The sequence below is a fragment of the Dipodomys merriami genome, unplaced genomic scaffold (assembly GCF_024711535.1).
Source record: "Dipodomys merriami isolate MVZ:Mamm:240054 unplaced genomic scaffold, mDipMer1.0.p SCAF_44, whole genome shotgun sequence".
NCBI classification, from domain to species: Eukaryota; Metazoa; Chordata; class Mammalia; order Rodentia; family Heteromyidae; genus Dipodomys; species Dipodomys merriami.
The window spans coordinates 6,370,275-6,442,363 of NW_027206002.1; the positions used below are offsets into that span (position 1 = coordinate 6,370,275).

At 40.6% G+C, this 72,089-nt stretch overlaps 1 protein-coding gene across 2 annotated transcripts; it reads right to left on the bottom strand.

Annotated features, from left to right (window-relative positions):
* Window positions 1-1,095: 1,095 nt before the first annotated feature.
* Clint1 (clathrin interactor 1) lies at window positions 1,096-50,701 on the bottom strand. Of its 2 annotated transcripts, none has more exons than XM_069993920.1 (12): window positions 50,432-50,701; window positions 26,946-27,050; window positions 26,311-26,407; window positions 24,741-24,849; window positions 23,625-23,789; window positions 20,417-20,594; window positions 16,717-16,963; window positions 15,186-15,255; window positions 10,405-10,479; window positions 6,196-6,482; window positions 4,043-4,193; window positions 1,096-2,730 (listed from the first exon to the last, which is right to left on the bottom strand). In XM_069993920.1, the coding sequence occupies exons 1-12, from the start codon at window positions 50,470-50,472 to the stop codon at window positions 2,384-2,386; spliced, it is 1,872 nt and encodes a 623-aa protein (XP_069850021.1). In that variant the 5' UTR covers window positions 50,473-50,701; the 3' UTR covers window positions 1,096-2,383. The 2 variants fall into 2 exon arrangements, with proteins under 2 accessions (XP_069850021.1, XP_069850020.1); XM_069993919.1 differs by having other exon boundaries at window positions 4,043-4,247.
* Window positions 50,702-72,089: the final 21,388 nt, after the last annotated feature.

Genomic DNA, 72,089 nt, shown 5'->3' on the forward strand with positions numbered 1-72,089 from the left:
GGCAGAAGGGACGTTCTGAAGATACAGGAAGACTATTCTCTTGCAGGACTATTCTCTTTCAGGTCATGCTGGGGTCTTTATGCTTTTTTTTTTTTTTTTGTAAGTATCACTTAGTAACCTGAGACAAATTGTTAAATGGCACAGGTCCAGTCAGCTACAGTGGTGCCCACCTGCAATCCCAGCACTTAAAGAGGCTGAAGCAGGAGGATCACAAACCCTAGATCAGCCTGATATATACACAGTAAAACCCAATCTCAAAAGTCAAGTCGAATGAAATGTTGACAGGCCCTCAGGGTGACCCAAGGCTTCTCCCTTTCTGGTGGGCTCTGAAACAAGAAATACTGCAGGACAGGGAACTATATATTGAGAGTCGATGGGATGGATCCTCAGATTCACCGCGTAGGGAGGCAGAGTCTGGTAAATGCTTTAGACATAGAGCTTCATCGGAAAAACAAAAGTAAACACACATGTTGAGGTATAGAACATTTACATTCTCTAAGAACCATATACATTTGCGAAGGGCAAAACATACTTCTCAATTTTAAACAACTTCTTTATGATCCCAGGGTTTAGATGTAAGTGCCACAGAGGTTGGTGGGTTGCTGTGAACTAACAACACTTGAAAGCTCCTGGTCTTTGAAACTAATTTAAACACATTGAATTGTTGAAAGATTAAAAACCGCAGTCAGCTAATTACACTCTCTCTCATCTCTTATTCAGCAAATGAATCACTTTTCATTACCACTTAGCTGAAGTACATGAATTTCTGCCTAATTAGAAATGTTGTAGCTGGAGCATTAGCAAGAATAGAGCGGGTCAGGATATCTCTGTGGCTTCATTTTTAATTCCTAACAGTAGAGCCTGATAGGAAAGAATAGAGAAGTCATTAAATAAACTTAAATTATTTATAAAAATTACTTTGCCCAAATTATAATTATTGTTTCTCCAAATGGTCTCCAATGTCTAATGGAATGAAAGAAAAAGCAGTTCAACATTGATTTTAATGAACATTTTAATGTTATATATAACAGAACATTATGAATAAAATGGAAACAAAGTTTTTATCAATTTAATAAAAAAATCTTCAACATAAAGTGGGGAGGTAATAATTTGATAACTATATTATAGTATTTATTTTAAAAAATATTCCCAGCTTGAGGTCGAAACAATTAATTTTGCATTCCAAACTCTAGAATCATGATTTTCACGTGAGCTCAATGCAGAACTACATCAGGAAAGAAAAAACATTTGAATTAATTTCCTTTATTTGTCATTAAATCAATAAAACCTTTGACTGCTACAGGCCTCCTTTAGTAACGTATAGAACTCCTCTATAGAAACCATATTGCTAATGTCACGTTATATACACTCAGAACCAAACAAAAACAAATACCACAGAAAGTCTAAAAGTGAACATCTTTTGAGTTCTAACAATTTACACTTGAGGTTTCAATGGATTTCTATCTTTCCAATTTTTTGAAGACACCAAAAAAGACAAAAAAATAAATATTTTTTTACTCTTTTGACTGTTCCTGACTGAAAATGCTGGCTATAAGGATGAACACGGAAGGAAGCCTTGTCAAGTGTCATCACTGCAGATTGTAAAATAAGACTGCTAAAAACAAACAAACAAATACTGGAGGTTTGTTTTCTTTCTTTAAAAGGAAACTGTAGAGCAGTCCTGAAAAAAAAAAAAAAAATTCTCCCTCCCCCCCAAGTTCTGCCCAGGAAACTTAAAAGAGCAGAAGCAATGGGCAGCCCACAGCCATCGCTGATCGCGTAGGGACTCTGTTACAAGAAAAGTTTGGACAGTATCATAGCAGAGCTGCTGGATATTAGCAAAAGTATGTACATTCCAGTCACCTTTGACCTAGCCATAATCACATGTGGATGCTTTTTTTGGACAAAAATAGATATTTTTATAAAAAACTGATCATCCAACTTTAATGATTTCATATATGGACGCAAGAGTGGTAGTAAAGGGAACAGACCCAATTATGACAAGGCGATTCAGGGACAGAAAAATCAAGTTCATCAGGAAAAGAAAAGTATAAAATTAGAGATTCAAACACATTTGCTCAGCCCTGCTCCAGTTTTCCCACTATGCACGATGTTAACTGGGCTCTTGGCTTTATAAAGGCGGTCAGGGGCCTCTTCACCCCACCTGTGGTCTGTCCTCACTGGGGAAAATGATCTGAAGTGCTCTTGCATGGCCTTCTGAAATACTAGGTATTTCACTTTTAGAAATCAGCCTTTTTGGTTCTTTCTGTAGGTTTATTTAAGTAACTGATAAAAGAAAAGGGAATTGATTAGCATTTCCCATCCCAACATCACCTATCTGCACAGCTAAAAATTCTTCATTCAACCTGAATCTTGACAACTCCTATTTGCTAAAGTTGGCGAAATTTGCGAAGGCATCGTGCTTGGGCTGCACAGGTCCAGGAGTCATGGCTATGTTGGGCATGCCCATTCCCACCGTGCCTGCCAGGCCCATCCCAGCAGCTGACATGCCCATGTTCACGTTCATGCCCATCATGCTCTGGTTCATCAGGGGCGTATTTCCCAGGGCGGGCATTCCCATGGAGCCAGTCATCACAGTGGGCATACTCATAGGCATGGGTCCTCCCATCAAAGGGTTAGTTTGTGGCCGGACAGGAAGCATGTTCGGTGCAGAACCAAGGTTCACAGCGCCAAAACTCTGAGTCATCACATTCAGAGGCTGTTGCATATCTACCAGAAGAAAAGAGACAGAAGAGCTTTACAAACACAACTCCTCCATTTGCAAAGCAGCAAAATCAGGTGCCTTTTCTTGCTCCTCAATACTTCTAGTTTCCATAAAATTCTTCCACTGTGACTTTTGAAGAAGAAAATTAATCTGCACTCGTTAATACTCCGTGCATGGTTTAATAGAGATGTAGAAACAGAATGGGAAAGACAATCTGAAAGCACTGTTACAAAACCTACTTAACAACTCAAAGCCTTACTACACAGGTTCGCAGCCTTTGTGTCAGTTACTTTGTGTCCAGAATTTATAGCAAGGAAAAGTCAGAAGTAAAAGTGAGAAGTACAAAATGTATGTAAAAGCATAGTTATTTATATTAACAGAAAGCTGAAAACAATCTAACCACTAAGAGGAATTGTACACATTGACATCAATGACTTCCTCAACATTCTTGTTGAACATAGGAAAAAAAAGACATCATGATTTAATATGGCAGCAAGAAGCAAAATAATATAGATGGCATGATCCAAGCATTAAAATATGCTTAGTGGGCTGGGAAGGTGGCTCAGTGGTAGAGCACTTGCCTTGTATGCATGAGGCCCTGGGTTTGATTCCTCAGCACCACATAAGCAGGGAAAAAAAAAAGCTGGAAGTGGTGCTGTGGCTCAAGTGGTAGAGCGCTAGCCTTGAGCTGAAGAGCTGAGGGACAGCGCCCAGGCCCACAGCTCAGGCCCCACGACCGGACAAAAAAAAAAAAAAAAAAAAAAAATTAAAAAAATAAAAATAAATAAAAAATAAAATAAAATAAAATATGCTTAGCAATAACAGAAAAAAAACCCCAAATCCATGGAATTAGATGATTTTTGTTTCTTCTTCTTGGAAAACATTTTTTGGGGTAGGGTGTGAGGGTTGCTGGGAAGGCAACAGTATTAGGCAAGTGCTCTACTACTGAGCTACAGCTCCAGGCCTTGCTTTTTTGACACAGTGTCTCTTTAACGTAGTTCAGGCTGGCCTTGAACTTGTGATCCTCCTGAGTGCTAGGATTTCAGGTAAGTGACACCAAGCCCAACCACTAATATTTTCTATTTTATAGTCTAGGCCCTCCACATTCACCACAATATGCTAAGTGTTATTATACCAAGAGCAGAATGCAAATCCAGTCAGTATTCCAGGAGGGATATTAAATGAACATTATGCAAAAAGGTCTTAAGTGAATGCCCAGTTATCTTCCCTTCCCATATTTTAATATTTGAAACAGCTGTGGTAGCAGGGCAACAGAGTAGAAATACACAAGGAGTAGGGAGCGCTGAGATAACTCACTCTGTTGCTGAATCATCGTGTTGAGTGATGGCTGCTGGGGTTTGGAAGGCTGCATACCAGGTAGTAAGTTGTCTAGGCTGATGTTTACACTGGGATCAGACCACGTGGAGGGCAGGGTTTTGCTGACTGATTTCTGGACCATATCTGTATTCTGATTATAGAGAGGATTAGGCTTCTGCAGCATTGTGCTAACATTTTGCAAAGGCTGGAAAATAAAAAAATGCTCTAAAAATTAAGCATCTGTTCTGTAAAGATTATCAGATGGCAATTTCATTACAATAATTAATGTATGTACACTCATCATTTTTCTCCTGTAATCGAAAGTCTAAAAGCCACCATTAGTGTCAAATGCCCAAGGCAACTACTGACTTAAGGTTAGTGTACCTTTAAGGAAATACAAAGGTAGTAACTTACAAAACAGAACTCATGATATGATTTCTCATGTTTCACAAGGCAAAATTATTGAGCAGCAAATGATATTTCACGTGGTCTAATATTTCTTACTCTGTATACACTTCTGCCTGAAGTGAGCAACACTACTGGAACTTGATACACATATGGACCAATTCACGAGAAAAGAGATACAAAAGGAGAAAGAAGCACAGATGTCAGGTGGCTACAGAAACAGTTTATATTAAAATAGACAGGAAAAAAAAAGGGAAAAGAACGGAAAAAATAATTTTAAAATGCAGCGATAAAAAGAATCTTCATTACAAGTGATGAATCAGACTGGCTTCATCTTAAAATTATTTTAGGTCTAGCTTCTGTTTATATAAGCAATCATCTTTCTGCTTCTTTTTTCTCTTCCTTTATCCTAACACCTGAAAGAAGTAACTGTACCCATTAAAAAGAGCAATTAGTGCCACAAATATTCTTAATGGCCTAAGTCAAAATACATATTTTCCTTTTTCCTCCCTTTTTGTGTTGATGCTGTGGCTTGATCTCAAAGTATTGCACTCTGGCTTAGCTGTTTTTGTGCAAGACTGGCACTCTGTCACTTGAGCCATACCTCTAGCTCTGGGTTTTTGCTGGTTAATTCAATATGAGAGTCTCTCAGATTTGTCTGCCCAGGCTGGCTTTGAACCTCAATCTTCCGATCTCAGACACCTGAGTAACTAGGATTATAAGGAGTGAGTCACTGGTACCTGGCCACATTTTAAGCCTACATTAGGCAGTTTGGATTTACTACTAAAATGCTTTTCATGGGGGAAATGCATCTATTCTTTTTTTTGGGGGAAGGGTGAGAGGATGTTAGTCCTAGTGCTCTACCAATTAGCTTCTACTCCTTCTGGTAGATGACTGGAGATAAGAGACACATGGACTTTCCTGCCCCGGCTGGCTTTGAACCATGACCCTCACATCTCACCCTCCAAAGTAGCTAGGATTATATGGTGAGTCACCAGCACCCAGCTTCTATTCTCTTTTCCTTAAAACAATTAAAACAATTTTAATCAGTAACAATGATCCGCTTGTTATTAGTTCAATCATTTTTAGCTTTTTTCTTGGCACAAAATACTGCATCTAACCACAGGAGACACAGGATAGGCGAGAAGGCCTTGCCCTCCATAATTCAATGTCTATACCAAGGAACAAGTGTAAAGTGAACTCAAGATGCAACACACACACACACACTGCGCCTAATGGCCTTTTGGTCAATAATGGACCATATAGGGTTATGCGATCCAGTGCTGCTGTGAAGTACTAGTGTCTTACACATGATGTTCACACACAAAGAATGGCCAATGCCTCAGACAATGTTCATTGTTAAACTGACTTATGAATATGGCCTAAGATATCTGTACAAAGATACACAGAAAGGGCTTGGTTATTTTTATGTCTTTTTTTTGTTGGTTGTGGGGCTTGAACTCTGGGCCTAGGTGCTGTCCCTCAGTTCTTCAGCTCGAGGCTAGGGCTCTACTACTTGAACTACAGTGCTACATTTAGTTTTTTGATTGGTTTATTGGAGATAAGAGTCTCATGGCCTTTCCTGCCTGGGCTGGCTTTGAACCACGATCCTCAGATCTCAGCCTCCTGTGTAGCTGGGATTACAGGCCACCAGTGCCCAGCTTATTTTTACGTCTTTACACTAAGTTTTCATTAAGAATATCTCAACAGTTATGAGTCGCAATTGCCAAGGGAAGCAGATAACTTACCTGTGATCTTGACATGGGCAAACTGAGTCCCACAGTATTCGTGCTCATCAAAGAGAAATTCATACTCTGGGATGATGTCATGGTTGCTTGAGAGGAGCCCATCAGATCAAACAGGTCTGAGGAATTGGAGGCAGCTGGAGGTGGACCCAAGGCTGGCTGTGAGCTGCTGACAAGTTCTAGTGCTGGCTGTGGGGCACCACCAAAGAGCTCGCCCCCAGAAGCCGTGGGGGCTGAGGGGGCTTGATTGAAGGCACTCCAGTCACCGAAGTCTCCATTCCCACTTGTTGCTATAGATGGAAAGAAAGAAAAGGGTATGAAACTTTTGAAACACAGTACAAACCTAACAGTCTATGGACTGAAAGTAATTGGAGTTGACCGGAGTCCGTCCAGATTAACATCTGCAGATACCAGCTCCATCTGGACCTTCTTCTTTCTCATAAATATTACATGAGTGTTAACAAGGTGGGAAAGAAAAAATTAGAAATACAAAGTAAAATCCATCTCTCCAGACTGTAGGTAACATACAGACACAACCATCAAAATTTTTCTTCAAGCTTTCACATTAAATTAACTTTCCAACTACACATTAAATCATTTGGGACTCAAAAAGTAAAGAGAAAATTCTAAATTGGCTAAGCTTCTTACTGGGAAATCCAGTCTTCCTGTGCTGAGGCATTCCGTAAAATCAGAGATTTCAAATTACTTACTTTACTCACTGAAAGGTTCAAGCAAAAACCAAACTACCACTTATATACTCGAGGTTTTTTTTAGACCCCAAATTCATAAGATTGAATTTAGTAAAAGCAAAGCACAAGAGCAAAGAAGAAAAGAGCTTTAAAAAGTTAAGGATATGGGCTGGGAAGGTGGCTCAGTGGTAGAGCGCTTGCCTTGCATGCATGAGGCCCTGGGTTCAATTCCTCAGCACCACATAAGCAGAAAAAGCTGGAAGTGATGCTATGGCTCAAGTGGTAGAGCGCTAGCCTTGAGCTGAAGAGCTGAGGGACAGCGCCCAGGCCCTGAGTTCAAGCCCATGACTGATAAAAAAAAAAAAAAAAGGATAGGATTTATCAATTTTTATAAGAAGTACTTGCTCATTTTGCTTTGATTGCACAGGGCTTATGGTCATTATAGAGCCTGAGACTATTCAATTTGTTTAGAAAGGATGAGGGGGAGCCCTGTGCTGTGGCTCCCCGAGGGTTCCTGTATGCAGGCTCATCCCCACTGACGTGCTACCAGGAGGTGACTGGGTCATGAGGTGCTACTTCATCAATGGGCAGATCCAGTGATGAGCTCACACTCAGTGGCTCATGAGGAGGTGGCACCTGGTTGGATGGAGTGAACAACTGGGAACAAGCCTTTCAAGAGACTTCCTTGGACTGGGAAGATGGCTCGGTGGTAGAGTGCTTGCCTCGCATGCATGAAGTCCTGGGTTCCCCATACACAGAAAAAGCTGGAAGTGATACTGTGACTCAAGTGGTAGAGTGCTAGCCTTGAGCAAAAGAAGCTCAGGGACAGTGCCCAGGCCCTGAGTTCAAACTTGGGACTGGCAAAAAATTTAAAAAAAAAGAAGAAAAAGAAAAAAGAGAGAAGAGACTATTCTTGTCTTCAGGCCTTTTTATCTCTGCTTCCCGGCCATCAAAGAGGGAGGAGGCACCCTGTCATAGTGTTCTGCTGTCTCATTTTGGGCTTCAAAGCAACAGAGCTGGCCAAGCAGGGACAGAAACTGGGAGCTAAAATAAAATAAACCTGTCCTCCTCTTGGGTTGATCTGGCTCAGGCTATTATGCCACAGCAATGGAGAAACTGATCAATAGATAATGTTAAAACAACAACAACCAAAAACAAACCCAGAAACATATAGAACCATATTACTACTCTTCCAATTACAAACTGAGGTTGAATACATTCAACATAAAAGTTGATAACAGGAACTGATAACCTGTAGGAAATGACCCACTCTGTCTGTGCCTCATGTTAAAAAAGTGCACTATGAAGACTAAGTAATTCGAGATAGAGTATTACCTAAAGTTTGTTGCTATTGTTTGGATTAGCAGGAAAGCGCAGGTGGGAGCCAATACTTTGGTGCTACACAAGAATATGTAACATCTGCACATATTATATTGACCATATGAAACGGAACTTACTAAAACAGGAAAAGTTTAAATGAGGTTCCCTGTGCTTTTAAGTAAGTAGGCCCTTCCTTTGGACAGGGGCAGATATGGCAAAATGGAGTCCGAAAAGGCAAAGGTGAAACTTGAACAAAAAAAGCTCAGGGATAGTGCCCAGAGTTCAAGCCTCACACAACACAACACAACACAAGGACAAAAAAGCCAGGCACCAGCGGCACATGCCTGTATTTCTAGCTAGTCAGGAGGCTGAGATCTGAGGATCACAGTTTGAAGCCAGCCGGGGCAGGAAAGTCATGAAACTCCAAGGGGAGCACACAGGCCCAGACTTCACCTCCCAGAACTGGCAAAACAAAACAGAAAAATAAAAACAAAAAAGGCAAAGGTGAGGAGTAAGCTGAAGGAACTGCCTGGCACAAGTTTATTACCACTGCTCTCTTGTTACTGTTACATTTGTCTGGCCTAAAAGGGAACTGGTAACCAGCTACTGCAACACTGTGCCTCATTATGCTAAAAATCAAAAGAAAACAGTAACTCCAATGGTTAGCCTTCTATGACCCTTAGAATGGAGACAGTAATTCACTTAGAATCCCCAAGCTCTAGCAACAACTTAATATGAAATCATGCTAATATTCATTACTTGATGGTCTTAATAGAACATGTATTTGGTCTCCTCTACAAAAGAGACCACAGTCACAGTTTTACAATTGGTTCTATTACAGAATCTGAACTCATGAAGTCCTGCTGCTGGATCAATGTAAATGTTGTGTTCACATTCCCTTTGCTTGGTCTTTAAAAGCAAGAGTAGTGGGAACTGGAGTAAAACGGGTTGCCCCATCTGAAAATCCAGTGTCCTCAGAAGATTAATCATGAGAGGAAACGATTTCTAGTGAGTCATGTGTTATTCAGACATGATTAATCATTGTTCCATCAGTGTCAGCCTCTTGTGCAATGGTGGCCAGGTTACATTAATCACATGCACACAGATACAGATTCCAATTATTTGCACTTTAGGCAACTTTATATACACAAAATATTGTGAATTACACAGGATGTCAGTAAAATTGGGGCAGTTTGTATCTTCATTCTGATTTGCCCAAAGTAAGGTATCAACCTTTAGAAGGCATCATAACATTTCCCAAATGAAACCATTTATTACTCAACAATGCTGTTTGTCGAATTTACAAAAGTAGGTTGTCAAAATTACATAAACTACATTTAAGGTTATGTATTTTTCTTCCTGACTTCTCACAAACCTAAATCAGATTCAGTTCAATATAACAGCAACATCATTGTACTTGTAATGAATATAGTAAGACTTCATTTACATTTTTTCACCCTGTGTACAATTTCTATAGCTGGGGCTGGGAAGATGGCTCAGTGGTAGAGCGCTTGCCTTGCAAGCCTGAGGCCCTGGGTTCGATTCCTCAGCACCACATAAGCAAAAAGAAAAAAGCCGGAAGTGGCGCTGTGGCTCAAGTGGTTGAGCGCTGGCCTTGAGCTGAAGAGCTGAGGGACAGCGCTCAAGCCCAGAGTTCAGGCTCCACGACCGGGCCCCCCCCAAAAAAAGAACAATTTCTATAGCTGAATTTTTATATATTCTCTCAAACTTCAATTTGTCTGGCATTTATAAAACAGAACAACCCTTTCATAACCTACAGGGAAAGAGATTAATAATAAAATTAGTGTATACATAGTTCTATGGACATTATTTTATCTTTACAAAGAACCATGACAAGTGGTAGTAGTATTCTTAGCTTTAGAAAGTTGCTAAGTTTCATTCCTGAAAAAATCATATAAACAATTTTATTTCCTGTTGCTAAAACAAGACATTTATTCATAGCCCCCTGTGACAGTAAATAAGTTAGTTACAAATATGTATAATTTTCTGGAAGTGAACCTAACATGGGCAATCAACTGAATTCTCCTGGCATATGTAAGACACTGGATCCGTACACACCTTATGGGTAAGCTTTTAGGAATGAGGAGCTACACATTCCACAAGGACAAAAGCCAAGAAGCCACTGAGGGGATGGGCTCTTCTGATGGTGCTTCCCTACCCCCACATTTCTGGCCCATCATACCTTGGGAAGGGAAACTGCCCGATGCAGCTGCTGAGCCAAAGTCAGCAAATCCTCCGAATAAATCCGCAGATCCTCCTGGAAGTTAAGAATGAGGACAAGGTTAAACTCTCAGAACCAGAGAAAAACCAAGCAATTTCAGGAAGTCTTTTTTTAGCTCCATACAAAAATGTAGTCGTATAGCTGGGTGCCGGTGGCTCACGCCTGTAATCCTAGCTGTTCAGGAGGCTGAGATCTGAAGGACTGAGGTTCCAAGCCAGTCTGGGCAGAAAAGTCCTCAAGATTATATCTAAAAAGTAACCAGAAAAAGGCCAAGATGAGCCAGGCACTGTGGCTCAGGCATGTAATCCTAGCTGTTCAGGAGGCTGAGATCTGAGGGTTGAGGTTTGAAGCCAGTCCAGGCCGGAAAGTCTGTGAGACTCTTACCTCCAGTTAAACACACACACACACACACACACGCATGCACGCACGCACGCACTCACTCACACACACACACACACACAGAGCTGAGGTTCAAGTATTAGAACACTGACCTGGAGCAAAAAGGCTCAGGGGCAGCTCCCAGGCCCTGAGTTCAAGCTTGAGAACCAGCCCGCACCTCCCCCTACCACCCACAAAAGCCAAGATGGAGGCATGTGGTAAAGTGTTACCCGAGCAAAAAAGTTAAGCAAGCTTTAGGCTTTGAGTTCAAACCCTGGTACCAACCTCCCCACAAAGCAAAAGAAGGTGTCTAAGTTCCTCTACAAAGGCTACCCAGCGTCTATCCAGCTAACTATGGTCTTTGTAATAACCACCTTCCACCAGTACTTAAACAGAGATGAGACACTAGGGAAATGGTAAATACTGTATCAGAACATGTCCTTATAAGGAGATAGAAGCTACAGCACTTCAGGGGCAAATGTCACGTTTGCATCCATCTTGTAAAATGTTATAGAACTACTAGCACTCAATAAAGAAAAACAAATATGCAAGAACTAAAGAAGTGGATATAGAAAAATGGGGTACATTTTCTGTATGTTCCAAAGTTTAAAAGTAAAAAAGTTGAGGAAAAGCCTTGAAGTTGGTTTTTATAAAAGCCAGTTTAAACATATGGGGAGAAGAAAAAGTTATGATTTTGACTTCCCCTTAACTGTTTACTCCATGAGAGACTACATACTTTTCTTTTTTCTTTTTGGTAGGTCATGGGGCTTAAACTCTGGGCCTAGGCGCAGTCCCTCAGCTCTTCAGCTCAAGGCGAGCACTCTACCACTTGAGCTACAGCGCCACTTCCAGTTTTCTAGTGGTATTGGAGACAGGAGTCTCACGGTCTTTCCTGCCTGGGCTGGCTTTGAACCGCGATCCTCAGATCACAGCCTCCTGAGTAGCTAGGATTATAGGCATGAGCTACCGGTGCCCGGCTTATACTTTTCTTTTTAATGTGTGGGAAAAGAATCATTTTTGCTATTACATCTAAACTGATATTACTAAAGGGGTGAGATCTTAATCATGACCACAAATCAATCTCCATACACATATCACCACATTCTCAGAACTGGAGGTGTGGCTCAGTGGTAGACTGCCTACCTAGTGTGTGGTAGGACACCAGTTCAAATCCCAGTACAGCTAGAAGTAAAAAACCTTCCTAACTACATTCTCATACAAACTTTAACTTATAGACCCATTTGGGTATTTACTTTTATCAACAGCTATCCTCGAAATAGCCGAAGACCTAAAACTGTCCTGACTTTTGTCTGTCCTTAAAAATTTCAAGAGTCACAACCTCAGAAATCTAGAGCAGCAGTTCAATTACGGAGTTTTTAGTGTTATGGGAACATTATACAGGTTACATCACAGCTGCTTAGCCTGCAGTGCTCAGAAACTAGCCAGGTGGGACTGGAACATCTGGGCTGCACTCAAACTCCACCAGGGACAGCTTTCAACATCTGGTGCCATTTCTGAATTGTCTTATCACTGCGAGACGTTCTGCCCATCTGCTACACTCAACTGGGTTAATTAAACTAGAACCATCTTCCTTTCCTAACAAACGGCCAGCTGTAACAAAAGGAACAGATCAGTTTGAGGCATTGTGTATTTGGTCTCTCTCTCAGCGTATTTATTGAAGTCAACTCTCAGCAGGTACAGCTAATTCTCCATTCCTTCATATTACAGAGGTGCATGCTCTGTATGTGTGCACAGTCTCACCTAGCAGCAAAACGATGCCGGCCACAGACTCTCCACTCCTGCCATTACTACACCAGATAGGTTTTAAAATTCATTCTAAGGGAAACAGCTCAGTGCTCGGCTCTCCTCTTCCCTAAAGGCACGTGCTCAGGACAAAATGTGATAAGGGGTACAAAGGACCAGTGAATGACCATATACTGTAACCCACACACAGGGTTTCACTAAGAACAACCAGGGAGCAAATGGATGGCACCCACAGCTGCTGCTTAATATTGGTAAGTTTGTTTTCTGTCATGTTCCTTCGTGTTGAACTATATACTGTTGGGTACAAAATGATGTGGCTCACCAATTGGTGAGGGATTTAAAAATGGAGAACGTCAATGTGCTTCTAGGTACACATTCATAGGTCACGTATTATGCTGAACAAGTAAAGAGTCTTATAACTAGTCTAAGCCACAAAGAAAATTCATGTCACAGATAAAAGCAGTGAACACCACAGATCATAGCTTAAAATCGAGTAAGAATCTGTATTTCAGACAAATACTTAAACTTTGGTTATTCTGCTACTCCTTCTCCTACCACAAGGATGTTTTAAACTTATCCACAGCAAACATTTTCCACTCAGACTACAAGAACTTTTGTTTCACGAGACTAAGGAATATCAGGAGTAGAGAATGGAAACATACACATACTTTACAAATAGAAGCCACTTCAGACACAGACCTAACTTCTCTATTCTTCTTACCCTGCTTCCACTACCACCTTTAACACAAGGTCATCTTCAATTCTGAAAACTGTCTCACAAATTAAAAAAAAATTCCCCTTTCATTCAGGAGAGTTTTCCTTACATTCACAGGTATGACATTCCTACCAATGCTTGAGTCTGAACAGACATTTAAAAGGCTTCAGCAATTTCCCAGATAACTTCTATCTAAGGAGGTGTAAACAAAAGAGTCTATCAAAAATTGCCGCATGTGGAAGACTGCTAATTTTCACAAGAGCGATTCCTCATGATTCCCACATGAGAGCTGTCATTACAAATGAACCATTTCCATCTGCCCTTTTCAGGGCGGCAAGGAGGTTATTTACAACCACCAGCTGGGAACATGCATTCTCTGAAGCAATACTGTGAACAAGAAAAATATGACTAGGCACTGCTTCAACTACAAACAGAAATTTTCCTTAACGAAGAATTTAATATGTGATGAATTCTATTGTATTAAAAAGAATGTATTAATGTATTAACAGAAATACCAAAATACAAAAAAAAATTAAGATAAAAATTATCCAAAATCTATAAAAACTTTTAAAAATCATTAAGAATAAATACTTTTAACAGGAAAAAAATGGATACAGCACATAAATAGGCAAGTCATAACTGGCTTATTAAAAGTGGTCAAATCTCACCTAACAAAAAAATGAAAATGAAATACTGTTTTCACCTTATCAACCTGAGCAACTTCAAGAGGTTCTAGTATTTTGTTGTTCAGAAGAGAAAAAATTTTGAAAAATAACAGAAACAACTCTAATGACTACATAATAAGGGACTGATCTGGTTAAGTAAATTACAGTATAGCCATACCAGTACGATTATAAAATAATGAAAACTGTTCATATATATGCCATCCTAAGAAAAGAGTCATGATCTTTGGTAAACAGCAGTTTAGATAGAAAAAAAAATCCTTATTTAGAAGCCCAAAAGATTTGTCCATAAAAAAATGCTTAAATACATGTATTATCTGACTATCCAGAAAATATAGTTTTAAGTACAGTACAGAACTGTATATGCTTAACTTTCTAGTTTGTGCCCACATTTCTTGCTTGATGGTACTGTTATAAGTATGGGCACATCTGGTAAATGACACTCAAGTGACATACCAAGCAGTAATGTTAATACGGCAGATTCTTACGCTTTCTCATGTGTAGGTACTAAAGATTTACTACCCAATTTACTTTCACAGCAGAATTTAAGTTAAAATATGGTTATTAAAATTACTCTGGTAGGGTTGGGGAAGCAAATCTTCAAGACCTGTTGCATATAATTTCAAATACAAGGTAACTTTAAAATAGTTCTGCTGTCAACCCACATTCAGCTGTTCTTTGGAAAATATTGGAATAAAATCAACTTTTAAGTTGAGAATATTCCAGATTTCTCTCAAACTTTCTTAATTCCTACATGAATATTAATTGCTACTTTCATCTAATGAGTCAATTTGCTTTTTGCACTAGAGAAGAGAAAACCATTCCAAGCTTTCTTTGCAAGGAAGCATGTTGGGTATTTAATAATTCTGTCTGTTCAAACCAATCTTGAGATCACGGAGGAAGAAAGTTCCCTCCGCTCATCTGCCCTTTCTCGTTAATTCTTCTCTGATAGCTCCATTAAAGCTTTCCACAGACACATAAAAGGAGGTTCTATTTGGACTGCATTGTAGAAGTCAGAAATTACTGATACTCTATGATACTATGTATTACATGCATGACTACATGCTAACTATCAGCACGATGGCTCAATATCAAACACACAAAAATTCAGCATATAAACTGCGAAAGAACTAATGTGGTTATATTTTTAAATGACACACACCAAGGTTAACAAGAAGAAGAGGCCAACATGGAACACTTACCTGTTGATTGGCTGGAGCCATCAAACAGATCAACAAGATCTCCAGATGGCTTGCTTCCAGGCACTGAAGTCTGCAAGCAAACACAGAATAGGCTGAGCCAACATTTCTACCAGTTTTCACATTTCTCCTCTTTTCTGGTTTCTTCCCTGCCCCCACCCCTTCCAAATCAGCTCTACCCATCTCTACTTCCCAATTTAGACAAAATACCTATAACTACCTACATAGGATAGATTATGTTTTCTAATAACAAACTAATGTAGAATCATATGGAAAGGCAGTAAATGAAGTATCTCTATAAGCAGCACTACAGAAGTCCCTAACATCTACAGTCTTTTTATCTTTTGTCTACTAAAGGTTTTGACACAGAACAGCCCAGGTTGGCTTCTGTCCCCAAGCTCTAGGATTACAGGTGTGTTGTTTCATATTCAATTTCCAAACTGAAGTCTGGAGTCTGTCCCCCTAGTTTTGTCTTCTTGATGGTGCTGGCCAAGTGTCTGAATACCTAGATCCTCTATGATCAGTCCATACACTTAAAGTAGAACTGAACTGTGAGACCACGGGAAAACTCTGTAAGGCTAGGTGTGGTCATTTGAGCTCTGAGGAAAATACTGTGTTTCTTTTGTATTTATATTGTATTGTATTTTATTACTTACTGAAGATTAAAATACTATACATTGTGGTTCTTCAATTTTTCAACTGAAAGAAATCTGGAGCAATTGGACAACCTTCAAAACTTTCAGCCTTCCAAACATTTTAAAATTAATAGAAACAAAGACAAAAAGATTATACTACAAAGTTAGATGTGGTAGGGAAAGATAAGCAATTCCAGTCTGAAGTAGAAGGATCATGAGTTTTAAGGCCAGTCTGTGCTATACAGTAAAACACTTTCTTAAAAAAACAAAAAACAAACAAACAAAAAACCCCACCAAAAACCCAACAAAATAAAACATAAACAAAAAGATTAAAGTTGGGCACTGTGACTCAGGCCTATAATTCTAGTTACTCAGGAGTATGAGATCTGAGGATCTGGGTTCAAAGCCACCCAGGGCAAGAAAGTCTGTGAGATCCAGTCTCCAACTAACTATCATAAAGCCAGAAGCATAGCTGGGGCTCAAATGGCAGAGTGCTATAAGCACAAAAGCTCAAGGAGAGCATCCAGGTACTGAGTTCAAGCCCTAGGATTGGCACATGTGTGCATATGCACACAAAGATTATACTACAAATGTCAAGTATTTATGGCAAGCACTGGTGAATCATGCCTTTAATTACTCAGGAGGACAAGATCTGGAAGATGATGGTTCAAGATGCATGGAAAAGCTCTACCTCTGAGCTACAGCCCAGCCTTCATTCCTATCTTCATAGACAGTGCAAATCACTGCAATTGGATAGGTTTCTTCCCCCTAAGACATATTATTGACTGGGTAACATGTGCCAACCAATCTATCATTAGTATGACCAAGGACGCCCAAGTGGGCTAATGCAGGAATTCTGAAAGGAGCGCTCATCCACAAGGCCTGTGACCCCTTCTTACCTTCACTGAAGGCTGAGGTGTATGGGCTGGCGCATTCTGGTCGGGACTGGCTTTGTCCCCGGTGTAGTGCGCGGCGGCACCCAGGTCAATGGTCTTGGAAGGGTTGGCTGTGCGCTTGTGTCGGGTGGTGGTGGTCTCGGTGGCCTGCGTGATGTGGATGTGCTTGGTCGTCACCGTCTCTTCTTCATCTTTGAATTCGCCTTTGGGAGATCTGCCTCTTCTTGCCTTCTTTTCCTCATCACTGTCACTACCAAGACAGTACAAAGGAAGCAAAACAATAAGACTGGGGTGGTCTGTACAGTGAGACCTCAGTGATTTGGATTCCAAATGTCGTAAGCCTAACATTCTATGTTTTTGACAGGAATCAACAGAATGTTATTTAAGCTGTATGAATAATGATGGCAAAAAAATACATAAGCCTAAACACTGCTATAAATAGGTACATCATAAAGGTCTACAAACAAAAATGTCTAAAATACCTCGTTTTATTGTAGGTTTAAAGCTTAAAGATAAGCTTTAAGATAAGGTGGGGCTCATGCCTGTAATCCTAGCTACTCAGGAACCTAGATCTGAGGATCACAGTTCAGAGACAGCCCAGGCAGGAAAGTCCATGAGACTCTTATCTCCAATAAACCACTAGAAAACTGGAAGTGGCACTGTGGCTCAAGCGGTAGAGAGAGTGCTTGCCTTGAGCTGAAGAGCGCAGGAATAGCGCCCAGAGTTCAAGCCCCATGACTGACCAAAAAGACAGGTACTGGTTGCTCATTCATATAATCCTAGCTATTCAGGAGGCTAAGATCTGAGGATCAAGTTTCAAATCCAGCCTAGGCATAAAGGACTCTTAGGTTTCAATCAACCACTAAAAAAGCTAGAAGTGGGGGGTGTGGTGGCTCAAGTGGTAGAGTGACAGACTTAGTGAAAAAGCTAAGGGATAGTGCCCAGTCCCTGAGTCTAGGCACCTTTTGTTTTGGTAGTTAATTGGTGATCACTGAGAATCTTATCTCTAATTAGCTACCAAAATGCCAGAAGTGGAGTTGTGGCTCAAGTAGTCAAGACTTGAGCAAAAAAAGCTCAGGGACAGTGCCCAGACCCCAAGTTCAAACCCCACGACTGGCATGCATGCACACACACACACACACACTCACAATCTCAATAGGTAGTTTTAAAATATATTACCCTGTTTAAACTCAAATAATATAGTTCTCATCTGTGAATGCAAAAATTGAGGTTAATGTACTTTGTAATTTTGCTGTCTTTTCTACATTATCACGAGATTGCACCACTGTGTAACTATGTAAACTGCTTCATGGAAACAACTGTATTTAAAATGTTTATGAAATTTCTTTGATCACATTAAAAATGTTTTAATAGTGTAAAACATTTTTGTTCTGAGTCCAAGTAGGAAAAAAAGAGATACAGACAGAATAAGAACTTACTTGCCTACCCTGAGTTCAAACCCCATTACTACAAAACAAAATATGACACGAAATATGTTCCATTACCCATATTACTTAATTTTAGAGTAGGTGGCTGAATTTATGAAAATCCTAAAATAAAATGCCTGAATTTCTCCTTTAAATTATGACTATTACTGATAAAATTTAACTCAGAGAACTCTCAAGCAATTTCTACTTCATATAAACCAATTTGGAGCTTGCACATAGAAAAGATGAAAAAGAATGACTTCCCATACAGAACAAAGGGGTTAAATGCAAATTTTATGTGCAAGTATTTTAGGGAACATACAAGTTCTGACAAGTAGGCAGGAGCTGTTACAAATGACCTAGACAAAAAGTGACCTAAGATCCCAACCATTCACCCACTAGATAAAACTGCCATTCTTAGCTGTCTCATGTCCAGTATTATTCCAAGGCAAAGCGATCTCTTTTGTGTTAGGCTTTGTATGTGGTCACTGTTTAAGAATTCCTGATTCTAATAATGAACTAAGAAGAATGAAATCCTGCTAACATGTCAGAGGTCACTCACAACTTTGTCTAAAAGTCAACTATTCTCTCCAAGTACTTCAAAATGTACTTCAAGTCTCTGATGTGTTTTATCTTCACTAATATTTGCTATATTTTCAATCTTTTAAACCTGAATATTCTATATCAAGGTCGTGTATTAGAGAGACTATGAAATAACCACCACTACCACCAGAAAAACGGGAGGGAGGGAGGGACGGAGGGAGGGAAGGAGAAAGAGAGGGAGGGAAGGAGAGAGAGGAAGGGAGAGGGAAGGGAGAGACAAAACAAGAAAAGAAACCCTAAAGGGGAAGGATACACTCACTGGTCCCTATACTACTTCAGGAAGTACCAATAGAATATATGGCCACTATGTTTTCTAAACCAAGTTAAATATATACACCAAACTAGTGAGATAAAAACAGATTATTTGAAGCAGGAACTGTTTCCCAAATCTTAGTATTAATAATTATAATATTTGTGATCTTTCCTTATAAAGGAGCTAGAAATGTAGCTGTGAATTAGACATATTTAATGTACAAAAATAAACTCTGGCCCTTCAAAGATCACGTTCCAGAAAGTAGTAAGCCTTGAGTTTTATTTCTATTGTTTTGTGTCGAACTATATAAAATCCTACCCTCAGAAAATAAAGTTTATGTGAGGCACAGTGGCTCATCTCTGTAATCCCAGCTACTGAGGAGGCTAAGAATTACAGGATTAAGGTTTGAAGTCATCTCAGGCAGAAAGGTCCTGACAACTCCACCTTCAATTAACCTGAAAACTGTTGGGACTACAGAGAGGCATGGCTCAAGTAGTACAGTGCTAGTAGTAAGCAACAAAGCGGAGTAAGAGAGTGAGGCCAGAAGTTCAAGCCACAGCATACACACAGGAAATGAAGAAATAAAGGAAGGAAAGGAGAGAGAGAAAGAAAGGAAGGAAGGAGAGAGAAAGGAAGAAAAGATAGAGAAAGAAAGAAAAGAAAAGATTTATGAGACTACAGGTCAGAAAATGTTTAACTCTTATCTGAGCCATGCCCTTGACTTTTTGCCAGTTGTTTGGATGGAAGTTTCTCTCGTATTTGTCTGCCCCAGCTGGCCTCCCATCATGAACCTTAGATTTCAGCCTCCTGAGTAGCTAGGATTATCAGTGTGAGTCACTAGTAACTGGCTTTGTTCTATGTTTTTGCACAGGACATTTTTAGGGCAGTGACCTATTCTACTTGAGTGTTACTCATCTGTGAAGATCAACAGAACTGTACAATACTGAAAACCCTAAAATACACTCCAAACAATTTTTTTGTCGATCGTGGGGCTTGTACTCTGGGCCTGGGCACTGTCCCTCGGCTCTTCAGCTCCAGGCTAGCACTCTACCACTTGAGCCACAGCACCACTTCCAGTTTTCTGGTTTATGGTGGTAAGAGTCTCAGGGACTTTCCTTGCCCAGGCTGGCTTTGAACCGTGATCCTCAGATCTCAGCCTCCTAAGTAGCTAGGATTACAAGTGTGAGCCACCGGCGCCTAGAATTCCAGACTTTCTTATGGCCAATTTCTAAGATTCTAAGACCCCTTTAGACAAGTATATTTAAAAATTGTGAGGCAAGTTTAAACTCTAGTACCAGAAAGTGGGGGACGAGGGGGAGGAAGAGGATGAAGCTAAACTTCACACAATACCATCATCCCAAAAAGAAACCCAAGTGCATAAATTTGACACATTTCTTTCCAGGAGACGAGCTGCTAATACCTGCATCTTTCTGGAGAGTCTTCTCGGTCTTTCCTCCGGAACTTGCTGATGGTGTCATCGATTGTGCTTCCAATCTTATCACTCAGTTCCCCTAACTTATCACTGAATGGAAAAGCACTCTTGTTTTTATCCCATTCCTCATCCCACTTTGACTTGGGTTCAGGGTCGTATCTTTCACCTATGTAACACATTAAAACAAGAAGCAACTCTGAGGACAGTAAATTCAAAATGTCAACAGACCTCATTTCTGAGACTTTTCCTCCTAATAAAATCATTTTCAAAGGAAAACAGACTGCTCCTACAGTGCTGAATCAACGTGATCTCAGCAAGGCACATCATGTCATGCCGGTCGCTAAGTGGCAAGACTGAGGGTTCAAGAGCTTTTCTTTATGAAAACTCTCACAGTCTAGTGCACCTCATTGGAAGGCGGCTGCAAGAAGCAGCTGAACAACACACAAAAGAGCAAAACAGAAAAGGAATTACTTTTGTGTTTCAAAAGTCATTTAGTATATGATATACTTCATTCCTGTCTCAATGGTTTTTCAGTTTTAGATTAGTATTAGTAACAGTGTCTTAAAAAAAAAAAAAAAAAACAAGACAGAAATGTAAGGCAGGGGTGGTATAAGAGCCTGTAATCAGTGAAAACTACTTGGAAGGGAGAATGGGACAAAGGCTCACTTTATCTCTTGAGACCAAGAGTTCAAGGCTTGGCTGGACAAGAACTCAAAACAAATAAACAACCTCTTCCCCCAAAAAACATACAGCAGCCTCCCTCCCAATACTTCATGTCTCAAGATGCAAAGGAGTAAGCAGCCGTCACTTTTTAGCATCAAATTAAAAACCAACTTGAAGGATTTTAAGGCTTGGCAGGACATTTTGTAATTGTCATAAAGAGAATATTCTGTCTCCTAAGACTGCACACATTAGAGTCATATAGTATGCTCAGGCAGTTCAGAGCAGTGACAGCCAGTCCGACCAATGGGAAATACATGCAGGACTGGTAAAATCTAGTGTTGGCATGGACTTGGGACTCAAGAGAGAAATTATGGACACAAAATAGAACTCTCTTGCTTTTGTGTCCAAATTCTGCTTAAGAAACCAGAGTTTGAAGGAATTAAATCATGTGAGGGCTAAAAGGTGGAAAATTAAGGCAGGCTGAGAAGCCCTGGGGCAGGGACAGGAGAGACAGTAAGATGAGACTACAAAAAATGCACCTACTAGGAACACTTGCCTATCATAAAAGAAACCCTGGGTTCCACTCATATAGGGCACGTGCGCATGCACAAACACACACACACACAACACACACACACACGCACGCACGCACACAGACATACTAAATCTAGAAGGGACCATTAAGTTAAAACAGATCCCAGTTAATCAGGAGGCTGAGGCAAGAGGATCACATATTTGAGGCTAGTCTGGGCAAATTAGGAAGTCCTAGATGTAAAATAAAAATAAAAAGGGACCTGGAGATGTAGTTCTATAAGCACCTGCCTACTTGCCTAGTATGGGTGAGGCCCTGGGTTTGGTCCCCAGTAATAGACACAGACACACACCCAGACACACACAGACACACACACACACACATACACACACACGAAAATAAGGTAAATAGTAACTCAAACCATAATTGTTTTTCAAGAACAAGTGATTTTTCAATAGCATGTAGGTAAATTCCAATTACAATGTGATGAGCTAGATTTTGAAAAGAAGCAAACTGACAAGAAAGATAAAATAGATGACATCAAACTGATTAGTGTCGTGGACATCATACTAAATTAGTGCTAAAAACAATGGATACTGGTATATTATATAATGTGAGAATGAAAAAAACATACAAGACAGCTACAGCTGAGTGGCAAAGTCTGAAAAACATTAATAAAGATTGAGCCAACTATGAGATGCAAACAGACTGTTTACTTCTAATATAGATATTGCAATTAGTGTGACTCACTCACTCACTAAATTTATTTGATATAAATACCTATCATGCTGGGGGAAGAAGAGGAGTACAAGCAAGCTGAATGAGGAAATGAGTTGCAAAGAGCAATTTCTACTGAAAAACACATTAAATTGCTATTTTCAGAGTGAAAAAATAAAATCACTAAATAAAATGACTACTAGGGCAAATCCCCAAATTTCTTACTCTCATATGCAAACAACTCCAAAACATATTTATACATTTTCACTTTAGAGAAGACTCTTGCCCATTTCATGAAGTGTTATGTGATACTTCAATACAAAAAAAAACTTTTCTTTTTATATAGCTAGCTAAATGAAGCATTTTTTTTTTTGAGGGTAGGAAACAGAGGAGTAAATAAAGGTGTTTTGTAGGTCATCACAAAATAATAGAAGGTTTTACACAGTTCTTTTTGAAGAGTTCAAGCTCTCCATACAGATTTATATCATCTAAATAGAAACTGACACATGGGTGGGAAGAGCACTGCAAAGTACAGAGCACTGGCCCGGCTGTATACATGCAAGCGATCTAGTGGTATAGAAGCTCACACGAGACTGGGTCAGGCTAAGGGACATGCTATGAGACTCTTTCTATTTGTATTTAAAGCACCTGGTGTACTGTTTTTATATTATTACATCAAAAATACAAATGTTCTACTTCTTCCTTTTCTTTAAGACAAGGTCTGTTAAGACTGTGCTGGCCTCCAACTGGTGATCCTTTTTCTATGTACAGCTTCTAGTTGCTCTAAAAAGTCTTTGGAAATGACTAACAAACCACAGACCTTGAAGAAAAACTCATAGTATCTTCAGTCACTTCCTAGTTCAAATTAAACAGAGATTAATTAAGGAAGAGAGATTGGCACCAGATTAATTTATAGGAAGCATATCCATCTGGGGCCAAAAATAGAGCTAAATTGGTTTTGAATTAAAAAGATGAATCTTTTGATCAAAGTATGTATCTATACAATACACTGTGTCTTAGAGAAAGCTCCTCATTTAAGAAAGAATAGTAACCCTAAGAGGGATGTGTGTCCTTGTTTTATTCTCTGCACCTTAATGCCAAGTTATACTCATCTAATTAGCCATTAACAATGAAAATCATATTCTTGAATCCCCAAGATTCTTGCTATGGGAGCCCAAATGGCTACCATGTATAGTTTAGTAATCTATATATTTCTGAGAAGAAAGATTCACCCGAGACGCAGGGCTGATGATGCTGAGGTGGCAGCCTGCCCTTGATACTCACTGTATCGGAGTCCTCCAACACTGTCTGAGGAAACTCCGACATACTTGTCTTTGTTCTTCTTAGCTTTCTTTCGCTCTTCTCGAAGCCTGTCATCATCTTGGGCAAATTCAACTAATTCCTTCACCTTCTGGCGGATATTTATACCTTGATCCTTGCCATGCTCATCTTAAGAGTCATAAGGGAGAAACAAAGCCTTAACGATTCACTTTGAATACATCAAACTCTGTCAGAACGTGAAAAACTAAACAAAAAGTAGTTACAAATTAAGAAACCAATTTCAATATTGTAAAAACATAAAATCGAGAGAGGTGCACATTCTTGTACTTAACTTGGTCATTTCCTCTTCAACAAATCCTAAATTCTGAAATGTGATTTTGACTTATGGACCACAGGAAATAGTGTTGTGTGTGGTCAATAAAAGGATTACTGATGGTGACCATATGAAATGGACACATCCATAAATACTACCCATTGTACTGTAGTGGGACAGATCAAAACAAGAACTACTTTTAACATTTTAATGAAAAGCACCCCAAATGTCTTGATTTCCCCCATACAACTTTGGGACACTAATTATTAGAATTTAGTATAGCTGAAAAGCTGAATATTTTTAAAGACTTTCAACAAAAACCTATAAAATGAAATGTGCTTCATTCTCTAGCCTCTTTCATTGAAATGTGCTTCATTCTCTAGCCTCTTTCACATTCACGACACACTCTGGCCTTGCTGCCTCTGCACAGTAAATATTATTTGGTGGGAGGGGGAAAGAACCCAGCTTCAAACAGATGTGTGTGTTTTGGAGCTCTAACCTTTTCTTCCCATATGATTAAAGCTATTCCTTTATGGACACCACAGGGGACCGGTCTCCATTGCATATTTTAATATAAACCCGAACACTCATGTTGTGTTGGTTCTGTTGTTATTAGCCAGTCTTTTCTGCAAGTTCTTGTCTTCACTAATTAATACTCTAGGGCCCCACGTCTTGGATTCTGCACTCGTCACACAACTGGCAACAGTCACATTCTAATTAGAGCAGAGGAGCTTCTAAGCTGGTTCAGGTGACTGACAACTCCAACTACTGTTTTAATTTGCTTATAAGGTTTTTCTATTGCTCACCTACAAAGTGGTAATTTTCCAGGGATCGCAAATCATAAATGTGTTCTCTGGCACTTGTAACAACACGTTCTGATCCATTTCTTATGAGGTAAGCTAGGAGCAGCAGAGACTGTGGAAATACAAAGCACCAAATGATTTAATGAAATAAATTTTGGTAGAGCTTTGCTAAATGGTTAAATAAAAAAATCAAGTCCAACATTAGCAAATAAAGAATCTTTATGGTGGTAGTTTTCTTTACATTAAACTTTAAATACATAATCTAGCACTTATATCAATTTGAAGTTCCTCTAATAGTAAGTACAGTAAATAATTATAAACTATCCAACAGATACTATGTGTCAAAACTTTAAAAAGTCAAGTGATTCTCGTGTTCAACAAAATCTAAATGAATTGATAAACAGATTTTAGAAAGATAGCTCAGTTTTTTGTTGTTTTTTTCCTAGCATCATGGAACTGTGAATTACGAGAAACATTAGAAGAATTTTTGGATAACCATAGACTCCCAAGTATTCTCCCAAGATAAAAATGTGAATTTTGAGGTTAAAGATATGAATTTTGTATAAGACTGCAGCAAACAAAGAAAAGGTTTTTCAGAAAATGTCCTAAAATGTGAATCTAGGCTTGACCATTAATAGATATGTAAATTCCTCATGAGAGGATGAAATGATCTGATATCAGTAATGACTCCAACAATTGTGAGCACACTAAAAAAATTAAAAAAAAAAAAGCCAACACATTGAATTATACATTTTGAACTTACTCTGTATGGGACAGACCTCTCTTAATGATAGATGGAAATCTAAGTTGCTGAAACTGAGAGTCACAAAACAATATCCTATAAAGTCATTTGCTTTTTTAAAAGGTAGTACCATGGCTTAAAAAAACAAAAACCAAACTATTTTTACAAAGCTATTTTACAGAAAATGTAAAGAATGTTTTCAGAAATCGGCAACACAAAAAACATACAACTAATGCATAGATGTGCAATTCTGAAAGCAGAACTTCAAATCTGCAAATATGAATATGTCACCTTGGAAAATATATTCGGAGTTGCGAGGAGATATGGTGGGGACAGAATAGCAGATGTCTCTCCTGTTTAGAATTCTGCATTCTATGGTATCAGAATTAAAGGAATCTGACAAAAATTACATGCTCATAAATTAAAATATTAGAATTAAAAAAAATTAGAATTTAAGCCTATGTCATAGAATCTCTGATTATATTCTGAACGATTGTATTCTGGGGTGTTGACTCCTATTAAAATATTACTGTAAATTAAGTGAAATTTTATGTAGCTATGACAAACCATACTGTTGGTTTTTATCTTAACTGCTCATGCATTACATATGTTCATGATTAGATATTCTTTACTTTGGATATGCACAAACATTTTTAGTGTGAAAACTTTTAATAAAAGTCTTTAACATTTTAAACACTTTATAGTAAGAATGGTTTATGAGTAGGTGTTTTATAAAGTACTGTTTTATCTCACGTTCATTCTGTAATTAGCCTTACATGTAGGCAAGTGTTTTCACCATGTGAGAATTATTCAAACAGGCTATTTTCATACCTTATAAACTCTTCTCCAATTCTTTTTGTTATCCTTTAACATTCGAGACCAAAGCATGTTCATAAGTTCTGGAAATTGTTCATACATGAATGTAGCCCTGAAAAAAAGGGTAATTGTCCTTAAGCATGTGCAATATGTTAATTTTGACAGTAGATGGCAGGCTTGTTCCAAGTTATTAAGTTTCCATTAGGTGCTTAAAAAATAAGGTCAATGCAAAAAAATTTTAGATCACATACTTCTGACAATGTTTTCCCCATGTTTTACATAACACATAGCACATCTGTAAGCTCCAATAATCAATAGCAGACACTGCAAATTCTTTATTCTCTGGCATAGATGCCCAGATACTCATCAGGAAAAAATTCTAATAATTTTACTTCAAATGTTTTATATGCATTCTTCAAAATTCACATCATAATAAGCTATATATTCTTAAACTTCACCAAAACTTTTTAAGTTTTGAGCTGATTTTTAAGGAAAATGGATTTTAGGTAAAACTTTCTATATTACTATCTAAATAATTATGCAAAAATTTCATCTGGCAACTAAGTGGTGTAAAACTGAAAGCAAATTTCACATTTCTGTGTAAAGATACCTTGATTCTTTCTGCACTGCTGAGTCAAATTATCACTTACTTGGCAATCTCTCCCATGAGTTGCCCGGAAGGTCCCCAAGGATCATCATTCGTTGCTTCTCGAACCTTAGACTCGATCTCTGAATAATTCATAACCACATTGGTGCTGCAGAGAAAAAAAAATGTACACACATACGCACAAAGATTAGCATCAAAACTGAGAAACACATGAAAACTTAATAATGACACTACTGGGTGTCCTAACGAGCTACCTCTACAGGGAGGGGAAGGAGACATCTTTTGTGCACTAGTGACCCAAGGACACTACATAGCACATTTAAGTCACCTTTAAGAAGACTGCAATAGCCTTCAAAACTATGATATGAAATTACATTGGTCTTGGCATAAGTCCAGTAAAACAAAAACAAAAAAACTGGCTTTGAGTTAAATTCAAAAGGAAACTAGGACTCGGTACCAGTGGATCACACCAATAATCTTAGCTACTCTGAAGGGTGATATCTAAGGATGGAGGTTCAAAGCCAGTCCAGACATGAAAGTCTTTGAGACTCTTAGCTCCAATTAACCAGCAAAAATCCAGAAGTGGAACTGTGGCTCAAATAGCAGAGTACTACCCTTAAGCCAAAAAAGCTCAGAGATAGCACTTGGGCCCAGCCTGAGGTCAAGCCCCAAGACTGTCACCAACACCCCCCCCCCAAAAAAAAATAAAGGACACTGGATATGTTAGAGTTTTTTTTTTTTGAAATGAAACTAAGTAGCTTGTTTTCTGATCAAACTCGGTTTACATTCAGGCTCAAGCTTCATGTTCACAAAAATTTTGTAGAGTAAGTAAAAATTATATAACACTGAACTTGATCTCTATTGTTTTTAAAAAATGATAATTCAGATAAATGGTAAAATGTTTATGGTGCTCTACCAATGGTTAGAGCATCATACTTATCTTCCATGTCACTACATGGTCACATGGTCACGTAATACATTCCACCAGGAGATGGCATTTTTAACTTTCTTTTAAGATGTCAATAATGGTCAGGAACACAGACTAGGCCTAGAAGTGTGTGGCTCAGCATGAAATATGCAGTGTTCAAGCCCCAGTACCACCAAAGGCAGAAAGATCTGACTCTAAATCTCCAACACTTTGTGACCTTTGGAGAAGTTGATTAATTTCCTCCAATATAAAGTAGAAATAAACAAGAACATCACCCACAGGACTATCTCGTTGTATTTGGTAATAGCTGACAGACATCCTATAACTACTACGAACATTTTTAAATTAATATTTATTAAGAATTAGCTTTACAAATAGTATCTTAAAAATTAAGACATGAGATTGCAAAGTCTTTGGTTGTTAAAATGTACTCTGTCATGCTGCTATGAATCTAAGAATTCAAGTGCATTTTGAGAAGAATTTAAAAAGGACTAAAATTATGACATAATTCATTTTCTATCTAAAGCTCCAATTATTATTGCACAATTATTATAACAGACATCAGAAAATAGGGTATTTCAAATCTTCCCCTTAAAATTAAATCTTAGCCAGATCTCAGCCCTCAGGAGGCTGACTGAGGTCTGCGGCCAGAGGATTCTGGGTTCCAGGCCAGATAGAGGTTACATATTAAGACCCTGCCTCAACAAGAAATTAGTTATAATGCAAAAATCAGAAATTGGTAACTATTATATATACTCCCTTTTGCTTTTGTTATTAAATGTTCTTGTTTTATTAAAATAAGAGAGGTTTCATTGAAATTAGTACTCAAATCTCTCAGATATACAAATATTAACTTTAGAATGGTCACAGCAATTCCTCCAATTTCTTTAACCTTAGGGAAAAGACCTATAAGCAGGCTTAGGTCAAACTTTAAATGAACAATTAACTATGAACAAATACGACTTGCCAAGTCATAAAATAAATCTGGCTTTTAGATTTATAATACTGTTCTATCTAAGAAGGAAAAATTAAATCCTAGTATTTTCTTTCATACCCTGGAGAAAACTTACTCCTAAAATGCCAACTAGTTTGATAAAATAAATACAAAGCATTTCCCTGAGGCCAAAATAAATCCATAATCTCTAGTGCCTTTCAAGATTTAAGACTATTATTGAATGAATTTTCATAAAACTAACTCTATGGACAACAACTTTGTGTAAATGTAGAAGAGTGATTTTCCCCCTGATTTTATCAACAATGGAACCAAAATAAAAGCATGGCAGCCAATAACAGATTTGCAATTTAAGATGCCCACAGTGATGGGTTTCAGAATGCTTTTGTTTATCCTGGTGGCTAAAGAATGTATGGATCAGGCAGTTAAGTGTCAAAATGCAGCTGTGAAAATGAACAATAGCAATTAGGGATATAATTCACCCAAGCATTTCATCACCAAGAATGTACTTGAAAATCTTTTCACTGCTTAATTTGTTGGAGAACAAGATGAAAGGAGTTAATCTCCAGTCCCTGTATATAAAATACTTTCCCCAGAGCCTCCATAAATGCTGAAGTTTCAGCACACTACTTCCTTGTTCAAGCTACAGAAGCCCATGGGTCAGATGAGAATGCCCTACTTCGGCAACCCTTCACAAGATTTCTAAGGTGAAGGCCCTCAGTGGGTATGTGTACAGGGAGAGTGGCAGACTGCCAATGAGTTAAGAATCTCCATATTTCCTTGGTAGAAAAACAAAAAGAGCTCTTAGAATGTGTAATATAGTTATAAAGCACATCAACGATGGCTACAGAAACTATAATAACCAAAAATAACAGAACACTTCCACAAAGAAAATCAGGCCCTGTTTTAAAGCTATTTTTGAGTGAAATCATTGCTATTGGAAACTAGAAAGAATTCTTTCGAGATAAGATCTGATAAAAAAAATTCCAAAACAAGGCTATTTTCAAGCTTCATTTAATTCAGAAAGAAGCATAAACTAAAACCAAACACAACTAATGTTCAATAGTGTGACCATATTCCAGGTCGTTAAAAACAAGCTGGGCTGGGAATGTGGCTTAGTGGCAGAGTACTTGCCTGGCAAGCATGAGGCCCTGGGTTCAATTCCTCAGTACCACATAATCAAAAAATAAGTAAAATTAATTTAAAAACATAATCTAAGACAAAACACCTCAATTTCTCAAAAGGCAGAAATGGCACTGTGAACTTTTCCCATATTAATCCATGCCTAATTCATAATTTCAGTAACCTTTTTTTAAAAAAAAGGGAAAACAACACCATCTCCACAAAAAGGGAAAAAATTAAACATTTTGTATATAACAGGAAAGAGCAACTAGTTTTTTCTTTAAACTTCTATGACTGACAGAAAACATCCTAAGAATGGCTATTCCAGACACTAGAGGGGGCTCTCTGTTTTCTTAGTAGGCAAAATACAAACACAAACAAAATTCCAATACAATCTGTTTGTCTGACAAATTAATAGAATAATATCAGTAAGTTATGTACTCCTGTGATAACACTATAATGTAACAAGTGACCTTTGGGTTTGCACCAATCTTGAACTGAAACTTCTGATTTGAAAACCAAATTGTAGCTCCACACTGCCAAACATTCAGGCGACCGTTTTTGTGCCCTCCTTGTTAAAGGTTAGGAGTCTCGGGATACAGAACTTTGGACTTTCATTTCCTTTCACTGTAGTATTTGAAACCAAAAGATTCTGGTAACACCAATGTTACGATTATTATTTTTTTTTTTTTTTACTGTATACCAGTTTAAAACAGGTAGACAATAACTTAAAAAAAAAAGCTCATGCTACAAAAATTTCTAATTATTTTAAAATTTCTTATTACCACCTTTTATTACCACCACCACCAACAACCACCTTTTATTTCCAGGCTTTTACTTTTACTTTAATTTCTTCAAGCGTACACAGACATAAAAATGTTCTACTGGAGAGGAAAAGGTAAATGAAGAATGGCTGGGCAGCTCAGCAGTATTAAAGGACTAATGTTAGGCTGCAAAGGTAGAGGAAGAAAACAGGGACTGAGCACATGACGCTGCTCCTGCTTTCAAGATTTTACTACAAAGTCATTTTGAGCCACTGCTTTTTACAAGCATCATGGTTTATTTGTGTAAAGCTGTGTGCTGCTCCAACAGTGCTTGCACTGGCTTCTGCATTGGCTTCCAGACATGCCAGCAGGAGGAGGAAGAGATTCCCTAATGAGAGGACCTGGCTTCATACAGCCAACCCCCCATTCTCACTGATACTTAAGTCAACACCAGCTAAATTCCCCCCTCACACGGTGACTATGGTGTCTAAACAATACCAATGCTCAATTTGCCAAGGACAGATGATTCATGTGTTCATTACCAGTATTTACAGTGGCCCCCCCATATTCTAAAAGTGCCCATTAGACTGAATTATAACATGGTCATCACCTGAAAATTTCAAGCTTAAAAAAATCAGCACTCCAAAGCCCTACAATTCTAACCTATACATTAAAGAAATACTGTTCCTTTGCTAATAGAAAAGTTTCTATCAGATTTCAGGAAAATCTCTACCACTGATTCAACCACAGTTTGGGTAAGGCAAAAGTAACCAAGCTCACATTTAAATTTTTGAGATTCTTAACAACCAATATATATTCATCACTTACTATAAAAGTCCCCAAAGTATAAGTAGCAGAAGTAATAAACCTTAGGAATTTTCCCCCCAAAAATCCCATAAAAATCATTTCGTATAAAATTCAAGGTCAGAAAAAAATTATTATCTCAAATGAGGAAGCATTAAAGGAGTCAACAACTTTAGTGCCAAATGGTAAACCAGCATGGACATGTACAATGACACTGAAAAGATAAAAACTTACAGATGGAAAAACTAAAAAAGTCACTTTATATAACTCATTAAATGGTTACAACCCAACATAAAATCTTTTCTGGGGGGGGAAACACAAGGTACAATGTATAATTATTTTAATGCCTCAATAAAAATATAGGAATTAATCCAAAACAACTTAAAACTAGGATAGTAGTGGAATTTCTTTGCTTAAAGTTTCTCATTTAATTCTTTCCAAAAGGGACCAACATCTTGATCGCTATTAAGAATGACTTAAACTGGCAAGTTTTCAAGGAAAAAGTTTAGTAATTTATGTAACAGATGTGCAAGGAAAACTGTATGAGTGAGATAAGCCAAGAAAAACATCCTGATGTCCACGACTAAATTATGACCTATGGGAGGAAGCAACTATAAAATTACTTCCCTTTCCTTACTGCTTCAGTGGTTAGAAACGAAGTAACCCATTTCATAGCAGCCCATTTTCAGACATTAAAATGGAGCTTGACTATTCTAAAACACTAAAGAAAAATATACATTTATGTATTTTCCTAAATTGCTTTATGTTTCATATTTATATGAAAGCGAAGTAATACATACATTAATTGATCAATAATCTAATAAGATTATTGGGACCCAAATTGGTGTCTGGAATGCACCCATTTACTAGATGCACAAATTAATTATCACGTGCCTCAATTTCCTTAGTTAGTCCCTACATTATGTATTGCTATCATTATGGTGAATAAATGAAATGATACATGTAGACAGACAATTCAGCAGTTTTCTGACATTTCTTATTTTCAGGTTCAATGGCCTCAACCTAAAAATGCTGTAAATATGCTCTCTCACTGCTGAACTTGATAGTCATGGTAAGTAGCCCCCTGCTGACCCAATGTAAGGAAGAAAAAAGACTGCTACTAAATAATAATGGTCAAATAGCTGAAAATGAGTACCACTAAAAACAAGACGAGAACCTATATTCGAACCTATAATCCAGCATAGGACAACTGCTAAGGAGAACTGGTACCTGGAAGTTTATTTTTCATTCATTCCTTCATGGCAGATATGGGGTCTGAGGCTCACAGAACTACCTGTCAAAGAACCCTAAAAATAACCTGTTGATGTGGCATCAGAAAAACAGGTGGTAAAACTGATATCTAAAACAGCACAAGCCTGAAAGAACACAGAAAAGGGCTGACCCATTCATGTGCCTGAAAACTAGGAGAACAGAAGCGCTGCTTGGACAGCTAGGTTTCAGATTTCTTTAGTTCCAACAAAAGGTCTGTCACCTGACACGCAGCCCACAGGTTAACCCGGATACACTTAAGAGAGCAAAAAGATAGAGTTTGTGATGTTTCTTCATTCTCCAAAATGTCTGAAGATGATGGATAAGTATGAAAGAGCATTAACGATTTGATTTGAAAAGTTTCTTCAATCTCTAGTGTCTGACAATGACGAGAGACACTGAAGAAGAGGAGGAAGAGATTTGGGATTGTCACAAGCTCGTCTCAGAATGGACCCAGAGGGTCCAAAGCAAAGAGGAAAGGAGCTGAGGGCTTTGGGACCGCCTGCTGGAAAGCTGTTCAGGCTTTCTGTTCTCCCATAGTTTCCATTTCTCATTCTTCTTGGCCGCTTGCATTCCTCAATGCAGCTAGGTGCCTGGGCCCCTTTTCATGCATGCTAGGAGCAATGTGACTCACTGTTCATCCAACTTTCAAGTTGCTGTGCTCTTTAATTATTTGACTTGTTAAATAAACAAAAGTAGAGCTGATACTCACTATCTGTGAACTCCGTGCTGGCAAATTTGTCTACACCAAATTTCTACATTCACAGTGCTTTGTGGTTAGTCCTGGACACGTGCATGCAGAGCAGTAGAAAACCTCGACTAGCCCACTGCACAGATTCCCAGCGGAGGTCAAACAAGCTAACACTCCTGCGCTCTGCGTTCATTCTTTAAAGTGTCCTTCTTGTGGTCTTCTGGCAGCATGCTTTCCATACTTTGTGCTTTTCACTGAAGATCTGTGTTTAAAATGCCCACAAATGAGGTGCAGGAGCCTAAAGACTTGGATGCACCTTGTACAGAGGGCAAGTGTGTGACCTATGCGTCTCTCAGGCTTCAGCTATGAGGCTGAGATTGAGTCTTGCAGACTTTCTTCCCTGGCTGGCTTTGACTCCTTAGTTTCTGGATTTCAAACTCCTAAATAAGCTAGGATTACAAGCATGAGCCTCCAGCAGCCAGCTCTGTAAGTTTGTTGTTGTTGTTTTTAATTGCTGGAAAATGCTACTTTCAACATACATCCAGTTTTTTTCCCCCCAATTTAAGTCAAAAGATCTCTTATTCAATGAACTCTATTCAGTTTGTAAGGTACAAGAGTCCATATTTTGAGATATTAGCAGTTTTCAATACTTTTTCTGTGATGATCCTAGGGCTTGAACTCAGGGCCTGGGCACTGTCCCAGGTGGGTGTTCTACCACTTGAACCACTTCTGGATTTTTTTTGGGAAGTTAACTGGAGTTAAGAATATCATGAACATTCCTGCCCAAGTTGGCTTAGAATATCAAGCCTCAGATCTTGGCCTTCTGCCTAGCTAGGACTTCAGGCATGAACTACCAATACCTAGCTTCAATACTTATTTTTATAAACTCACAAAGGTATTTTAATTAGTTTGCTAAATAAAGTGCCAATACCCAGCATCTTAATCAGAATAGTGCTGCCATCATTGACCTTAAATCGCTCAGTAATCAGCTGTTAGTATAAACAATTCAAGAGCTAAAGACTGCAATACAATGAAAATACCTGCATTACAAGTGTAAGACTAACAGGAAATACTAGGAAGAATAGGTTCTATGAGAGCATTTTATTGACACAATCAAAACAATGATCTTTGATTTTTGTCTGTTTATAATGAACTAATTTAAGGAAGCAAGTTGCATTCTGGAAGGGAAAAAAGAACAGAGAGACAGCCTTCCTCATAAATCTTAAGATTTAAAAATGTAAAAGCAAAACTTATATTACTAAAAGGAAAAATATTAACACCGCATTTCCAAATAGCTGTTTGTCCCTTGTCAACTCTGTGAGCCATTAAGTAATCCTAAATATTAACAAGTACCAGCCATGACTTAATTATGACAAGTACCTCTTTGTATAATCAACTATCTAATCTCTATTTTTAAAACCTGTCCCACAGTCCCGGGACTGTGGGAAAATGGCTGATTAAAGACTGAAGCAGTGAAAATACGGTATAATCAGAAGCTGTAAAAGTATGTATTTTTAAAAAGGCCACAGGACAGTTTTATGAGGCTCCTACTGGCATAATTTGAATATCAAAATAAATAAGGACAGTGATAGATTATAACTTGACATAAAACCCAGAGGGAGGAAAGGAGGCAGGAAAATAATGACAATGATGGCTTTTGAGTGTATTCAACTTATAAACATGAGAGCATGGTAGAGCTGCCAGGGGGGTATCACTGCTTTTGGCTATAACACAGCAAAGACTGGTTGGTTCAAGCAAGAAATATCTTTGGTGACAGTTTGAGGAGAGGTCTCCACGTGGCTCCACATAAGACCATTTGTTGCAATGAGAATTAACAGTAATTACCTATTAGAGAAAACCGACAACATGTTGACAGAGTGAGTTTTCTAAGTCATTAATGGCCCATGCCATGAAAGACAAAGAAAGGTTAAGGAATTCTTAGCTGATGTACAGTCATGGCTACTGAATATAATACATGGTCCTGGATGGACTCCTGTTCTGCAGTGACAACTGACCATCTCCAAGAGGGGCGAGAAAGAACTCACATTTCTTCAAGAGATAAGCAGGCTGTGGCTGTGGGAAGGAATAATGGTTGTTTGCAGGAAGTGCACAGGAAGTACCGAGGCAAGCAGGCACCACATAGGCCATGGACCACAGGGTACAAGTACACAGATCCACAAAGGGGGAGGATGGTAAGCAGATATGTCAAACTTGGGGCATATGGGTAAAGGGTTGAGGTACCTTTTTACTATTCTTGAAACCTTAATTTCAAAATAGAATTTTAAGGGCTAGGATGTAGCTAAAGTGACAAGCTAAATAAAGTTAAAAAAAGAATCTTGGCTTTGAATGTCTAAGGTACCAGGTACATTACATGAAAAACAAAGTTTTACAAGAAATCTGTCTTAACCCATCACTGGAGGCTCACAACCACAATCATAGCTGCTTAGGAGACTGAGATCTGGAGGACTTCAGTTCAAGATCAGTCCAGGCAGAAAAGTTCATTAGTTTTCTCCAGCAACCAGGCGCTGGTGGCTCATGACTATAATCTTAGCTACTGAGAAGGCTGAGATCTGAGGATCACTGTATGAAGCCAGACTGGGCAAGAAAAGTCTAAGAGACTCTGAGTTCCACTATACTACCAAAAAAGCCAGAACTGGAGAATGGAGTTGTGGCTCAAGTGATACAGTGCTAGCCTTGACCAAGTTCAATGTTGGTGCCCAGGCTCTGAGTTCATGTTCCAAGTCCTGCACATTAAAAAAAAAAAAAAAAAAAAAAAAAAAAAAAAGCAAGCCGGGCGCTGGTGGCTCACGCCTGTAATCCTAGCTACTCAGGAGGCTGAGATCTGAGGATCGCAGTTCAAAGCCAGCCCGGGCAGGAGAGACCGTGAGACTCCTATCTCCAATAAACCACCAGAAAACCAGAAGTGGCGCTGTGGCTCAAGTGGTAGAGCGCTTGCCTTGAGCTGAAGAGCTGAGGGACAGAGCCCAGGCCCAGAGTTCAAACCCCATGACCGACCAAAAAAAAAAAAAAAAAAAAAGCAGAGCCAAAGGGCAGAGGCTCAAGCCTATAATCCTAGCTACTCAGAAGATTGAGATCTGAGGATAAAAGTTCAAAGCCAGCCCAGGCAGAAAAGTCTGTGAGACTCTTATCTCCAATTAACCACCAGAAAACTAGAAGTGGAATGGTGGCTCAAAGTGGCAGAGCCCTAACTTTGATCAAAAAAGCTCAAGGACAGCACCCAGACTCTGAGTTCAAGCCCCAAGACCAACCAAAGGGAGGAAAAAAAGCAAGGTTGCAACATTGGCTCAAGTGCTAGAGCACTAGTCTAGCAAGCACAAGGCACCCAGTTCAAACCCTGGTACTGGGGGGGAAACTGCTTCATTATAATGAACTGCCACTAAAATGAACAGTATAAAATGGTTAATTTTATGAAATATGACTTTTAGCTTATTAAGACCATTTGCACAGATGATTTGCTTTTCAGTAAATTGAATTTGTATTTTAAAACAATGGGGAGTGGGGGGGGAGGGCAAACTGATGTTTTTCTTATAAGGAGGTGTCATGTTAAAATGGCTCCACAAGGCAGATCAAATGTCCAAGGTATTCAAAGGTGCATACAGCTTAAGAATTTTATTTTCACTATACAGCTTAATTCTAATTTCTGCAACTACGGTAAAAGAGCCACTAAAATAACTTAAACAGTGAAAATTTGACATGATAAAAAAGATTTAAATTTTTTCTAAAAATATACCAGCATTTTAATTTCTCTTAATTAGAACTAAGCTGAAACAATGCTTTACTTTTTTGTTATGTCTTTTGGCTATCTCCCAATGGCAAGACTAAAGAAGCAAAAGAAACATGGAGAATATGGTAGTAAACGTCCCCACAATCTATCAATTCATTTAATTCTCTCAAGTCCTGAAAGGTAGGCTTTGTCCCCATTTTATACAGAAGTAGACGATTCCTTGTTCAATAATCCTAACACTACTCACTTAAAAATAAAACCAAAACCCAAAGAAATGTGATCAGCTTTGGCCCACTGGCAGTCAGCTATCTTTGACACAGGTGGCACCCTATGTGAAACATTAAGGTAGTTTTGTCGAAAGAATTTTGTTACCTACCCCTCAGAAGAAAAAACAGGCCTAAAGTCACAAAATCAGTAACCCTTAAAAAAACAGCTTCTAAGAGAAGAAAAGGAGACACCCTACAAGATAAATGTGTGAAAATCACATCTCTGTAGACACAAATGCTCAGTATTGTAGCTATAATGTTTTTTCCATTATTACTGTTAAATGCAGATGTACTGTCAAATGTCAACACTAATGGAGTATAATTCTAAAAAAAAGTCCTAAGGCAACAGAAACGAAAAATTCTATACACCAACAGTGGTTTGTGATGCCATCTTTGTGAACTATACTGACACTGTGTTTAAATTAAGCTACCATTTTCTGATTTTTCACCAGTTTCTACATTCAAACACACGATCAAATCCCCAAATGAGGTTCAACTTTTTTTTAACATGAAGAAAAGTTTCTAGAACCTTACTACTGAAAATTTGAAAGCTTTAAATTTATTTCTCCTTCAAGTTCTTTTTTAAAAAAATCTATACTTGAAATTATTTAACTTGAATGATTTGACTTTTTTAAAATTTAGAAGTGGCGCTGTAGCTCAAGTGGTAGAGCGCTCGCCTTGAGCTGAAGAGCTGAGGGACAGCTCCCAGGCCCAGAGTTCAAGCCCCACGACCGACAAAAAAATAAAAATAAAAAATAAAATAAAATTGTGTCGGTCCTAGTGCTTGAAGTCTGTCCTTAACCTTGGGGTCAAGGCTAGAGCTCTACTACTTGAGCCACAGCTCCACTTCCAGCTTTATTTTTGGTAGTTAGAGATAAAAGGCTCTTTGACTTTCCTACCTGAGCTGGCTTTGATCTGGGATCCTCAGATCTCAGTTCCTGAGTAGCTAAGATTATAAGCATGAGCCACCAACCAGCACCTTGCTGGACCTCTTTTCTTTTATGACGAAGGATTTGCTGGTGTCAGTTACCTAAGCCTGGAACTTCATGAAATGCGTTCTCCTCAACCGCCCTCATTTGACCTGTCTCCAAATTTTTATTGTTTGACATCTTATTTTTTGTTTTACCTTCCTCTAGGAAAATATGCAAACACACACAATAATTTTTTTAAATGTTGTTGGCACTGGAGTTTGAAATTAGGACCTTGAGCCACTTGTAGGCTTTCTTGGCTGGCACTACTCCAGCCCTGTCTCAGCCCAAATACACACTTTTTTTTTTTGGCGGGGGGGGGGGGGGGTGCGGGGTCATGGGGCTTGAACTCTGGGCCTGGGCGTTGTCCCTCAGCTCTTCAGCTTAAGGCTAGCGCCCTACCACTTGAGTCACAGCGCCACTTCTGGTTTTCTGGTGGTTTATTGGAGATAAGAGTCTCACAGACTTTTCTGCCCGGGCTGGGCTTTGAACCTCAATCCTCAGATCTCAGCCTCCTGAGTAGCTAGGATTACAGGCATGAGCCACTGATGCCCGGCCCAAATACACACTTTAAATGTCAGGCTCTCCTCCTTCAAGATACTATGTTCAGCACTGGAGTTTTCTAATCTCTCTGAGGTTAATATGGACATCATACCATTCTAAACCCATTCAGTTTCTTTATCATGTACAGCTTTCAAGAGCTATGAGCCACACATAGAACCTTACAATCTGTCTCATGGCCGTTCCAAACTCTGACTAAGGATAGCCACAAAGTATTTTGTTATAGAATAACATTAACTATTTATAACCTATGCCAAAATATAGTATCTAGGCAGAGTCTAAGGAAAATTATTTCTAATGATCCATAAATAATGAAATGCTGAAACAAGGATACAGGTTGACCCATTGTAACAATGAGATGTACAACATATTATGTTGGGGGCTGGGAAGGTGGCTCAGTGGTAGAGCACTTGCCTTGAATGCATGAGGCCTTGGGTTCGATTCCTCAGTTCCACATAAGCAAAAAGAAAAAAGCCAAAAGTGGTGCTGTGGCTCAAGTGGTAGAGTGCTAGCCTTGAGCTGAAGAGCTGAGGGACAGCGCCCAGGCCCAGAGTTCAGGCCCCATGACTGGACCCCCCCCCCAAAAAAAAAGAGCTTCAAGATACTATGTTGAAAACTAACTTTACAACTTGGGCGTGGGGAGGGAGGAGTTGGGGAGGTGGGGAGAGAAGGGATAGTAGGGGAAAAACAAAGGAGGGACTAACAATGCTCAATAGGAAATGTACTCATTACCGTACTCATGTAACTGTAACCCCTCTGTACAATATCTTTACAATAAAAATATTAAAAAAGAATTTTCTATAAAGGTATGTATGAATCAAATTAATGTAACAGTACTACAAGCATATCAACTGAGCACAACATAGAGGTATGGATTAAGAAGTTTTTAAAAGTTATGTAGGTTGCTCACAGGAGACTACTGGTTCTGATGAACTTTGGTAGAGTATAAAAAAGACTAAAAAAGTTCTAAAAGGAGATAATCTTGATTTAAATCTGAACTATCTGGACAGCCTATCTTAGTTTCTAAAGCTCCTGGACTTCCTGTACCCAGTTCCCTTATCAGATAATCGTAGGTTAAGAGTACCATTGTATTTCTGGCATGGCCAAGGGCTCAATTAATACTGGCCTTTTCATTTCATTTTTATTTATTTTTTGTCAGTCGTGGGTCTTTTTTTTTGTCGGTCCTGGGGCTTGAACTCTGGGCTTGGGCACTATCCAGCTCTTCAGCTCAAGGCGAGCATTCTACTGCTAAAGTATAGCGCCACTTCCCGTTTTCTAGTGGTTAATTGGAGATACGAAGTCTCACGGAATTTTCTCCTTCCTGAGCTGGCTTTGAACTGTGATCCTCAGATCTCAGCCTCCTGAGTAGCTAGGATTACAGGCGTGCCACCAGTACCCAGCTATTATTTTTTATTTCGGTGCTTGTACTGGGGCTTGAACTCAGGGCCTTGAGCTCTCACCTGGCTTTTTCACTCAAGTCTGATGCTCTTCTTCTTGAGCTATGCCTCCAGTGCCAGCTTCTTGCTGGTTAACTGAAAATAAGGAGTCCTATGCAGGTTGATTTAGAACCATGTCTCTCAAATCTTAGCTTTCTATGCATGTGAGATTATAGGTGTGACCCACCAGCTTGTTCATAGCTGGCACTCTACCACTTGAACCATGCCTCCAGCTCAGCTTTTGGCTGGTTAAATGGAGAAAGTGTCTTCTAGACTTCTCTGTCCCATTTGGCTTTTGCAATCCTCCAGGTCTCAGCTTCCAGAGTAACTAGGAATATAGGTATGAGCCATTTGCACTTGGCTAACTTAATAAGAACCATTCTTCCGCTGTCTGGAGGGTAGATTATATAGTTAAATTTTTTATTTAGCTTCATGAGAAATGAGCCACATGTCAAAACCCCATTTAGTAGCAAACTTCAACAAACTAAGGATATTATTTAAGTAGCCTAACTGCAAATAACACATAGTTTTACTCATACAATTATATGTCAATTTAAAAATGACAAATCATGCTGGGGATATAGCTCATGGTAGAACACTGGCCTAAGAGGCACAGACCCCGAGTTTAAACCTCAGTACTTAAAAAACATACAAACAAACAAAGAAATAAAAAGAAAGAAAAGATAAGTCAGTTAAGGCTGATGGTACAGGCCCCTAGCACATGGGAGATTTGACACAGGAGGATTGGGAGAGTTCTAGGCCAGCTCGACCTACAAAATGAGACCTTGTCTCAAAAACCCAAAATAAAAAAGAAGACAAAAATGACGAAAGTTAACAGAAAAAGCACAGTATGCTTGTTTGCATTTTTCTTAAAGACTTACTAAAAATAAAGAAAAACAGGAAACTAAACTTTTTATATCATTTTCTACTAGAAAAAAATGTGACTATGTGGATGAGAATTCTTGAGTGAAATATTCAGCACAAAAGCTCATATGCACATTTAAAGAATAATGGTAAGTTTGTGTGAAAGCTACTAACACTATTTCAATTAGAATTATAAGCAACATTTGAATACACCCAAAATGATGCCAAAGATGATACTTTAGATTTTTCTTTTTTTTTTTTTTTTTTTTGGGGGGGGGGTCCGGTCGTGGGGCCTGAACTCTGGGCCTGGGCGCTGTCCCTCAGCTCTTCAGCTCAAGGCTAGCGCTCTACCACTTGAGCCACAGCACCACTTCCGGCTTTTTTTCTGTGGTGCTGAGGAATCAAACTCAGAGCCACATGCATGCAAGGCAAGCGCTCTACCACTGAGCCACCTTCTCAGCCCAAAGCTTTAGATTTTTCTTAAGTGAAGTACAAGTCATGTAAGGTTATGATAGCACATGAACAAAATCACTTGTATTTCAAATTTCATTAGCTTAATCTACCCAAAAGTCCTACTGGCTACATATTGGCTCCAATATGGGAATGCTATGTTCCTTTACCTGTACTTAATTTTCAGGCTACAGGTGCAAAAGATAACCTTGCCAATCTGGGTGAGTGGGTGGAATCGTCAGAAAGTCCTTCTTGCAGCATCCTCTCTCTTTACAGTATAGACTGTTCGTTTACTGCTAGAGGCTAAGGATATGGAATCATGTATTTTGGAGGGTATTATTCTGTTCCTTAGGAATAAATTGTCAACTCCAATTTGCATTCATCAAGTAAAATTTTTTTGTTTTGAAAGCAATGTTTTACATTAGCAGTATTTTTTTTTCCAGCTTGAGAAAACAAGCTGAACAAAACAGTGCAAAAACTGACAGGTGGAAGTTGCAAGAAGTCTTTCCAAAGACTATATTCCTCAACATGTCTTTCAAAAGAATATTTCTGCAATATGACCTACAATTAAAGTAAAAAAGCCTTTCTGATTTTGTAATAACACAAGATACATACAACAGAAGTATGTTAAGTAAGTTTTCTGTTCTTTTAGTTAAGAGATCAACTTAGTTCTACTGTTTTAAGAGAAAGGCTGGGCCTTGTGATGATGCACATTGGTACTCCTAGCCCTGGGGGAGGAAGGGGGCGAGTGAAGACTTTGAGGGTAGCCTGGGGGACACACAGTTCTAGGTCAGCCTATACTACACAGTGAGACTTTGTCTCAAAAATAACAAAAAGACTAAGGAAAAAGGTTTAGGGAAAAATGTCCAATGAAAATACTGAGTTTATGGGCTTACCGCACAGTTCTAATACTCTTGTAAATAATCTAACAATCTTTATTCTTTCATTGTACTTCTTTGATTTGCTTGTGTTACTGATTATTCTGTGCATAACACTGTAGCAATAACTTGTTCCAAGAGTTTACTTTATGTCAAGCACAAGACTAAGGGTTTCATACTTAATCCTCATGAGCTTGTAGAAAGTATCATCATTTGTTTCATAAAGAAGGAAAATCAGATACCAGTCTAATGTCCAGGACTACTGCTGGTCAGTAAGGTCCTAACATTTCTATTAATTTCTCATCTCTGAACCACTACTGGCTTCCCAGATCCTTTAAACACTTTCTGGAGGTACCTGGCTAGCAAATTACTATAAATACCTAGATGGACAGGCATACATAATGAGGCTAAATAGTGTTCAAAAAAGAATAAAAAGTTAAATATGGTGGCCCAGAAATTGTGTAATTCTTATAATAAATATCAGAAGTATATATATAAAAAAAAAACTTTTAGCCCGGTTCCAGTGGCTCACTCCTGTAATCCTAGCTACTCAGGGAGATCTGAGGATCGAGGTTCAAAGCCAGCCCGGGCAGGAACACCCATGAGACTCTTATCTCCAATAAACCACTAGAAAACCAGAAGTGGCACTGTGGCTTAAGTGGTAGAGCACTAGCCTTGAACTGAAGAGCGCGGGGACAGCGCCCAGGCCCAGAGTTCAATCCCTGTGACCAACAAAAAAAAACAAAAAACTTTTAATTTGTTCAGTAGACTCCTGCCCCCGAATTGGAATTTGAATTGGATTAACTGACTAGATATAAATACCAATTTATGGGCAATACAGAGGAGAGAAACATTTAAATAACACTATAGGAGTGCAATAAACTAAATCTAGATAGAAAGAAATACAAATGATCCAGTTTCTTCAACAGATAAGCAGCAAAAGGAAGAAAAAACAAGTATAGTTTGAGCCTACAGATTAAGAAAATGGAGCAGGGAGCCGGTGGCTCATGCCTGTAATTCTGGCTACTCAGGAGTCTGAGATCTGAGATTGTGGTTCAAAGCCAACCTGGGCAGTAAAGGCCGGAAGACTCTTATCTCCAATAAACCACTCAGAAAACCGGAAGTAGTGCTGTGGTTCAAGTGGTAGAGTGCTTGCCTTGAGCTGAAAAGCTGAGGGTCAGTGCCCAGGCCCAGAGTTCAAGCCCCACAACCGACAAAAAAAAAAATGGAGACAGGACTGGGGAGGGAGCTCAGCTGTTGCACCTGCCTAGTATGTATGCAGCCCAGATTTCTTATCCAGTATAAGAGGAGGAGAATATAGAATCAAGAAATGTGTGTACCAATCAGAAGCATTAGAAAAGAATTATAAGCTGAATGCTGGTGTCTCACACCTGTATTCCTAGCTACTGAAGAGGCTGAGATCTGAGGATCATGGTTTGAAGCCAGCCCAGGCAGGGGGAGGGGAAATATATATACCTATATATACCTATATATATATATATATACACACACACACACACACACACACACACACACATATACATATATATAAATATATATAAACTTTATTGTTGTTGTTTTTGAGGTGTTGTACAGAAAGGTCACCATTTCATAACTCAGGTAATGAGAAGTTTTTGTTGTTGTTTGGCCAGTGTTATCCCTTCCTTTGTTTATCCCTGTTTCCCTATCTTACCCTGGTGCACAAGTTACATATTTCACCAGTCTCTTCTCTCCAATCAAATACCAAAAAAGCTGGAAGTGGTACAGTGGCTCAGGCGGTACAGTGCTAGCAAAAAGCTCAGCAACAGCACCTGGGCCCTGGGTGTGTTCAACCCCAGGACTGGCACAAAAAAAAAAAAAAAAGAATTATGAAACAATTAAGAAATGAATTCTTGGGCAGGGAAGGTGGCTCAGTGGCAGAGCACTTGCCTTGCATGCCTGAGGCTCTGGGTTCGATTCCTCAGCACCACATAAGCAAAAAGGAAAAAAAAAGCCGGAAGTGACACTGTGGCTCAAATGGTAGAATGCTAGCCTTGAGCTGAATTGCTGAGGGACAGTGCCCAGGCCCAGAGTTCAGACCCCCCCCCCCAAAAAAAAAAAAAGAATTCTTCCAGGTATGGTGGTACACACCTTAATTCCAGATACTTGGGGTCAGGACTGAAGTTCAAATCTAGCTCCTGCAAAAAGTTAGTAAGATTCCATCTCAAAAAAACAAGCCAGGAGTAGTAGCTTATACCTGTAATTCCAGCTAGCAGCAGGTATAGGAAGGAACACTGAAGCCAGAGGGCAACTCCAGGCAAAATAGGAATAGAGAGTGGCTAAAGTGGTAGAGGACGTTTGAAATTAGGAATCACCTTTTATTTAAAAGAGGATAGCGGTATTGTTATGATCATAATAATGTGATCTTTACCTGTTAGGAAGTGAGCTATTGACAGATGAAGTGATATGGTACTTGGGATGTGCTTCCAAATAATGTAACAAGGTGGGTAGCTGGGAGTACAACCCCTGCAGGACTGAGATGTGAGTGTATCTGGGCCCATGCAAGTTCGTGGCTATTGTTCCTCCATTTTTTAAAATATATTTGAATTTTTGCATAATAAAAGCTAAAAATATATTCCAGTGATATGATACATCTGAGTGTAAAAGGTGAAACAATAAAAGTCCTAGGAGACGAAAGTTACTTAAGCTGTCCATGATTTCTCTTTTCTTAAATTACCCAACAATGTAAACACATGGGAAAATAATAGAATGCAGAAACGACTCCACTATCATGCCATACTTTAGTAGCAGTAGTAAGTGATACTAGTAAGTGACACTTAAAAGGCTAAGTGCCTGTATCAGTAGAGGGATAAAAAGCTACTTATGAACTAAAACTAAAGGACACAGGAAAACGTTAAGAGGCAGGTAAGTATTTTTAAAAAGCATGCTGAGGACCCAGGAAGTGACTCAAGTAGCAGAACAGCTGCCTCACAAGTGTGAGGCCCTGAGTTCAAACCCAGACATCCAACCAATAAATGTTTACAGTAAAAAGCACCTTGACAACTAGCATTCCATAAACTAATGTAAATACAGAAAATCACCCTCAAGAAATGCTGGAAGGGCTGGGAAGGTGGCTCAGTTGTAGAGTGCTTGCTTGCCTCACATTCATGAGGACCTGGGTTTGATTCCTCAGCACCACATAGGCAGAAAAAGCCAGACGTGGTAGAACACTTGAGCTGAAGAGCTGAGGGACAGCGCCCAGGCCCAGAGTTCAAGCCCCACGACCAACTGAAAAAAAAAAAATGCTGCATTTTTCTTTCTTTGGAATCAAATTCTTAATATCTTTCTTTGGAAAGATATTAACTCATCTTTCTTTAGAATCAAATTCTTAATATCTACTTGTATCCAGTTACCAGAAGACAAGAAAGATAATTAACTCATTGTTTCAGCAATAACAATGATGAGCTCAGAGTAAGTTGTTTTAGGAAGATTAGAAAGCTGACAGTCAACTTCTTTTTGCTTTCAAGTTCCAAGAAGCAAACTGAACAGAGATTTACTGGTAAGATAGGCAAAGGCCACAGAAAGAATAGCAAAACCAGAGATACTTTTGTGTTGTGGCATATTCACAGTGGTATGTTTTTCTTGAAAGCAGATACTGCACTTTCCAAGTTCAGCAAATACAGTACTAACCCAAGATGCAAGTCATGTATTATCTGTTAAATTACTGAGGAAACTGACACTTAGGAAAGCAAGTTTCTCCCAGTAAGGATGGTTAGACTAGAACAGTAGCTTCTACACTTCCTTTTCTTTTTGGGGTCCGGTCGTGGGGCCTATACTCTGGGCCTGGGCGCTGTCCCTCAGCTCTTCGGCTCAAGGCTAGGGCTCTACCACTTGAGCCACAGCACCACTTCCAGCTTTTTTCTTTTTGCTTGTGTGGTGCTGAGGAATCGAACCCAGGGCCTCAGGCATGCAAGGCAAGCGCTCTACCAATGAGCCACCTTCCCAGCCCTCTATGCTTCTTAAGTAGTTGAATACCTAGGAATGTAAACAAATACACACCAATAAAATAACTAATGGGAAGATGCAAGCTATGAGTAAGAGAATTAATATAAAATGGATTATTCATGGCTGATACTTTAGGACCTGTCACAAGAAGGGCTGCTGACACAGTATGCCAGCTCCATAAGGAAGAAAAAGAAGGGCTGGTCAGGCTAGCACAGTAAAGGACAGTCCGGACCCACCACCCTGTCACCTTCACTGCAATTCCCAACTTCACTACAATCTCCAAGACTGGAGGAAAATATAAGCGAACTGCAGCAACTTTCAGTTGGTACCATGGTGAGATTACAGATTACAATTGTATCTCATTTTACTCCAGCTTCAAAAATCAGATGACTGACACTAGTCAAGCTGCTGCCAGCCAGTGGAAGTGGTGCCATTTATCCTTTCTGGCCTAGCTATGTGTGAGAGGAAGCTACCATCCCAAACTCTGGCTGGCCTGGGCTTTAACTATTTCCTCTCAGTTCCATAACTGAACAGATCCATTTAAAACTACCAAGGTGCCAGGTGCAGGTAGCTCTTGCTTGTAATCCTAGCTACTCAGGAGGCTGAGGTCTGAGAATTGTGGTTCAAAGCCAGTCCAGGCAGAAAGTCAGTGAGACTCTTCTCTCCAATTAACCACCAGAAAAACGGAAGTGGTGTTGTGGTTCAAAGTAGTAGAGTGCTAGTCTTGAACTCAGGGACAACATGTAGACCCCAAGTTCAAGGACCACAATTGACCAAAAACAAACAAAAAAAACTACCAAGGAATGCAACAACTGTGGAAAAGATCCCCTTAGTTCGTTCATTCATTTGTTCCTTCCTTCCTCACTTTAAGATGCCCAAAGCCAATGTGTGGAATGCATCATTATACTTAAGAACTGCTGCCATACTGAATCCAAGGGTCCTCCAGTCAGGGAACACATTTTGAAAGAGTATATATATTTCTTTTGAAGTCTCACTGGACAGGAGTACACACTGCAAATTCTCATTTTCCTGAGTCACTGGTTGAACTTATTTTTGGCTTAGAGCATTTAAATATAACATTTATTGATTAGCATTTTCGGTTTATTTTTTGCAGTCCTGGGGGCTGAACCTGACCCTTTCACGTGTGAGCAGGCTCTCTACCACCGAGCTGCATCCCCAGCCTCATAGCCCTTATCTCTGAAGGACACTACTTTCCAATTTTTTTTCCTGTTTTAAAATATTAGTTAAAATTATTTTTCCTTGATGGAAACTCATTTCTTTAAACACCCTCTGAACCTCAAACAGGTCTTATGCTATTGCAATCTTCTCATTTTATAGATAAGGAATCCCAATTTGGAGATCTATGTCATTCTGCTTCAAACCAAACATACTACCAGTTAAAAGGTCAGTGTTTGAATATGAACCTGTCTTCTTCAAAGTCCCTAACCAGTGGTCATTCCATGCTATCACTCTATGGACCCACTTAGAGCTGCCCTTAGTCCTAACCTGCTTCCTCACTTCACTGTTCAACCAGCCATTCTAGGGATCTGTCACTTTCCTTATGGAACCATAAGGTGTCCGGTCTCCATGGACACAGTGCCACAGTCCAGGGTTCTGCAAGACACTTACATCTAGGTAAGGTATTCCTTTTTTGCCAATGAAAGGTGCAAATCAAAGTCAGTCCAACACTGCCATCAAAGTCAGTCCAACATTGCCATGTCCTGATCTTAATGTCAGACAGCAAGAAAGCTTTGACAAGTTCTTGGTGGCCATATTCTATGTGTTTCAATAACCTGCTGGAGCCTATAATGGACAGTAATGATAGTCAACAGAAATAAGTTATTTTCACCACAGCACTTCCATTAGATGAGGTGGTAACTACTTGCATGGCAAATTTATTGTAAAGAGGAGCATCAGGGTGATACTGACAAACCGGAAAGGAGCAGCCTTGGCAGAATTATTTCCTCAATGTCTTCTAAAGAATGTGCAGCCTTCTTACCTCTTTAAGTACCACAAATGCAGTCCTTTAAAACTAGGTGTTTCTCCTGTTATCCTCTGATTCAGAGATAAAGAGTTAGCTTTGTAGAGACCTCATCTGACTTTTAAAACTAAGCTATTGGTATCCTGCTCTTTATGCAACATTAAATAACCAAGGAACTGGATCTGGAAGAGAGCCATTATTTTATCTTTGACCAACAAAAACAAAGGGTGGATAAATACTACCACAGCTCCAAATAAGTATCTAAAGGCTTAATGGTCAAATGAGTAAATTATAAAGAAACGTTATGAAAGCAAATAAATCACCTCTCAAGCTTGGAGCTTCTTTCTTAAATGAGGTGGTTTTCCTTTAAGTGCAGACACTGCTAAGAGTTTAGAAGTACACTGATAAATTGTGTTAAAGTTGTTAAAGACAATCTAAGTCCTTGGCCCAAAAACACTGGGTACCAGTGTTTTCATTTTTCACCAGAGAAAACTGGGGTATTGGAAGGTTAAGTAACTTGCCCATAGTCACTAAGCTTGAACCCAGCTTTGTGGGTTCTGAAGCCCACACTCCTTGGGCACTTACTCTAGTGCTTTCTTGGTAGCCAACAAACCCTTAACAGTTCAGTCAAACTCTAGGTCCATCTGATATATTATCCAAACCACTTGGAATTATTTGTTAGCTTAAGTCAAGAAAAGTTTGTTATCCACACTTCCTGATTCTAGGTTGGGGTGGTGGCGGCACAGATGAATTGTTTTTTCTTACAATTATTGCACAACCACTAAAACCCAAAAGGAAAAGGACTGATTAAATTCTTCAACTTTTATTTCCTGCTGGCCTAGAAGGTCTTACTGTTAAACAGCAGATATACCCAGCTTAAATACCAAGCTTTTCCCAGTGTACTAAGATCCTAAAGTAATTTCAATTTTGAAGGAGATTAGTACGTATTGGTTATTTTATCTGTCAGGGAAGTTAAAAGGTCAATGAGACAAGACACCCAGAATTTTTTTTTTTAAAGGTAACATAGACGTCTCAATTTAAAGGAATTAAAAGTGGTGCATCAAGAAACGAGGCACAGGGGAAAAGTTAGAGGGAAAAAGAATCACAAGAAGCGATATTATTACATAGCGATCAACTCTCACTCGGGTTAGAAAACATCAAGACCGGGTGAGCCTCCTCTTGAGTAACTTCAGCCTGACCACAAAGGCCACTTGTTACACCTACCAACCCAAGCCAACACTTCAGTTTCTTTAGGACTGGGGGGGTGGGGGAGTGGGGGGGAGGGAGGGGGAGAGAGAAGAGTGCAGCAAGGTGCAAGACACACACCCGATCAGGTTCACGATCTTTCTGTACTACATCCTGATGGACACAGAATGCACAAGACAGAGAGAGCAGGGTGACCCCAATCCCCCCCCCCCCAAGCTTTCCTGCTGCCAGCGAAGAAACCAGGACAGTCCAAGGCGGGACAGTGACCCAGCTCCAGACTGCCTGCCCCTTGTCCTCTGGCCTTGGGCATCCGTATTCAAGGTTGGGGGGTAGGGTAGAGTAGGGTAGGGTGGAGGGTGGGGGGTGACAAGGAAAGGAAGTGCCCGGCAAGGGGGGGGGGTAAAGAGGATGGTTGGAGGCGTGTGTGTGTTTGTGTGTGGGGGTGGTGGCGTGGGAAGGGGGGAGGCCCAATTTTGCCCAGTGGGACGAGGGCCCAGGCCAGGGAGGGAGCCGGCCGCCGCCATGATGGGGCTGGCCGGGGAGGGGGGGCGTGACGCGGAGGACCCCCCCCCGCGCAGGGCCGGCTCCCCTTCCTCCTGCTTCTGTCCCCCGCGTGGGCCTCGGTCACAACTGCTCCCCCCCCCGCGCCACGATACTCACGCTTTGTCCACCAGCTCCCGCACCTTCCACATGTTCAACATCGTGCCCCACGCGGGCCGGGCCGCCGTCTCCCTGTCCTGCTCCCCACGGACCGCGGAACACTACCGTGCCGGGGCAGGTCCAGGTCAGACACGGGGTGGGGAAAGGGTGAGGGGTGGGTGGGGGTCGCCGCCGCCGCCTCCTCCAAGTCGCCCCCTCAGTCCAGATCCTTCCCCTGGCCACAGCCGCGGCGCCGCCGGTGACACGTCGAGACGCGGCGGCAGAAGTGCTGCGTGGACCGGAAGTGCCGGGCTTTCCGCCCGTGGCGCGCGCGGCACTCTGGGATTTGTAGTTTTTAAAAATCGTTTTCGAGCCCTGAGCGTTGGCCTACTGTCCCTAGACCTACTGTAGATCCAGAGTTGCCCGGTGAGGCCTATAAACGTTTCTGATCACCTTCAACTGTGAGGATCTAGTCACACTCCAAACTTTGCAAGTGTAAAGTGTTGATGATGTTGTTAATGATTGGACAGAAGTGCCACTGGGACGTGTGTTCTTGGCTGAGAGGAACCGTATTTGCTTCCGAATGTCCCAACAGACTTGTATCTCTGAACCTTGGTTTCCAGACCTGTACATTGAAGAAATTGTATTTAAATTCCTTTGCTGCTTCCAATTCTGTGATACAAGGAGTTTATATTTAAAGTTACCTTATTATAAAACCCCAGAAACTCAACTCACAATTTATGAGAAACTAAAAGATAACACACACACACACACACACACACACACACACACACACACACACACACACAAACACACGTAGATTAAAAAAAATCACTTTATATATGATACCACCAAGAATTTGGCATGTTTACTTTTTTTGTGTGTGTGTGCAGTACTGGGGTTTGAACTCAGGTCCTCTGGCTCAGTAGGCAGATGCTACTCTACCTGGTCCCGATGGCTCACTCCTAGATGGTCACTACACACTCAACGGTTCCACTTATGGGCTCCCATATAGCTGAAATGATAGGCAAACGCCACCACCCTAACTTGTTGGTTGATAAGGTTTGTCATTAACTTTTTGCCTAAACTGGCGTCCAAATGAGATATTCCCAATCTCTGTCTGGGGTTGCAGGTGTGAGCCACCCTCCCCAAATAAGTTTGCTATCTTAAAGGGTAAGTATGCACAGTGCTTTCAGGTTTTGTTGCGTGGTTGTCATCTCTTCATATTTCACCTGTTTTTTTTTTTTTCTGTCAATGCTTATAATAAAAGCTTCAGGTAAACTTAACTCTTACCCAACTGATTATATCATCTAGTTCTTTTCATTGTACATCTATTATCACTTTAGTGTCACAAATAGGGAATACAGTTTGGGGTCCCAGTTCTCTTGGAGCTTATTAGAGGTCACTGGAGGAAATAGTAATCAAGAAAACATTCAATTACAGGTTGTAAATACTTGAGGAAAACAAAAAAAATAAAGCTACACCCTGTGGTGTTAAAGGAAATAACTTTAGGGACTGTATCTAGCTCCCTTGAGAAGTTCATATTCAAGCTAAGATTGGAATGATTAAAAAAAAAAAAACTGGCCATAAGAAAAAAAAATTAAGGGAGCAGGGTGTGAGTGGTTCTCACCAGTAAGCCTAGCTAATCAAGAGGCTGAGATCTGAGGGCTGCAGTTTGAAACAGCCCAGACAAGAATGTCCTGGAGACTCTTACTTCCAATTAATCACCAAAAAGCAAGAAGTGGAGCTCAAGTGGCAGAACACTAGCCTTGAGTGAAAAAGCTAAAGCACAGTGTCTTGCGTTCAAACCCTGGTACAAAACAAAACAAAACAAACTCCAAGGGACAAGTCATTCATGAAGGGTACTCATGAAGATTGATTCACAAAAGAAAAGAAATGATGGTTGCTAACTATGAAGTAATAGTCCCAGGACCTCTGGTCCCTCAAGTCAGGATAGCTCTTCAAGTTGGATCCACTCTGTTATTGTAAATACATTTGAAAGAAATTTCAGTAGACTTTGGAAGTAAGGCCATGAAAGAAACAAGAAGCACCAAGAGCAAGAAATCAAGCTAGGCCAGAGTTTTGTCAAGATTGGAGGATCTCAGTGAGTTCTAGGATCGGTGAGGAAGGCAGTTAAGCCCAGACAGGTAAAAGAGTAGGGCTTTCAAATGAAAAGATTGTCTTTCCAGTTGAAGAGATTGCCCAGTCCAAAGTCCAAGGATGGAATGTGGCCAGAGGAGATAAGAGAAACTATTTTGCATAAATAACTGCTTAGTTAACTTTCAAACAAGTCCAGAGTGCACCTGCAGAATGTGGCACAAAAATAACAAACTTCCCTGCCTTGAGCCTGTGTGGACATTTCATAGCCTTGTGAAGCAAGTCTCACCAGAATTTTCCAGAAAGTACAATGTTAGTAGCTAATGTTCTCATTCCGACATCTAGTTTGGGGGTATATAGACCTAATCTGGAACTATCCAGAGTAGACAATCCAGAATTATTGTGTGTTATTTTTACAGTGTTCTAGACCTTACTAAAATTCTTCCTGTCTACCTTTCATTCCTGAGAACTTCCAAAGTGTCCAAAAATATCTGACCTGAAGAGTTTGTTAAAATGTGGTCTTTAGCCCGGCATTGGTGGCTCATGCCTGTCATCGTAGTTACTTAGGATGCTGAGATGTAAGGATCATGGTTTGAAGCCATCCTGGCCAGGAAAGTTCATGAGACTCTTATTTCCAATTACTCACAGAAAAAAGCCAGAAGTAGTGCTGTAGCTCAAGTGGTAGAGTACTAGCCTTCAGCAAAATTTATTTAGGAACAGCACTTAGGCACAAGACCCAGGACCTGTCAAAAAGAAAGTGTTCTTTAAGCCTGGCTAGGGTGGCTCATGTATGCAATCATAGCTATTTAGTAGATCTGAGGATCATGGTTCAAAACCAGCCTAGACGGGAAAGTCTATGAGACTCTTATCTCCAATTAACCTCCAAAAATCTGAAAGTGGAGGTGTGACTTAAATGATAGTGCACCAGCCTTGAGCTGAAAAACTACAGGGCACTGCCCAGGTCCTAAGTCCAAGCCCCAGTACTGGAACAAAAACAACAAAAGTTGCTCCAGAGACTGAAAATTTGCATGTTTGCAAAATGTTCCATTTTTACATTTTATCTTGAAAGTTTGTGAGCAGTTTCCGTAGCAACTTCTTTGTGGCAACTTAAATAGGTCCATGGTAGAAAAATAAATAAGAAAATGTCCCCCCCCCCCCAGCTACCCTTCTTCAGGAAAACATAATTTCCACTCAATGAGCTTACACTTTGAGTAAGGCCAAACCAACACATGCTCTGAAAGGAAATCCACTCAGCTGTGAGCATTACTTGGGGAGCCTAGTTGTCCACAATGGACACTGACTGCTTTTCTTGGGTGTTTGGCTTCTTGGTGTTTCATGGGAGAAGTTTAATTCATGAGACACAGGTGGGGCAGCCTTGGGAAGGCACTTACGAGACCTCTCACAACATCTTCTAAGAGCCTCTACTCTGGGATGATTTACGTCAAGGCTATGCTCAAGGTATGCTGGAGCTGGGCCATTTCTGCCAATTTGAGGCCCCTCTCCTGGGCTATCCCATTTCCTCAGAGCCTCATTGCAACTGGATGCTCTCCCACTCAATCTTCCTTTTTTTTTCTTTCTTCACGGGCTTCAGAATTGCCTGTGGTTTGAGACTCTGCTTTCCTTGTATTTTTTTCATGTTTTTTTTTTCTTTCCCCGTGCTAGTCCTAGGCCTGAATTTAAGATCTGGGTACTGTTCCTTAGCTTTTTTGCTCAAGGCTGGTACTCCTACCACATGAGCCACAGCTCCGCTGCTGGCTACTGGGTGGTTAGTTGGAGATAAGATTCTCATGGACTTTTCTGCCTGGACTGACTTTGAATGGCAATCCTCAGATGAGCAGCTAGGATTACAGAAATGAGCCACCAGTACCCAACACATTCTCCTCTTTTTGTTTCATTTTATCTCCCCCCCTACAATAAATCTCTATATTTCTAATTCTGTCTTGTCTCTGCTCAGCAGTCCCTAAAGGGACACAACAGTTTCCTGTGTACCTTGGTTTTGGTGTTTGGGTCATGAGGTGTTTGATCACACCTGGGTAAAAAAAATCCCCTTTAGAAAGAAGGCTCCTTGGTTTCTAAACGTAGCATGAGGGTTGTCACAAAAAGTCAGGCAATGCTGAGTGCTGGTGGTTCACATCTGTAATCCTAGCTACTCAGGAGGTTGAGGTTTGAAGCCTGGAGGTTGAGGCTCTGATAAAAGTTGGTGAGACTCTTATCTCCAGCAAACCACCAAAAAGCCAGAAGTGTTGGTAGAGTTGGTAGAGTGCTAGCCTTGAGCAGAAAAAGGCTCAGGTGTCAGTGCCCAGGCCCTGAGTTCAAGCGCCTGTAGCAGAGCAAAAGGATTTACACAGGAAACCAGACTCCTCCTACCAATTCAACATTATAAGGTCTCTTTCTGTCTCTGTCTCTGTCACTTTCTCTCTCTGATTCTCATTCTATTTTATTGTAGGCAGGTTTCTCCTATTGACCGGAAATAGGGCTACCAACAATAGGGACCATTTGTTTTCAATTAAGCACCTACAGCTATTTCTCTTGTCCACGAGGGGAGAACTGACATCACAGGGGAGAACTCTGATTGGCTCAACTCGGATCTCGTGCCTACCTCCCGCCAGTGGCATCAAGGGCAGATATAAGCACTCTGATTGGTCCAGTTTGGACCACGTGCCTACATCCGGGCACAGTCACGTTGGCGGCAGGCTCTTGGACACAGGCTTCGAAGCCGCCTCGAAGCTCTCTGAGGCGGAGAAGGATTCCTGAAGTAATTAAAAAAAAAAATAAATCTGTATTTGGGCAGACAAATGCAGCAGCTGTTTCCAACTGAGGCTAAGTGTCTGCCTAGTGACACAAAATGAGAGGCCTGAAGTCGTTTTGGCCAGAGCTTGGAAGGCCCGAGTCGTGCCACACGCGGTCCTTTTCTCGCTCCCCGAAGCCCACGAATGAAGCCGCCCAACCAGAGAGGACAGCAGCTGGCTGGCGACAGGCGACGGGTAAGCCGATACCACAGCTCGTTCTCACTTTGCTCAGGCAGGGGTGGGTTCTTGCTGGATGCAGTTCAGTCAGGACCCACGGCAGGCCTCAGGTGGGCCTGGGGCCTAGCCCGCATGCAGGCCTCTGTGTGTGTGGGGGGGGGGGAGGGGGTAGGGGTTGGTGGGAAATGGCCAAGGCTCTGGCAGGAGGAAAGATGGAGACAGTAGTTCTCTTAAAGCCATTTCAAATCAGGCACTGGTGGTTCAGGCCTGTAATTCTAGCTACTCAGTGGGGTCGAGATAGGAGGTCTTTGATTCCAAGTCAGCCCGGGCAGGAAAGTCAGTGAGACTCTTTATTTACAATTAACCAACAAATAGTGGAAGTAGAGCTGTGGCTCAAGTAGAACACTAAACCTTGAGCAAAAAAAAAAAAAAAAGTGCAGACAGCGCCCAGGCCCTGAGTTCAAGCTCCAAGACTGGCAAGCACACACACACACACAAAAATACAATTACAATATTTGAGATTAGTTTCCACTTCCTAGAACTGGTCTGTGGAAACAGGTGAGCCCAAGTGTCTGGGCCTCTGGAAAGTCCGTTTGCCACAAAGCAAGGTGCCTTTGGAGAGCTTCTCAGTAGCATGGGACTGTGGGAACTGAGGGTGGGCTGGCTCATGCTTGAGGCAGGAGTTTTCTGGGTAAGACCCCCAGGTCTTAGGAAAATACCACCTGTCCAGAGTTCATACTGAGGCGCCACCAGTCTTCCAAAGTTACTAGTTCCTCAAGAGAACTGTACTTTAGGAGTCTGACACAGGTGGCTTATGCCTGTAATCCTAGTTACTCAGGAGGCTGAGATCTGAGGATCTCTGCTGGGACAGGAAAGTCCCTGAGACTCTTATCTCCAATAAGCTACTAGAAAATAGGAAGTGGCACTGTGGCTCAAGTGGTAGAGTGCTTGCATTGAGCTGAAGAGCTGAGGGACAGTGCCCAAGCCCAGAGTTCAAGCCCCACGACTGACCAAAAGAAAAAAAAAGATAATCAAAACTGCCTGCTACCCAAGGAATGTAGAGTTGTAGTGGAGGAAAAACTTTTCTTCTCCCTGATTAAGTCTGTACATGGGGGCCTGTGAATTAAACTGACAAAGGAGATAGGCAAAGAAGGGTTTGTATAACCAGGCACTGGTGGCTCATGCTTGTAATCCTAGCTACTCAGGAGGCTGTTCTGAAATTTGAAGCCAGCCTGAGCAAGAAATTCTGTGAGACTTCAATTAATCACCAAAAAACCAGAAATGGAGATGTGGCTCAAGTAGTAGAGCATTAGCCTTGAGCAAAAGAAGCTCAGGGATAGTGCCCAAGCCTGAGTTCAAGCCCTAGAACTGGCACAAAAAAGGATTTATATGTGTGATATGTATATATGCCGGCATGCTTGGTGAGATCATCAAGGGGAAATTATATGTAGTTTAAGAACAGGGAGTAAAGAGCCAGGTGCCAGTGGTCCATGCCTATAATCCTAATCCTGGCTACCAAGGTGGCTGAGATCTGAGGATCACAGTTTGAAACCAACCCAGGCAGGGAAGTCCCTGAGACATATCTCTAACAAACTACTCAGAAAAAGCTGGAAGTGGTGCTGTGGCTCAAGTGGTTTCATTCTAGCTTGGAGCAAAAAGAAGCTCAAGGACAGCACCCAGGACCAGAGTTCAAGCCCTAATAGTGGCAAAAAAAAAAATAGGCGAAGGGAGTAAAAGTTCTTATGGGTAGAATGAATGTTTCTTTACGGTGCATGCATTTAAGTTTTAGAAAAACAAATGGAAAAAAGTGTGTGAAAATGTTTTCTATACATATATGAACAGTCTTTCTGTTAACTTTAGGCATCATAAAATTTCCCCCAGAGAAGGCCTTATGATAGATTTACTGTTAGTCTTTGTCCTGGGGCCATCTCAAAGAGGGAATTTATGGCAATGTTCATTTCTCAGAAGTTTCTGCCCTGAGTCAGATAAGGGAAGCGCCCAACAAGGCTGCTTTCCGCATCTGTTGAGTGTCAAATGTCTTCAGCTTAAAAGAATTTTTATACCATCTGTGGGGTTCTGGTGTGTCTCCATATAATCTAATAGGGAAGACAGTTTTGTAAGCAAACAAAACCCCCAGGGAGATATGTATGGTGTTGTGCTGTGTGCAAGAGGAAATCAGACCATCAACTGGTGACCACAGGACCTTGATTCACCCTTAGGAGTATGACCATGATTAAATGATGTGGTCTCTTGGGCATCGCCTCCCTCATTGGTAAAAAGGGGCTGATAAAAGTCTCTGTCTCAGCTGGTTGCTAGTAGCTCACACGTATAATCTTAGCTACTCAGGAAGTGAGATCTGAGGATCTCTGTTCAAAACCAGATGGGCCAAGAAAATCTGTGAAATTCTTATGTCTAACCACCAGAAAACTGGAAGTAGCACTGTGGGTCAAAATGGAAGAGTGCTTAGCCTTGAGCAAAAAGAGTACAGGGACAGCACTCAGGACCTAGTTTGAGCCCCATGACTGACACAAGAAAAAAAAACTCTCATTGGTTTGTTTTAAGGAGCGAAGAATGATACACATTGCATGTCTAAAAACACCTAGCATGTGGCAAGGTCTTCCTTAAGTAAAAGATCTATTTTCCAAGGAACAAGTTGTTCAGATCTGTAATCCTAGCTACTCAGGAGCCTGAGATCTGAGGATTTCAGTTTGAAGTCAGCCCAGGCAAGAAAGTCTGTAATATTCTTATCACCAAAAAAGCTGTAAGTAGAGCTGAAGTTTAAGTGGTTCAAGTTCTGCTCAAGACTAGTGAGTCTTGAGCAGAAAAAGCTAAATGATAGTGCCTACGTCCCAAGTTCAAGCCCTAGAACTGATAGATCAGTCAATCAATCAATAAAGGAATATACTCATCTTTATAAATGAAGTAATCCAAAATATATAAAAGAAATAAGTTTTCATTCCTTTATGCCAATTTTGTTAAGAGCTTAATTTGTGTTTTTCCATACTTGTCCTTGCTCACATAGGTGTAAAGAAATAAACACATTCATAGTAGGTTGGGGGTCATGCTCCGTGATGCTTGATTTTGCACAGAATCAGGAAAGCTGGGTGTGGTCGCACATACTTGTAATTCCAGCTACTCAGGCTGAGGCAGGTGAATAACAAGTTCCAGGGCAGCTGGCTAACTTAGCAAGAGACTGTCTCAAAATAAAATAAGAAATGCTGGCAATGTAGTTTGGTGGTAGAGTATTTACCTCCTGTGTACAAGGCCCTGGGTTCAATTCTCAGTACCACATGAATGAATGAATGAATGAATGAATGAATGAATAAGTAAGTAATATAGGTAAGCCCTCAGTTTGTTTTTGTTTTGGTGTGGGTCCTTGGGCTTGAACACGGGGCAAGGGTGCTGTTCCTGAGCTTCTTTAGGCTCAAGGCCAGCCATCTTACCACTTGAGACACAGCGCCACTTCCAGCCTCTTCTGAGTAGTTAGTTGGAGATAAAAGTCTCACAGACTTTCCTGCTCAGGCTGGATTGAACTGCGATCCTCAGATATCTGAGTAGCTAGGATTACAGGTGTGAGCCACCAGTGCTCAGCTAGTCTCAAATTTTATAAATGTGGATTTAATCCTTTAAAAAACAAAAAACAAATAGCATACTGGTCATTTGTTCTTTTGAGGCCATAACTAAAATCTAAGGTCCTTAGACTTTAACCCTACATTCTCTTCTGAGTTTTATAGTGCTAACTCTTATACTCAGGTTAGCCCATATTAGGTTAATTTTCTTTTTTTTCTTCAGCAGTTCTAGGGTTTGAACTCAGATCTGTATACTTTCTAGGAAGACACTATACCACTACATATAAGACATAGGGCCTGGACGCTGTCCCTGAGCTTTTTCCCTCAAGGCTAGCACTCTACCATGTTGAGTCGTAGCTCCATTTCTGGTTTTCTGGTGGTTAATTGGGGATAGAGTCTCACAGACTTTCCTGCCCAGGCTGGCTTCCAATGGTGATCCTCAGATCTCAGCCTCCCAAGTAGCTAGGATTACAGGCATGAGCCATCAACACCTGGCCTCCAGGCGTATTTTGGGCTGAGATAGTTTTGAGATAGTCTCATTTCCTGCCCAGAAACATGCCTAGACTACAGTCTGTTTTAGCAACATTCTTTCTTTTTTTTTTTTGGGTCTGGTCATGGGACCTGAACTCTGGGCCTGGATGCTGTCCCTCAGCTCTTCAGCTCAAGGCTAGCACTCTACCACCTGAGCCACAGCGCCACTCCCGGCTTTTTTCTTTTTGCTTATGTGGTGCTAAGGAATCAAACCCAGGGCCTCAGGCATGCAAGGCAAGAGCTCTACCACTGAGCCACCTTCCCAGCCCCATAGTCTGTTTTAGGCTCTCAGGCATGTACCAGTGTGCCTAGTTTGGGGTTGGGAAAGGATCTCTAATATACATACACACACACATATATATATGTGTGTGTATATATATTATATATATATATACACACACATATATATACACACACACATATATATACACACACACAGGCATTTACCTGGACTTCAATTTGCCAATTTTAGGATTTAATTCACAGCTAGGATGATAGACATATGTCACTAGACACAGCTTCTTTCCACTGGGATGGAGTCTCATGGCCTTTTCTGCCTGTGTAGCCCTCAAATCCTTTTGCTCTCAGCCACTAACACTGAGGTGTTTTTCTTCTCTAGAGACAGGATCTTACTGTGCACTTCAGGCTGGCCTCAAATTCTGTTTCTGCCTTCCCTGTGCTGGGATTACAGGCTGTGTTACCACAATGGCTTTGAGTTGATTTTCATATTATATGAGCTCTGTGATCTATGCTGTGTTTTGAATGGATAAAGTGACAAGGGGGCCTGATTTCATTGTTTTGCATGTGGACATCCAGATGTCCACATGTCAATACCATTTATAGACTATTATTTTCCCTAATGAATTGTTTCAGTATTGTATTGAAAGTCAATTGATCACCCTCAGAAGTCACTTCCAATGTCAATAAAAATAACTGGAACTTTTTTTTTGGTCAGTCATGGGGCTTGAACTCTGGACCTGGGTGCTGTCCCTCAGCTCTTCAGCTCAAGGCGAGCACTCTACCACTTGAGCTACAGCAACTGGTGGTTTATTGGAGATAAGAATCTTACAGACTTTCCTGCCCAGGCTGGCTTTGAACCATGACTCTCAGATCTCAGCCTCCTGAGTAGCTAGGATTACAGGGGTGAGCCACCAGTGGCCCGGCTGGAATTTTTGTGTGTGTGTGTGTGTACCAATCCTGAAGCTTGAACTCAGGCTTGGGTGCTGTCCCTGAGCTATTTTGCTCAAAGCTAGTGCTCTACCACTGGAGCCACAGCTTTTTGGTGTTTAGTTGGAGATAAGAGTCTCACAGACTTTCCTGCCTGGGCTGGCTTTGAACTGCAATCCTCAGATCTTAGCCTCCTGAGTAGTTAGGATTATGGACATGAATCACCAGAGCCTAGCTAGAAATATTTTTGGCTGTTTGTAATTTTCATTTGGAGGACATGTGTTTCTGAGATTACTTCCAGGTCTCAAATTTGTGTTGTGGAGTTAACAGAGCACTGAGATTCTGGAAGAGTAGTGCAAGTATAATTACATAGGATATGTGGGCAAACCTTCCTCCTCTACCCAATGAGGCTAATTAGAGTACTTCTATATGATGTAGACAACACTTAGAAGATGCTTGTTAAAGTATACATTGGTGGAATAACTGAAGAATGCTTGACAGTCCTAAGGCAAATAGATTTCAGTGCTCTGGTGAGAGTTGGGCCAGGATGTCAGAAAATAAACTCTGCTCTGTAATCAGTTAGCTGAATGACCTTACCTAATCACTTAAACTCTTGAGTCTGTTTCCTGGCTTTCTGAGTGTAGGTAACCATGCCAAGTCTAATGACCTGTCTGGGTTATTATGAGATTAAAAGAGTGTAATTTGTGTAAAAGTACTTTGGTGAACTTTTTATTCTGAGCCTTGTGAACAATTTGTGGAGAAATACTTGCTTTCATTGAAAAAAATGTCTTTGAATGGTTTATAACATCTGACTTATCCCTGCTTGGAGTCAACCCCAAACTATGTTTACCACCGTAAAACATTAACAGGAGATTTCTCACCACTTACCTGGGTAAGAGCCAGAGCCTGGCACTTGGCTCAAAGGAAGTAGTTATACATTATTTTATAACAAGCAGGCCCTCTGGCAACTCTCAATAAATACTTTTGGTACTAGGTTAGAATGTAACTAAAGAATATCAAACCACAATCTTTTAGTGATTGTTTAGAAGGTAGAGGAAATTTAAAAACAAAACCTCAGATGACTTTCTTTCCATTGCTATAGATTTTAAGATCGAAGCCTTCATTCACCCACCTACCATTCCACATAGTTATTGGGAAAAAGATGGTTTTCCCAAGGAACTCCAATATATACGTAAGGAAACAGCAAGGGAAATGAACTATGTAATCTAGAGCATTACTGAAGAAGATCTATGTTTAAACTCACCTCTCTTTGACAATCAACATGGATGTTTTGGCAGATAGAAATACTAGCCAACAGTTGTTGACAGGTTATTGATAGGTTATAATAGACTAAAAGTCTCGGTTACTTATCATACCAGAAATATACCACATAGGCCAGTCTCTTAGAGTTACTAACACCTGTTGTTAGATTTCTGACTTTTTTTTTGTTGGTTGTGGGGTCTGAACTCTGGGCCTGGGAGCTGTCCCTCAGCTCTTCAGCTCAAGGCTAGTACCCTATAACTTGAGCCACAGTGCCACTTCTGGCTTTTTCTGCTTATGTGGTGCTGAGGAATCAAACCCAGAGCCTTGCCTTATGCATGTTAGGCAAGGACTCTACCACTGAGCCACTTTCCCAGTCCTTCTGACTATTATTTTAGGCAGAGTATCTCAGACTTTGAGATCTTTTTACCTCTAGGAAACACCTGGCAGAGAAAGAGGGTTGCTCATTAGCAAGAACAGACCTTGCAAAAAGGCTGGAATTTTCCAGAGTGGTAAAGAGAAGGGCATTGCTGTCCTAGGAGAATATGAGGCTCATGAAACAAGGTTAGTCTAGATGCTGTCTAGTCTAGTCATGCCCTTAATCCTGGCTAGTAGTCTGAATCCCAGGGGATCATGGCTTTAGGTCATTTGGGGCAGAAAAAACTCACCAGATTTCTTTGAAACTAGTTAAGATTAGAAAAAAAACCAAGGTGGAAGTCATGGTTTAAGTGGTAGAGTGCCAGTCAAACAAGCAAGTTGAGTAGGTGCAAGGCCCTGAGCTTAAACCTCAGTACTGCCAAAAAATAAATAAAAGAACCAAGCCTAGGATAGGATCTTGGGGCCTTATGAAGGGGAATTTCCTTTATGAAGGGTTTCATCTCTTAGTGTTGTTTCTTTTATCTGTGTAAAGTTATTCTTTGTGTTCAATCTGAAATGATTCTTTACTGTATAGTTACCACTAGCTTCTTCCATCAGTCCTTCAGTAAAGCATAAATCATAATTAGCAACCGTGCCTCAGTTTCCTTAGCTGTAAATGGAATGATACCCACCTTACAAGGCTGACATTAGGGTGAAATGAATTGATACATGTTGAATGTACTAATTAAAGTGTGTAAAGTGTGTAAAGTGTATAAAGTTAAAGGGTAGAAAACCAGTGCCTGACTTGTGGGTGCTCAGTGTATGGTAACTGCTATGAGCACTAGATCCTCAATACATGGACATGTTTTTCCTCTTCTGGAAGATGTTTCAGATTGTGAGGCATCTTCAGATCTCTTCAAGGTCTTTGAGATAGTGACGGCCAGACCCACTTCCATTTTTTTTTGAAGCTACTAGTACATTAAGAATAAGGAAATTACAAATTATAGCTCATCCCTATAATCTTAGCCAATTAGGAGGCTGAGAAATGAGGATTACAGTTTGAAGCCAGCCCAGGCAGGAAAATTGGAGAGAGCCTTATTGCCAATTAACCACCAAAAAGCCAGAAGTGGATACGTGGCTCAAGTGATAGAGCACCAGCCTTGAATGAAAAGACAAAGTGAGAGCACAAGGCTCTGAGTTCAAGCACCAGTACTACAACAAAACAAAAAGGAAATTATAAAATTTGGCCACTAGATATTGTGGTTTGCTTTAGAAATTTATGTCTAACAAGTGAATACTATGTAACAAAGAAATACAAACAATAAAACTATACTATTCACAGAATAATTACACAGTACAATATAGTAACTGAGGGATTAGAATGCAAGTTTAAAGCTGAAAGGTAAACATTGATATCTTCAAATCTGACAGTCTATCTGACTTCACTTCATTATGTCCCAATCTTGGATTCAATCCCTTCCCAGCCCCCTGCTTCCAGTTCTGCAGAGTGGGCAGTGTCACTGATTGGGGATATCTGTTAAGCTCCTTTTTGTTTTCAAATACATAATATACATGTGCACACACACATGCATATAATAAGTGCATTTGTATTTAAACAGTAGCTTAATAGCCTGGTGCTGGTGACTCAAGCCTGAAATCCTAGCCACTTAGGAGGCTGAGATCTGAGGATCACAGTTCAAAGCCAGCCCAGGCGTGAAAGTCTGTGAGACTCTTTTTTTTTTTTTTTTTTTTAATTGTGAAAATACCATACAGTGGGGTTACAATTACATGGTCAAGATAATGAGTACATTTCTTTTTTTTGGGGGGGGGTTCCGGTTGTGGGGCCTGAACTCTGGGCCTGGGTGCTGTCCCTCAGCTCTTCAGCTCAAGGCTAGAGCTCTACCACTTGAGCCATAGCGCCACTTCCAGCTTTTTTCATTTTGCTTATGTGGTGCTGAGGAATCAAACCCAGGGCCTCATGCATGCAAGGCAAGCGCTCTACCACTGAGCCATCTTCCCGGCCCCAATGAGTACATTTCTTATCAAGCATTGTTGCCTCCTCCTTTGTTTCCCCTTCCCATCCCTTCCCATTTCCCCCCTGAGAGACTCTTATCTCCAATTCACTGCCAAAAAAAAGCTGGAAGTGGAGTTGTGGTTCAAGTGATAGAGTGCTAGCTAGAGCAAAAAAACAAACAAAAAACAACTCAGGGACAGCATCCAGTCCCAGAGTTCAAGCCCCAGGATTGGCGCATAAAAACAAGAAATAATACCTTAAAAAAGTTACTACAGTAACTTTTCTCTGCCTTGCTTTCTAACTCATTGTTAGACCTTGGATATTACTTTGTAATATTTTAACAAGAGCTTAGAGAACATCATTTCAAGCATGTACTGTTATCTGCTCTACCAGCTTTTTACTGACAAGCTTTTAGGTTGATTCTAGTCTTTCGTTATTCCAAGTAAATGCCAACTCATACTTGGCACAGTATGCATGCAACTGTTCATCTGTTGGAAAGTATATTTTTAGAATCAATACTTGGAAGTGGGATTTCCAGGTCAAACCCAAAATGCAAATGACAGTTCTGTAGAATGTGCTATCATAATTTTTTTTGGCCACCTGATAGGTGAGATACAATGCCTTGGAGTGCTTAATTCACATTTATTCTATGAGCACACATATTTGCTACATTAAAAGTTATTTGTAGCAGATGTGGTGTCACATGCCTGTAATTCCAACACTTGAGAGGCAGAAGAAGAAGGATCCTGAGTTCAAGGACAGCCTGGATTACATAGCAGGTTCTAGGCCATCTTGAGCTACATAGTGAAATCTATCTAAAAAACAAGCTGGGTGTCTGAGTCTCATGTCTGTAATCCTAACTACTCAGGAAAGAGATCTGAGGATCACATTTCAAGCCATCCCAGGCAGGAAAATCTGTAAGATGCTTCACTAGCAAAAAGAAGTGGTGCTGTGGCTTAAAGTAGTCGAGCCTTGATCACGAAAGCTCACGACAGTGCCTAGGCTCTTGAGTTCAAAACCTAGGACCAGCACAAAATGAACAAAGTAAAAAAGAACCTGAATCAATCGAACAGTTATTTGCTTTGTTGTTGTTGTTTTCAATGACCTGCGTTCATATCTCTCCCACTTTCTACAAGCTTGGTCTGTTTGCCTGCATTCAGATATTTACGTGGTGCTGAGCCGAGGCTGTTGTAACCACACGGGTGGGATGCCTCCCCTGGCTTCTCCACTTGGCTCAGACTCATCCTCCACAGAGGCAGGATAGATGGTGTTGTGACTCCACTTCCTCTAGTTTACCTGGAGCTGCCACCACTGCCTTGGGTGGGAGAGGGTTGGAGAGTTTACGCTTACTTTCTTCCGTGATCGAAATATTAGTCATTTAGATCCTCCATCCCTGGGGCTGGAGGGTCAAACCCAGGACCTTGCACATATTAGGCAAATACTGAACCACTGAGCAAAGTTCCCCAGCTTCATCTTGGTCTTTGTCTATTTCCTACTTGTATTGAGGATTTTCACCTTCAACATCTGTCTATTTCCTACTTGTATTGAGGATTTTCACCTTCAACATCACCTGATCAGGGGATGACCACCCTGTGTAAAGTGGCTGTTCTCATACCTGACATTTTTGTCATACCACAGTGTTAAGAACTTACCACTATCACTGCTTGCTTCTTGTCTGCGTCTCCTCACCTCTCTCCTAAAGCACACACTTATTTTCTTTAATGGTACTGGGAGTTTGAACCCAGGGACTCATACTTTCAAGGCTGGCAGAATATTACTGAGCCATGCCTGAGGCCTGTTTTCTACCAGTTATTTTTAGGATAGGGTCTCCCTTCTAGCCCAGGTGCATGCCTGAGCTATGATCTGCCTACTTTAGGTCTCTGCTTGTTGCTGAGATGACGGGCATGTGCCACCATACCCAGCTTCCCTCTGCAGAGACAGAGTCTTGAGGACTTCTCTAGGTTGAAATGGAACCATGATCTTTCCATCTCAGCCTTCACACATAGCTTGAATGATAGGCACATGCTGCTATAGGGGTTGAGAAGGGATTTTGTATACTTTTCTCCCCAGACTGGCCTCAACCTGTGATCCTCTGGTTCCTGGCCTCACAAAGAGCTGGAATTACAGGTGTGAGCTACCAGTGCCAGGCATGAATCCTTAATCTTCATTTAGAACATTGATATGGAGAAAGTGCTCAGAAAGTGTTCTGTAAAGGAATGAACAGGATTTAAGTATCATTACAGATGAAGCAGGAGATACAGGGCTGCGTGTGGGCAGCATTGCTGTTCTCTAGGACAAGGGTGACTGGAGGAATGGTTTTGTTCTGTCAACATTGGAAGCAAGTCTGGAACTTTTGTTCTGGGTCATCCACACACTTGCTCTGCCACTCTATAAAAGTCTGGAAAAATCACTTCATTTTGGGCTTTAATTTTTCTGAGCAATAGTAGAGAGCAGTTTGTTGATGACTGAGGCTTTCTAGTTTCAGTATTTTAGGATTCTCAAGCATCTGAGTCAACAGTTGGCTTGCCTGTAAGTTTAATTATGTGATCCAAAGGATCAGCTATGGCAGCAGAACCTGTCTCTCTGCAATGGAAACCTTTCTTTGGCAAGAAAGTGAATGAGATAATTATGGGAGAAGTCCCCTGGGGTTTGTGGCATGGCCAGCTTGCTTCTAGTCTAACAATTACTATTTTTTTTCTCCCACTTCCTGCTTACCATCCACTCAGAATATAAGACCCCACTTGCAAACCAGGCTGTACTTTTTAAATTTGGGGAACTCTTGGGAGTTGCCCTTCCAGATTCCCCTCCACAGAGTACACAGAGAAAAAGGGAGTTTTTTGAAACCTTGGGTACCTCTAATCTAACCGATGTCCTCGCTGGAACATTTCCCCAGTGCTGCCTGTTTGTGAGAGCTGGGTTAGAGGAGCTGAACCTCCCCTTCCCACTCTAATAAGTGTGGACACAGAGATGCTTTAATTTCAGCTTAGAGCAGACATCAGTAGGCCTCTCCAATGCAGTGTAGTTTGGTTGCCTTCAAGTTCCTTGGGAGATATACTTGGGAGACATCCAGGCCAAATCCACATATGTTAAGACCCTAGAAGGCTGCACTGGGAATGTGGCAATGTGTAGACAAACCATTTTGCTATTTATATTTCTCTAGCTGCTATGCGAATCTCATTCGTGTTATTTACTTTTGTAGAATGAAGAGCCTTTTTTGTTTATTTTCTTTTTCATGCCAGTACTAGGGCTTAAACTCAGGGCTTTTTTTTTTTTTTTTCTCATGGCTGGTGACCTATCACTTGAGCCATGCCTCCAGCTTGACTTTTTGCAAGTTAAATTGTAGGTAAGATTCTTAAGGACATTTCTGCCCGAGCTGGTTTTGAATTGTGATCCTTGGATCTCAACCATGTGAGTAGCTAGGAGGATAGGGATGACCCCAATGAAGAGCCTTTTTAGCCAGGTCAGGGAGGATGCCCCGCCCCCACATTTTCATGTGTTTACTGGGCCTTATTATGCCTTTACTCAGCAAACATTTTCTGTGTTCTAGACCTTGTTTAGCCCCGGGATGAATGTACATTCAGAGGACCTACAGTTGTATCACTGTGCTTGTACTGCTGTGTCTCTGAGTCACTCCATGATGTAGGGTCAGTGGTTTTCTTAATGGACAGTCAGTGAAATTATCACTGCAGCTATTCTTAAGTGACCTGTGTAATTATCAGAAGGCATTGTTGCTGGGCAGCAGGTATAATTTGGTTTCACTGTCATAAACTATTAAAGGGAGAAACTTTGTAGACTAAGTACTGTTTGGAGAGAGTTATTTTTCATTATTTATATGGGGTTAATGTTAAAGAATGATAGAAAGCCAGATGCTGGTGGCTCACACCTGTAATTTTAGCTACTCAAGAGGCAGAGACCTGGAGGGTCTCTTGTTTGAAGGCTTCCTGGGCAGAAAAGTTGGTGATACTCTTATTTTCAGTTAACCACCAAAAGCTGGAAGTAGAGGCATGGCTCAAGTGGTAGAGCAGCAAGAGCCAAGTGAGAGTGGGAGGACTGAGTTCAAATGTTAGCACTCCCCCCAATGTAACACGCACACACACATAAATACACACACACACACACACATACATGCACACACACACACAGTGTTTACTAAAGCCTGCCTGTGTAAGAGCTGGCCATAAAATTCTTTGACCCCCATTGCATGGAATTCGGCCACTGTCTGAACAGACAGACCTTGCTGGGATTCTTTACTAAGTCTAGTTCCTTTAGCTCCTACCCTAATTTTCCAATCATCTTTCTAACACAGCTGCTCTTCTCGTTCCATCCAACCTGAGCATGACTAAGTAACTTCCTCTAGGTCTTGCAGTCTTCAATCTGAAGGCTCTGGTGTCACATAAAACTATGATCCAGTTGGGCTGGGAAGTTGGCTCAGTGGTAGAGTGCTTGCCCCTCATGCATGAGGCCCTGGGTTCTATTCCTCAGCATCGCATAAGCAGAAAAAAGCCAGAAGTGGCGCTGTGGCTCGGGACAGCACCCAGGCCCAGAGTTCAGGCCCCACAACTGACAAAACCAAAACCAAAACCACCGTATGATCCAGTTTATTTGTCCTGGCATACAGGGTGTCAGCTGTGGCCTTTTATGAAGATCAGGAGAGAGGAAAGGACCACCTACTTTTGTGTCCCTACTCTTATACAAAACAAACTCCTGATAAATTGTAATATATGATAATGCTGCTAAATGGTTAATTATCGGAAAGGATCAGCATAAATAACCTCATTGTGCATCATATTATACTTGCACTGAAAAGTAGGCATATGGTAAAGATTTTTTGGGAAGTTAATATCCATATTGGTTTAAAGAAAACGCGAGTAAACTTCAGTGAGCAACTTTTACATTTCTGTGCCTCCCAATAAAGGTTTCTTTATTTATTTTTACCAAAAGTAGGAGGAGGGAGGAATGGCCCATAGTTTTGTATTCTGGCAGACTATCATTAATAATGATTTAGCTAATGCTTACTTTATTGTAGTAGAATCAGAGGCAAAGAATGAGCAGGTATATTTTCCATTCATATCTGAGGAAAGACAGACTCTTGAAAGTTGGAGGTTGCCATACTCTTCGGGTATATCTGTCTTCATTTTCCAGGTGAGGGGAGGGAGATAGAAGCACCCTCCTGGAGATGGGGAAGGGATAGAATGGTAGACGTTGTGAAGTGTGCCCTAACATCTAGGATGCTTCTTGTACAAAGCACTTTAAGTGTGGCAGGACCACAGCCAGAAGGTAGTTGTGCAGATCCTGTGCTCTTTTTTTTTTTTTTTTTTTTTTGTTATTGCTGTTCCTGGGGATGGAACTCAGGCCTGAGCACTATCCCTCAGCTTTTGTGCTCAAGACTCGAACTCTACCACTTGAGCCACAGCTCCACTTCTAGCTTTCTTTCTTTCTTTCTTTCTTTCTTTCTTTCTTTCTTTCTTTCTTTCTTTCTTTCTTTCTTTCTTTCTTTCTTTCTTTTCTTTTCTTTTCTTTTCTTTTCTTTTCTGGTTGTGGGGCTTGATCTTGGGGCCTGGGCACTGTCCCTCAACTTTTCAGCTCAAGGCAAGCATTCTACCACTTGAGCCAGCACCACTTCCAGTTTTCTGATGGTTTATTGGAGATAAGAGTCTCACAGACTTTCCTGCCCAGGCTGGCTTTGAACTGCAGTCCTCAGATCTCAGCCTCCCAAATAGCTGGGATTACAGGTGTGAGCACCAGCACTTCTGGCTTTTTTTTCTGGTTAATTCTCCAATTAACCAGAAAGGTTATGAGGCCATGAGACTTTCATCTCTTCAGGTGTGAGCTCCCAGTGCCTGGCTTGAGGTGGTGCTCTTGGGAAGCATGTTTCAGGTAGCAGCCTAGGCATGTAGGAAGAGGAGGGCTGAAGCTGACATTATCATTGGTAACAAATACAGAGGAGGAGATTTCAACCATGCCTATATGCAGAAGAATGTGGTGACAGGAATGTGGTGATAATGTGATGGTGGGAGACTGCTAGGTGGACTCGCCACTTCCAGTTCTCCATGTCCTGACAGCAGACACCACACAAGTGACATCCATTAGGCTGGAAGCCAGATTTTAGCAAGTGACATTGTTCAAACATGGAATATTAAACTAGAAGTTTTCCTTTTTCTTTTGTCTGAGACTAGGAATACAACTCATGATCTGATGCTTGTTTTTGCTAATTGGCTGGTACTCTACCACCTGAGCCATGCCTCTAGCTCACAATTTTTTCTTACAGGCTTTAATGTAGTGGTGACAGTAAACGGTTTGTCAAGCTCTTAACCCATAGGTTAAAACTGTCATGGACTACCTTGTCTACCACCATAGCAACAACACATGATTGTGGGTGTGGTTGTCTTTCTCATGTCCTTTCATCCTCAGTAGTCCATTCACAAGTGGGACATCCCTGAGTCTCGGATGGGAGCCTCTGAAAGGCTATGGAGCCCATAGACCCTGATGAGTGAGTGTATTTCTGGATGGTGGTCAGGATGTTATAGCAGGCACACCACCTTTTCTATGAATGGCTATTCAGGTTTTATACTGTTATTAGCTCTGCTTCTGCTGCCAGTCATACAGAGGGAGAGAGAATGTCACATTACCCCCTCCACCACCCTCATCCATCTACCACACCCTGTCTCCTTGTAAACCTCAAATGTCTCTGAGGAAGGGGCAAGTTGCCACCTGCTATACTGCTCTCCACTAGCTTGACTGGTTTTTCCTGTTAAGGCAATTGAGCCCTCTGTGACCCATAGAGACTATGTGATTAGCCATCCAAAAGAAAGAAAAAGAAAGGAAAAGAAAAATCCTCCTTAGTTTGGCAGGAAAACAGTAAAATTGATCTTTAAAAATGATTCTGAGAACCTGAAAAGTGACTTTGTTGTAAAACCTGTGATTTCCCTTTCTTCTTTCCAGTGAGTTAGATTTTTGAACTATACTTAGTATTCAGAACTCAAAGTACTCTCTGTTCTCGCTGCTTGAGATTGTATTACAAAGTGAACCCTTTCTCCCAGTAAGGGGTAGGTTTTTTTTTTTTTTAGAATCCTGCTGCTGTCCTTCAGATGGTAATCATATTTGGCACACTTGAACTGGCCATCAGGATGCCAGGTTCAAAATACATTCCTGAACAAGGAATAGGGAGAACTATTCTCTTACTCTTAAAAAAAGCACAAAATTATTCATTTAATCCTAGTCTTCCCCAGAGAGAAACTGATTGCTATAGAAAGTGAAGGAAGAGACTAATGTCCATGGCAGTGTCTTCTGTGTGCTCACTATACACATGTGTTGAGTTCTCCAGCAGGCCAGCTCAGGCAGGCTTCTCTCAGACAGGCTGTCATTGGTTTCTGGCAGGTTCTTATTAATTAATATGACAGCAGCTCCAGGACGAGCCCAGCAGAAGCTGCATGACCTCTTGAATTACCCAGGGTTACTTCCATCCTGTTCAGTTGCTTTAAGCAAGTGATGATATCAAACCACATTCAACCCATGGAGAATTCTGGTCTCTCTCTCTCTCTCTCTCTCTCTCTCTCTCTCTCTCTCTCTCTCTCTCTCTCTCTCTCTCTCTCTCTCTCTCTCTCTCTCTCTCTCTCTCTCTCTCTCTCTCTCTCTCTCTCTCTCTCTCTCTCTCTCTCTGTGTTGGTATGGGAGCTTGAACTCAGGCACTAGTATTCTCCCTTGGCTTTTTCTCTCAA

What these genes read in the sequence shown, in the direction of transcription:
- Clint1 (XM_069993919.1), bottom strand. Translation starts at nt 50,472, where the DNA reads ATGTTGAACATGTGGAAGGTGCGGGAGCTGGTGGACAAAGC. An exon ending in CGGGAGCTGGTGGACAAAGC is followed by an intron (nt 27,051 to 50,431) that starts GTGAGTATCGTG and finishes TTTTCTCTGCAG; the next exon opens with CACCAATGTGGTTATGAATT. An exon ending in GACTCTCCAGAAAGATGCAG is followed by an intron (nt 16,964 to 20,416) that starts GTATTAGCAGCT and finishes CTGTCTTGGTAG; the next exon opens with TGACAGTGATGAGGAAAAGA.